Here is a 72,089-nt window from a genome sequence, read left to right on the forward strand (position 1 = left end):
AATAATGTAATATTACAAAAAAAGTAATAAATAAATTAAAGTGATTAAAACAAAAGTAATTTGAAAGTTGAGTAGTTAAATTAAAATTTTTAACTTTAGTGACCAAAATAGGAGTGAGAAGATAATTGAATAGTGAATGATGTAATTTATCCATAGAAAATGCATTAAATTTTTAATGGCATTATATTCAAATGAAACAAAAAGTAAATATTAAGTATAATTTTGAAACAAATGAAAGTTTAGTTAATAAAACAGAATAAAAATGATATTCAGGTACTAAACTTAAAGTTTGCCCAATAATAAAAAGGCGAGAGGACTGAGGTGAACCGTTGATTATACCAATCTCTCGAACAAACTACAAATCCTAACAATGAATGAAACCCTAGAAATGCAACCCTTCTAAGGCCTTACCTCTATATAAAGATGCCGCAACTCAGTCCGTTGAGAGACAGGACGGCCAATCCAAAACCCTATTTTCCCACTAAGCCATCTAGCTCTCTGCTCTTTATCTCAGTTTCTAAGAAGCTTTTGAAGAAGAGGGTCAAGGAGTTCAAGGAAATCCATATACATCGAGCAATCTATGTAGAAATGTGCTAAAATTTTCCAGTTTCAATCAAGTTCTGTTTGCATTTCCCCCCTTTTATAACCCATTTTTTTAACATTTAGCTCTGCTTTATCCTGAAGAATGGAAAGTGATGTTAGTTATTGTCGCCCCAGTCTTACTTTGCATACATTAAATGTCTTCATATGCAAAGCTGGTGATTGACATTCTTATCTGATTCCATGTACTTGTTCCTTTTTATAATCCTCCAGTGTTTGAATTGAAATCGATTTTATGCGGATATGAAGATTGATCTTGACACCCAGTCTTAGTTTCTATATGCTGAGTTACTAACGATCGACTATCTGATCCAAATATTTGTTACGATTTCACTGATTCTTTAATTTGTTGTGTAAGATTAGGAGATGGAAATGATGATTGTTGTTTGACACCCAGTCCTACTTTCATCTCTAGATGAAAGCTGGTGATAAAACCAACTCTTTTATCTGATCCATCTTTACAAAATAATAACTTTTTTAATTTACTTGAATTTGTTGTTTACTGGAGTCTGCGAAGAGGCGTGATGATATTTATCCATCATATCTGCATTTGAATGATGAACACCAACATGCACTACCATCTGATCTCTTTGTGCGTAATGTTTTCAAAACTGGGGTCATTTGTTTTATTGAATTTAATTGTGCTTTTCAACCGTAGTTTGGTGCAATCGATGATGTAAGTCATTATCAATCCTCATCTATCTGTGAAGATCATTCGAATAATCACCATCTTTTGACTGAAATTGCATGTTTATTGTTTGAATAAATTGCTTCTTTGTTGTAGCCCGTGGTATCTAATGTCCAGATTATTGTATATTGGTATCTGGGCGTTTCGTTTGAAGGGCAGATAGAGAATCATGAACAGGTCTTGCGACACGTTTAGCTTTTATTTTCTCATAAGCTTTCTGTTACTAAATCCCTGCTCATAATTATGAAGAACAACACTCGAGAACCTTTATTTTTTCAGCTTCCCAGACAATATTTATTATTTTTTGTTACAGATTGGTTTCCAACATATTCCCAATCTTTTCGATTAGGACATTACCTTCGAACATGAGTCATAGAATTTGCTCCCAACATATTCCTAACCTTGTCGATTAGGCCACTACATTCGAAGCAGAATTTTCTTCTCTATTCATGTAGAATAAACTTAGATAATTCCCTACGATTTTTGTTCATAGTTTCTTAAATGATATGTATTTTCCTGTTTGTTAATCACATGTAAACTGTATAAATTTGTAGTTAATCCACGGATATATTGGAAGAAGTCAAATTGATACAATTATTTTGTTAATTTCGTACGAATGTTCTTGCCTCTTATAAGAGTAGTCTTCCTTCAAATCTGTGATGTTTTTCTGAGCCAAGTCATATAGAATCAGGCACCATTATACGTACCGTCCCAAAAAAAGGGTACTGCGCACCAATCAATTCGACTATTATTTTTATAGATCATGGCATGATTATAGGTCGATAGATCTAATTTGAATGAAGCATCCTTTAGAGTGATGAAACACTTTTCACAAGAAGATGAAAGGTTTGTACCTCTATATTGACTAAATGATTGTACATATAATTGTGGATGATTTGTGAAATTGCCCAAATAATATTGTGAAGAAAATCCGACTCGTTTGGGGTGCAGATGTTATTTCTCGAGTGAACTAAATATTGAATGGGGAAGACACATGTAAGATTTGTGTAATTCCTTTCCTCCCATGATCGGTGTACATTCATGCCTTCCTAGGCCATATTGAACTGTTGTTTGTCTTCGTCACTCATGCAGAAGAAGGTGAACTTTTCATGTGTCTTTTTTGTGTTACCATTTGAAGTACCCTATTTAAGAAAATAATTTTAAGGGTATAACATTGGAGAATTTTTTTCACTATATTTGATTGATTTTGTTGTGGATAATAACGTGCGATGATTGTGTCGGCCATCTCTGTATAGCGGCAATAAACCCTCGATATTCGAGTCTCAAACCATGGATAATTATTCTCTTTATCTTGATTTCCCTAATAGGATTTGTCAGATCTAACTTTGAAATTTCACGGCATATTGCCTTTACCTTGTGAAAGTATTGAGCAATCGTCATGTCGCGTTGTGCCATCGATAGTAACTCTTGCAATCTTGTATCGTTCTTCTTTGAAAAGAGTGTAACAAAAGTGTCACATGTTTTCTTTGGTGTTTTAGCATCCCGGATGTGCTCTAACATTTCTTTAATTGTGGTCTTTAAAGCAAATATCGTTTTTCCTGTTTTAATTTTCCACTTTCGCATGATGACATTGGCATTTTCTGTCGCCAGTTGTGTAATTTTACCACCACGTGTTGTAGTTTTTTTAAGAGTAGTCTTGACCTTGTAAGTATGACTCCATACATGTTGCCCATATGTTGTAGTTTTTGTTGTTGAGTTTCTTGATTCCTCCAACTACTTGAAGGTCACCCATCTTAACGGCAAGACTTTGACTACACCGAACAAACTTGAGTAACAAACGTGCAGAGTACTGAATTACTCTAAACACAAAGAAGGTCCACAAGGTTTGTAATAACCCCGATAATAATCTCAATAAATTTTTTCTGATGTGAAAGATTAGTTAAAACTGCAGCCACAGAGCATACTCGAAATTTCAAAAGATCTTAAAACGTGACTCTGATGTCAATTGTTGAGTAAAACTTAGAGTATACAACTCTAAACTTACTAATATTGGACCCAAACTAGTAAACAAATTACTTGTATTATACCCACAATAAAAGACACTATAACACTTTCTAAAAACCACTAACAGTTTGAAGAGAAATAAACACTCAATATAAAGCTCATAACTTATACTCAAGATACTACACTCAAATTTTTGGATGATGCATAACTCAAATGCAAGGAAGGTATTTATAGTCATACATTATTACCACCTACTCCACCTACTCCATTAAATTGAGATAAGCAATGACATCTTCACCTAACTAAATTGATGTAAGCAATGACATCAAATTAAGTTGTGTGGGCTAATATTAATTTCTCAAGAGCCTACGTAGGAGTGTCATGTGTGGATCAACTTTATGTGCTCTTTTTTTAAGGAATGTTTTTTTAATGACACATATAGTGATCTTATTTGATTCAATTTCCTTCCATAATAGACAATCATTGCTGAGCAAAACAATATAAAAAATTTGAGTCTATTTGATGAATCAAGATGTTCGATTATTGATTTTGTTTTTATTTTATTTTATTCAGAACCTTTCTTTGAGTCTTTAGGTCCTATTAACACTAGGACTACTATTCTTCTAAACAAATGAGTTGTTTCAGATAATTTTTTTTGAAACAATTTGACAACTGTCGTTTCGATGTCAAAATAATTTCCTTCTTATCGGATAATAAATAAAGGAAAATTTGTAGCGTAGAGAAGTAGGGTCGAATCTACAGGGACTTGGAAAATTCTTAATTTATGTTTGATTGGTCTATGTCAGGCGTGAAAGATAGTAAAATGGGGGGGGGGTTTGGTAGAATGAGATTTAAGTAGTAATAAAAATAATTAAATAAAAGCGATTAAAGTAAAAAAAGTTGTGAATAAATACGGTAAAAATAGCCTCAAGCCTTGCTTTGACTCAATTTCCTTTAGATCATCGAATAAGATTTTCTCTTCGGGATTCACGTCGGTTACTTTGTCTACGAGGGCTATCCCCGTGACTCTATCTTGTATACCAAATACCCAAGGCAATCTTTGATTCCGGCTTCGGGAATTGATTCTATCAACATCTATTGTCGTAGACCAATTATCGTTTAAGTTCGTGGCGACCGACTCGGATTGTTGCTTCTATAACCGTCAATTCCGATCTCAAATCTCTCTTGGCGAAGCTATCTCGCCAAGTGTGTTCCCAGGAAGTCGAATTGCTTTCTATAAGCCGAATCTTCCTCCCACACATTTAATCGCAACAACCTCTTAACCAAAGTAATCTTTGATTTTGAAAACTGTTTTGATTTTGAAAAAGAATAAGCACAGAGATTGAGAGAGATTTCCGAAGATATTAGGGACCTGTTTCAATTCTCCCGTTAGAATTGAGTCATCGCGACAGCTCTCGGCTTATGAAAAGTTTAGCTAAGCATGACAAAAGTCATACTTAGCATATTAAAAACAAGTTTGAAAATAAAGAAAAAAATAAAAGAACTTGAAAAGGAAAAAGAGAAAACTTTTATAAAAACTAGAGAGAAAAGAAGAATGTATTTTGAATGATGAGTTTAGGCTTACCCCAAGTGGGTATTTATAGCCTCTCAAAGCCTAAAGGATAAGCAAAGAAAATAATAAAATAATACAAAAAGATAATTGTTTTTAAATTTAAATTCAAACTTAAACTAGTATATTAATTCAACTCTACTCGTCAATCTTCCAGAAGGTGTGCGGATGAAGTCTTCTAGAAACCGCCACTGACTGGACCTTCTAAAAACTGCCACATCAGACCGCGTCGTGCCCAGAGTCGTGCCCATGTCTCCAACCGTGACCAAATAATAAAAAAATGCAGAATTCGCCCGTTTTGTCACAAATTCTGGAAATCAAGGACCTATACAAAAATAAGTATAACACGACCAATTCAGCAGCAATAATTCCACAAAATCGAAGAAATAACGAGCAGAATTCCCCCTTACTTATCTCATGCTTCTTCTCAAGTATGATTAACCAAATCAGTCAAAAACTTCATTAAACGTTCTTTTGTCAAGTTTTGCATTCAAGGAAGCAAGGTAGAGACCACAATAACTATTCAAGTCAAGAAATCAATCAATTGAACATCACCAATTGGAGCAAGTCAAGTCCAATTGTAATATCCATTCATTCATTAATCTCAATGCTCATAACTCAACACTTTACCAGGATTCACTCAAATCACTCGATGTGTTTGGGGTAAAGAAACTCTCAATGTCAGAATTGACACGGTATTACCATAAGCCTGCAAGTAAATCAAATCTCCACTACTAATAAGAACAAAATGCATAAATCAAAGGGTCTTTTATTGGTTGTAACGGGGCTTAGGTAAAGGTGGGGAAAAGGCTAAAAATATGGCTAAAAATTCAAGGCAAGGAACAGACAAATAAAAATCTCAACTCCATCAAAACATTAAGGACAACAAGATAAAAAGCTGACATATCAAACAACAAATTTCTTATTGAAATGCATTTTTTCTTTTTCACACTTTTGTTGTTTTGTTTTCCATTTTTTCTTTCGATCAACTTTTTTTTCGAACTGGTTTTTTTTCATTCAACATTTTTTTCCAATGGAGAATACAACGGTAAAATTATTCACTTGCCCTGAAAAAGGTAGAAAAGATGGATAAAAAAAAGGCTCGGGTTTATGAACATGGTGAAAACAAAGAAGCGGGAATAGACTCAAAAGTGGTTAACTAAGGGGAAAATGTATGGGCAGGCAATTTAGTGGGGAAACGGTATGGTTAATCCTAAGGTGCCCAAATCATCTTTAAGCATCATGTTCATGTGTAATCTCGACAGTATTAAACATGCAGGTTCTAGAATATCGATGTTAAATTCGACACACTCAATCCAACAAAATGAGATCGAAAATGATATGCTCGTAAAGGCTCAAATCTCACCAAATTATTTCATACATTGAGCTAATCACATTTCAACCAATAAAATCATGGAATATCACAAAAACACCAACTTATCACAATTCATGCTATTCGATATCAAGAACATCCTAACCTAAACAATTATGTGTTCCCAAACAAGCATATCATTCTAAAAAAATTTCAACAAGACAAATAAATTCAGTGAAGTTTCCGCAAATTCAACCAACACATACTTGAATCGAAAAGATAAGCAAAGGGAAATTCAATCCTACACTACTCTACTCTCTTTACTTAAAGCGTTTTGCATCAAAACAAAAAAATTAAAGTGTAAGAGAAGGAACATAGTACTCCCCGGATTTAATGTCGACCACGGCCACGTCCTCGACCGCGATGAGAGGCGCTAGGACTTAGGTAGGAGAGGATATCTGTGATGTTCGTCTCGATGGAGTGGAGGTGGTCGTGGACTTCATTCATTTGGGTTTGCATATCCGGGTGTGGTGCTGCAGGAGGCAGCACAGGTGCATTTCGACGAGTGAAGACTTGCTCGCTACGAGGAGTAAGGACACCTGGTGGAACGAAGTAAGGTGCGCTCGGGGTTCCGACAAGTAGGCCCATTGAATCCAAACATCGCTCATCTAAAGCATCTGCAGAAAAAGCATAAGTAAATCGTGTTACATCAAAGTGAGCGATGCGAGAAGCTAAATGTGTAATGTAAGGGCCAAGGATAAGTGGGCGATTGGATCGGATAACGATCTCAAAGGCCCGAGCAAACCAAAATCCTAGGTTCACATGCTCGCCGGTGGTCATGCACCATAAAAAGAATAGCTCGACTCGGCTTAAGGAGGATGATGAGTCGTTCCGGCCGGAATAGTTGTAAGCGAGGAAGCGATGGATATAGCGCAAGGCTGGGTCGTGGATAAGATGGGCTCGCATTGAGCGGGCATTGAATGTGTGTCCGGCTAAACCCGTAAGTCCCTCATAAGCCATGTCGGCATCGAAATTCTACGAAATCTCAAGCAAAGCGATTAAATACGAATGACTCGTGACATTCGTCATTAATCCCATAGCAAGATTAAATTCTGATATAGACATTGAGAAGTAAGTTCCACATAGTCGGAATGATACAACATCAGGCAAACTAACATTAAGCAGGCATTGGGGCAAAAAATTAAAAGTGGCATAAAATTCAAACACAAGTTCATAAAACGTTCCACAGTTAATTATCGGATAAAATTTCCAGCCAATGACAGTAAAGTATACGTGAACAGACTCACGTAAATGCAATGTTTCAAGAGTACGAGTCGGAATATATTTAGCTACACGGAAAGGGCGGTGTCTCACCGACTCGAAACGTACTAGTTCGTCATTGGAGAATTACAAATGCCCATGCATCGTTTCTTCGGGAGGGACTGCGTATGATCGACCCCGACGATTGTGCTCCGGGTTGTCGTGGGCTGGCGGTGGGCTGTCAGGTGCATCCTCAGGGCGAGGTGGAAAACCGACAGTAAAATCCTCTGTAAAACCGTAAATAAGATGGTACATTAGTAACGGTTGTACTGAAATAGGACTAGAGTTTACCTCGAGAGCGTTATCCGATTTTGCCGAATGCATCGAGTAAGACGGGAATACCATCCGTTGTGAGCGTGACGGTGTTGCTTCGGTCGAAATTGAATGAAACGATGGAGATAGAGATCGTGGAGGGGACAGATGGCGAGATGTGCTAGGCCCAGGACGGAAGGAGGCAGTTAGCGCAAAAGCCGAGTGATACGGTGATATCGGTACTTGGCTACGACCTTGCATCGATTGAATCGGCGGAGGTGGCGGAATGGAGTCAGAGTCGCTTGGTAACTCGACGAACGCTGACGCGTTTGAACGGCGTCGTCCTCCTAGGATGATAGGCGGAGGAGTGTTGGTGTTCTCGGGTCGGTTTCACGTGCGCATCATAGCGGGTTAGGGAGGAGTTTTTGTCGTGAAAACGTTGAAGCGAGTTGACTTGTTTATTGGTGCCACCGGTTGTGAGCAAAAGGAGGAGAAGCGATGGAGTGGTGTGCGATTGGGGGGTTATCGATTTGATGAAGGTGAAAGGGGTAGGTTTAAAATTGGCTTCTGGTTTTAAAGTTGGAAGTAAATGAAGACTTTGGGTTGAATATTTCTAATTCAGAAAAAGATAGATTTTAAAAATTGAAAAAGTGATTGAAAAGGATAAGGTGGCGTCCATGGTCAAAATAAAAGATGAAGAGAAGGGATTGGGCGGCAGAAAGATATCATAAGGGGGAAAGAGAAAAATTAGGGTTTACTAACGTGCGTCGACCCCCTCCATGGGTTCTGATATCGTACGCCATTTAGTAAACGGTGCGCATGGCTGGGTATATTTTTTTTGCTTTGTGCGATTTTCACTACTTTGTAGGTTCCGAAAGTTGCACTGTTCGATTGAAATTTTTGTGTAATTTTAAGTTCGAATAAAAATATTCGGTTCCTGCAAAAATTAAAAAAAAATTAAATTGAACATGCTTGATCGAAGAGAAAAAAATAATAATAAAAATAAATAAAAATATAACGAAATTGAAAACAATAGGTTACCTCCCATGAAGCGCTTTTGTTTAACGTCGTTAGCTCGACGACCTGATTCAGACTACAGGTTCTTCTAAGTTGAGATCTTCAATTAAGGAAACTTCACTATTCGCATAATACTGTTTAATCCTGTGTCTATTTACTTTAAACCGAGTGCCCGAATTGTCTTCAATTTCGACTGCGCCATGAGGAAATATTCTAGTTACTGTATAAGGTCCGTTCCATTTTGATCGAAGTTTACCTGCAAAAAGTTTTAATTTTGAGTTAAAAAGAAGAACTTTTTGTCCAATAGAAAAAGATTTAGAAACAATTTTTCGATCATGGAATTCTTTTGTTTTGTCCTTATATATTTTGGCGTTGTCGTAAGCATCTCTCCCGGATTTCCTCAAACTCTTATATATGTAACTTTCGTGTTTTGCCAACCGCTTCTAGCTCCATATTGCATTGTTTTACGTCTCAATATGCCTTGTGTTCTAGCTCGACTGGTAAATGGCACGGCTTACCGAACACAAGGCGGTATGGTGACATGCCAATAGGTCCTTTGTATGCAGTCCGATAAGACCACAAAGCGTCAATTAATTTCAAGCTTCAATCCTTGCGATTTGGCTTAACTATTTTCTCAAGAATCATCTTTATTTCTCGGTTTGAAATTTCTACTTGTCCGTTTATTTGTGGATGATAAGCCGTGGCAATTCTGTGATTCACTCCATGTTTTTTCATAAGAACATCAATTACTCGATTGATGAAGTGTGTGCCGCGGTCGCTTATTATCGCTCTCGGTGTACCAAACCTAGAAAAAATACAATTCTTTAGAAATTGAACAGTAGTTTTAGCATCGTTGTTTCGAGTGGCTTTAGCCTCTACCCACTTCGATACATAATCAACCGTAAGAATTATATAACAATTGACAAAAGAAGAAACAAATGGACCCATATAGTCAAGTCCCCAAACATCAAATATTTCGCATATATGTATGAGATTAAGGGGCATTTCGTTTCTTCGACTCAAATTACCTGCACATTGACAATTATCACACGACTTGCAAAACAAGTAAGCATCACGGAAAATATGAGGCCAAAAAAATCCATATTCCAAAATTTTATGAGCAGTTCGCTTCGGTCCAAAGTGTCCGCCACACGAATAAGAATGACAAAATTTTAAAGTTGAGCTTACCCCGCTTTCAGGAACACACCTTCGAATTACCTGGTCTGAACAATGCTTCCAGAGATATGGATCATCCCAAATTAAGAAACGAGATTCTCTCTTGATGTGGTTTACTTCAGTTCTCGTTAAATCAAATGACAATTTACCTGTAGCTAAGTAATTAATTATATCTGCGAACCAAGGTGTTGACTTTTGCTCCATCATCAAGCTTTCCTCCGAGAATTCTTCACGAATAGGAGGATCAACTGTAGTGATTGGAAGCCAGCTTAAGTGATCGACCACTAAGTTCTCACATCCTTTCTTGTCCTTGATTTTCAAATCAAACTCTTGGAGGAGTAAGATCCAACGGATTAGTCGTGGTTTCGCCTCTTTTTTGCTGAGCAAGTACTTCAAGGCTGCATGATCAGAGAAAAAAATAACTTTAGTTCCAAGAAGATATGATCTAAATTTATCTAATGCAAAAATAATGGCGAATAATTCTTTTTCGGTTGTTGATTAATTCCGTTGTGCGGAATCCAAGGTACGAGATGCATAAGCGATAACGTGAGGTTCTTTCCCGATCTTTTGTCCGAGCACAGCCCCAACACTTCCATCCGAAGTATCACACATAACTTCGAAGGGAAAGTCTCAATTTGGCGGTTGGACTATGGGTGCCAAAACTAACTTTTCCTTCAATACGTCGAATGATTGTTGGCATTTTTGGTTGAAATGGAAGATTTTATCCTTCTGTAATAGCTCGCACAATGGTTGCGCCACTTTAGAGAAGTCCTTAATGAATCTACGGTAAAATCTTGAATGACCAAGGAAAGAACGAATTTCCCTCACCGAAGTAGGGTAAGGAAGTGAACGTATTATATTAGTTTTCGCCTTATCTACCGCAATTCCTTTAGATGAAACAATATGTCCTAGAATAAAACCTTTATCAACTATAAAGTGATACTTTTCATAATTCAAAACAAGGTTAAATTCTAGGCACCGACACAACACATTTTTCAAATTTAATAGACATTCCTTGAATGAATTACCGTAAACAGTGAAGTCGTCCATGAAGACTTCAATACCTTTCTCAATAAAATCAGAAAAAAATACTAATCATACACCTTTGGAATGTGGCAGGTGCATTGCAAAGCCCGAAAGGTATACGTCGGTAAGCGAATGTGCCAAAGGGGCATGTGAATGTTGTCTTTTCTTTATCTTCAGGTGCTACTGGAATCTGGAAGAAACCTGAAAATCCATCAAGACAACAATAGTGAGATTTACCAGCTAATCGTTCTATCATCTGATCTATGAATGGAAGAGGAAAATGGTCTTTTCGAGTTAAAGAATTTAACTTCCTGTAATCAATGCAGACTCTCCATCCATTCTGAACTCGTGTTGGTTCAAGTTCTCTTTCAGAATTTTCGATCACAGTAACTCCTATTTTTTAGGAACTACATGTATCGGACTTACCCATTTGCTACCCGAAATTGGATATATAATATCTGCATCTAGGAGTTTTTGTATCTCTTTTTTTACCACTTCCATCATTGGTGGATTTAGCTGGCATTGACCCTCACGTGTTGGTTTTATGCCTTCTTCAGTTTTAATTTTATGTATACAAGTAGATGGACTCAATCCTTTTATGTCACCGATGATCCATCATATAGCCTCCTTGTATTGGCGCAAAACCGAGATCAAGTCTTTTTCCTCCTCCTCGGATAACCCTTCTGATATGATTACTGGCAGAGTGTTGTTTGATCCAAGGAAGGCGTATTTCAAGTGATCAGGCAGCTATTTAAGTTCAACTTCGGGTGCCTGCAGAACAGAAGGTAAGACTTTAGTCTTAGAAGAGATCAAATTCAATTTTGTATGATCATAATTCACGTTTTCATCATGACACTCCAACTCCCTGCATATATCAAAAGAAAAATTAGTTTTTAAAAATTCATCAGCCAAAGGATCAATTAAATCGACAGAATTTAAATTTTCCACTTTATCAAGATATCTCATTGCCTTATATACGTCAACTTTAACGATCTGACCGTCGAATTCCATAGTTAAAATTCTGCTCCTCGCGTCAATTTTTGTGTGTGCAGTGCTTAGAAAAGGGAGCCCCAAAAGAATATCAGACGATCTGCTTGTGCGATCATTCTCCATGTCGATTATATAAAAATCGACGGGAAATATCAAGTCGTTTACCTACACCAATACATTCTCTAAGAGTCCTTCAGGATAGATCACAGACTTGTCGGCAAGCTGTATCGAAATCTTTGTGTCCTTCAAAGGATCGTTAGTGACCATTTTATAGACAGATAGAGGCATTACATTAATTGATGCACCAAGATCACACATAGCTCGTTTAATCTCAACCTTACCAATTTTACAAGGGATTGTAAACATACCTTGGTCCTTCAGTTTAGATGGTAACTTTCGTTGGAAAACGGCTGAGACGTTTGCTCCTAGGCTTACTTTCTCGACTCCGGTAAGCTTTTTTTTGTTGTACAGAGATCCTTTAAAAATCGGGCATACCTTGGAACCTTCCGGATAACCTCGAGGAGAGGTATGTTAACTTCCACCTTCCGAAGCACGTCTAATATTTCCTTTTCCTCAGTTTTTTTTATCTTTTTTAACTAACCTTGATGGAAAAGATGGTGGCACGTCGTAGGGAGATGGCGTCAGATCGTTCATTTGTTCTTCATCATTCTTTTTCTGGGGTCATACGTCATTGATCTCCTTCTCTTTTTGGACTGCATGGTCTGATAGGACAGGCGAAGCTACTACTGTACCACTCCGAAGAGTGATGGCACTGACGTTTTCCCTCGGGTTTACTTTAGTTTGAGACGGAAGCTTACCTTGTGATTCCAAACGGCCTAAGGTTTGCGCCAGTTGGCTTATCTGTTTGTCCATCTCTTGGAAGTGGGCTTCAGTTCGAGTCTGGAATTTTTCCTGGGATAGTGCTAACCTCTCGACAATCGATTATAATGATGACTTCTGCGGTTGTTGCGGTGGTGGAGATCTCGCTTGATAGCCTTGATTCGGTCTCGAGTTCTGGGCATAACTGAAGTTCGGATGATCCCTCCATCTTGGGTTGTATGTATTTCCGTAAGGATTATAAGCTCTTTGGGTCCCGGGAAATTCCCAAATGCGTTGAGTTGAGCTGTTGCGTCATCTTGAATCAGTGGACAACCGTCTGTTGGATGATCGGGTAATGCACATATTCCACATAATCGATTTTTTCATGCCCTTTCATGCAACAAGAGAGTTTACGACTTTAGTTAACTTGTCAATTTTATTTTATAAGGAAGATGAACTTATCTCATGAACCCTTCGAGAAGGTTCATTGTTTGTGCGAAATTGTTGGGAATTTGTGGTCATCGTGGATATTAAGTCTCTAGCTTCTGTAAGAGTCATATTCACCAAGGCTCCACCGCTGACTACATCGATCGTCTTCATTTCCAGGAGAGATAGTCCTTCATAAAAGTATTGAAGGAGTATTTGTTTCGTTAACCCATTTTACGGGTAACTAGAACATAACTTCTTAAACCGCTCCCAATAGTCGTAAAGTGACTCTCCATCAAGCTGTTTGATTCCGAGTATTGTTCTTCGTAGTTCACTTACTTTTGCTGCAGGGAAAAACCTTTCAAGAAAAAGACGAGTCATTTGAGCCCATGTAGTAATAGAATTAGGAGGAATATAAAATAACCATTCCTTAGCCGAATCGACTAAGGAAAAAGGAAAAGCTCTAAGTTTGATTTGGTCCTCGGTTACTCCCTGTGGTCTCATGCTGGAGCAGACCATGTGGAATTTCTTGAGATGTTTGTGTGGATCCTCGTTTGGCAATCCACAGAATGTAGGGAGGAGATGAATAAGGCCGGTCTTCAACTGGTATGGAGTTTCGCCTTGGGGAAAATCAATGCACATAGGTCCTTGTTCAGTGGGTGCCGCGGCTAACTCCCGAATAGTAGGTTCGGCCATCGGAATTGTATTACCTGAATTTGATTCTTCTTCTGGATTCGTTTGTTGTCTCTTTCTTTCCCGAAGTGTCTGTGCCTGGAGTCTCCTAGCTTTAGCTTCAATCTTCGGGTTGTACTCCACTAATGTGCCCGGATTAGTCCTGGTCATAAATCAGAAACAAACAAAAATTAGTAACTTTGGCGAAGTCCCTGGCAACGGCGCCAATTTGACAACTGTCGTCAATTTGACAACTGTCGTTTCGATGTCAAAATAATCTCCTTCTTCTCGGATAATAAATAAAGGAAAATTCGTAGCGTAGAGAAGTAGGGTCGAATCCACAGGGACTTGAAAAATTCTTAATTTATGTTTGATTGGTCTATGTCAGGCGTGAAAGATAGTAAAATGGGGGGTTTGGGTAGAATGATATTTAAGTAGTATTAAAAATGATTAAATAAAAGCGATTAAAGTAAAAAAAAGTTGTGAATAAATACGATAAAAATAGCCTCAAGCCTTGCTTTGACTCAATTTCCTTTAGATCATCGAATAAGATTTTCTCTTCGAGATTCACGTCGGTTACTTTGTCTACGAGGGCTATCCCCGTGGCTATATCTTGTATACCGATTACCCAAGACAATCTTTGATTCCGACTTCGGGAATTGATTCTATCAACATCCATTGTCGTAGACCAATTACCGTTTAAGTTCGTGGCGACCGACTCGGATTGTTGCTTCTATAACCGTCAATTCCGATCTCAAATCCCTTTTGGCGAAGCTATCTCGCCAAGTATGTTACTAGGAAGTCGAATTAATTTCTATAAGCCGAATCTTCCTCCCACACATTTAATCGCAACAACCTCTTGACCAAAGTCAATCTTTGATTTTGAAAAAGAATAAGCATAGAGATTGAGAGAGATTTCCGAATATATTAGGGACATGTTTCAATTCTCCCGTTGGAATTGAGTCATCGCGACAGCTCTCAGCTTATGAAAAGTTTAGCTAAGCATGACAAAAGTCATACTTAGCATATTAAAAACAAGTTTGAAAATAACGAAAAATAAAAGAACTTGAAAAGGAAATAGAGAAAACTTTTATAAAAACTAGAGAGAAAAGAAGAATGTATTCCGAATAATGAGTTTAGACTTACCCCAAGTGGGTATTTATAGCCTCTCAAAGCCTAAAGGATAAGCAAATAAAATAATAAAATAATGCAAAAGATAATTGTTTTTAAATTTAAATTCAAACTTAAACTAGTCTCCTAATACAACTCTACTCGTCAATCTTCCAGAAGGTGTGCGGATGAAGTCTTCTAGAAATCGCCGCTGACTGGACCTTCTAGAAACTGCCACGTCAGATCGCATCGTGTCAGAGTCGTGCCCATGTTTCCAGCCGTGACCAAATAATAAAAAAATGCAGAATTCACCCGTTTTGTCATAAATTCTGGAAAGCAAGGGCCTGTACAAAAATAAGTATAACACAACCAATTCAGCAGCAATAATTCCACAAAATCGAAGAAATAACGAGCAAAGATTAACTATTCTGAACACTCATCACAATTCATCATTTTTCTCGGCTTGTTCTTTATATTATTTTATATATTCCAGAATTTCAGTTCAATTTGTTATCAATATGTTGTTTTGTTGAGAAAACAAAGTAAACAAGAAAGATGAACATTAAGAATCTTGTATATTATTCATTGAATTGTTTACAAAGCCATGCACTATCATTTATACAATGTGTAGTAACAGAATAACTGAGGTTATTAAGCCTAATAACCAACCAAACTTCCAGAATATGCTCAACATTCTCCTTGTTGCTTCAACTCTTCAAACGACAACACTCCTAGTTTCTGTCGAAATGCAACAAAGTGATCTTTTGTTAATGCTTTAGTCAAGCCATCAACCACCTGATGTTTAGTGGGCACATAATTAACCTTCAACTTCCCTGGTACTACTTTTTCCCTAACAAAATGAACATCAAGTTCAATGTGCTTAGTCTTTGAATGGTACACAGTATTTTCACTCATTGCAATTGCACTTGAGTTATCACACCAAATGACTGGTGAAGCTTGCATTCGATCTCCCATATCTGCTATCAATGCATCCAACCAAGTTACATCTGATGTTATATCTGCCAAGCTTCGATACTCGGCTACAGTAGTAGACCTGGACACAGTCTTCTATTTCCTTGAACTCCACATAACCAAATTACCTCGTAGATACACACAACACCCATATAATAAGCGTCTGTCATCTACACTATCCTCCAATCAGTATTTGCAAATGCTGTCAGTTGAAACGACTCATCGCTCGGAGAAAAAACTAGTCCATAGTCAAGGGTCCCTCGAAGATAACACATAACCCGTTTTACTGCAACAAAATGTTGTTCTCAGGGTGCATGCATAAATTGAGCCAACATGTTTACACTGAACTCAATATCTGGCCTCGTAGGACAAGCATACAAGAGAGATCCCACCAAGCTTCGATACTCTTTTGCATCATTCAACTCATCACCTGATTCTTTGAAGAGCTTAAGGAAATATATCATGGGTGTAGCCGTTGATGCATCTAAATCCATACCTGCCTTAGATAACAACTCAATTATATACTTCTTTTGGCTAAGAAAAATAGCATCACCTGCATGCTTAACCTCAATACCAAGGAAAAAGTTCAACTGACCAAGATCTTTTATGAAAAACTTCTTGCTTTGTAACTTAACCATCTTCTCGATCTCATCATTCGAGTAGCCATTAATGATTATATCATCGACATAAACCAGGATATTCAATACTCGTCATTCTTCTTGCTTAATGAAGAGTGAGTTGTCATCCTGTGTACTCTTAAAACCAATGCTAATCACATAACTTCTCAACTTAGCAAACCAGTTTCGTGGGGCTTGTCTAAGCCCATACAATACCTTTTGTAACTTGCAAACCAATTGAGATCCACCCGGTGCTTCCTTCTCAAAACCCTAAGGTTGTTGCATGAACACATCCTCGTGAAGATCACCATTTAAAAACGCGTTGTTCACGTCCACTTGCCTTAGTTCCTATTTTTTCTGAACTGCAAGTGCTAGCATGACATTAATGGTGGAAGATTTGATTACCGGGCTGAAAGTCTCTTGAAAATACTGCCCAGGAACTTGAGTAAACCCCTTGGCCACAAGCCTGACCTTATACCTCTGCACAGATCCATCAACATTCCTCTTTATTCGAAAGATCCACTTGCAACCCACTATTGATCATCCCTTAGGTAAGGTGACCAATGACCATGTGTTATTTCGCTCTAATGCTTAATACTCTGCATAAACTGATGCCTTCCACTGAGGAGACTACAGTGCTTCATATATCGAGCATGGTTCATTTTCAGCTTCTACATGAACCATGGAATAGAGTTTTGGTTTGAATATTCCACATTTGCTCCTGGTCATCATAGGATGTCCAACAATAGAAGCAACCACTAACTGCACTTCATCACAACCATTCTGCATCACACTTTGTGACTTACTTCGAGTCAAACCAGTATCATCAGGTAACTGGCTTAAAGTGTTCTCCACAACCGCATTTGAGTGCTCCATACTTCCCCTAGCTAAACTCATAAAAGGACTAGTACTGGACATTTGTTGTTCCCTATTTTGAGACATCATGGCAGATTCCATATGCAAGGTGGCTGATCCTTCTTTTTTTTGTTTAATATACCCAATTTCATGCAAACTTTTCATGCACCATCGACCACAGGCAGTTACATGGATGATTTTGTAGTGTTTTGTCCACTATTTTTAATAATAACATCTTGTTTACCTGTAAAATGAAAAAATTATTCATAAAAAATAACATGCATTTATATGTAAATTCTCACATCATAAGTCATGTACTGATATCCCTTGTGTTGTGAGCTATACCCAAGAAAGGTGCACGATTGTGAACGATAACTGAGTTTATGACTTTGATAAAGACGAAGATGAGGAAAACATCTACAGCCGAATACTTTTAAAAACTCATAGTCTGGTAGTTTATTATATAACACCTCAAAAGGTGATTTTCCTTGCAAAACACGTGTGGGAAGACGATTTATTAGATGCACTACAGTGCTTACTGCATAATACCAAAACCTAAATGGCAAAGATGCTTGAGCCATTAAAACAAGGGTTGATTCAATAATATGGTGATGTTTCCTATCAACTACTCCATTCTGTTATGAAGTATATGGGCAGAACAACCGATGATGGACACCTAGCTTTGTCAATAAGGGAGATATAGAACGATACTCACCCCCAATCTGTTTTACTTCTTTAATCACAACACTAAACTTAGTCTTGACATATCATGAAATGACTGATAAGCCTGTAAAGTCTGATCCTTTGTTTTCAACAAATACACCCAATAATATATCGTGCAAGCATCAACAAACGAGACATAATAATAAAAACTATTTGAAGCAATAGGAGAATGTCCCCATAAGTCTGAAAAAACAAGCTGGAATGGATTGGTATAAACTGTAGAGGATTCATTAAAATGAATCTTATGACTTTTTCCCATTTTACATGTAATACACACACCATCATCAACTGTATTTGCATCAGTAGGAAAAGCAATGCCAATGTTTTTACAAGCCTTTACAAGTGAAGCATGAGCAGGATGCCCAAGTCTCATCTGCCACAAGGCATAAGCATCTTTCATATCAATTGAAATTTTATTGACTACATATATTTCTAAACAATCATCTGCACCATTATGTTGAACATCCACTGTGGCATAAAACTGATATAATCATCCACTTTTTTGTCCTTGCAGTAGAACAGATCCAACCACTTCATCTTTAACCAGACACCTCTTCGCATGAAACTCAAAGTAGACATCATTGTCTCTAGCAAATTTTGAGACAGAAAGCAGGTTTTTAGTTATAAAGGGAACATGAAGTAAATTATGAAGAAACAAAGATCGACTCTTAGTATTAAGCATGACAGTTACAACTTTGCAAATGTCTAAAATATAACCATTACCCATGACCAGCTTACCTTGTCCAATATAGTCTGAGCCATCAATCACCTTAGAAGCCTCAGGGGTGACATGATGTGTGGCTCCCGAGTCTACAACCCACCTATCAGAAGTTGGCAAGACCACGTGAACTTGAGCATGAGCATTGTTGTTGCATGAGAGACAACCATTGGCCACATCTCATGAATTAACATGCATAACAGTAGACTCATCTTTGTGTGCCAACACTCCTGGAAAATTCTGATCAAAACGATGCCAACATTTATCCACCGAATGACCAATCTTACCACATAACTGACATTGAAGTCTAGAACGTCCATGACCACGAGCTCCTGATCTAGCACCTGACCTGCCACCCGAACTATAAGGTCGATTATGCTTATTAGAACGACCAGGATCTTGACTATTGTTCTGTATATGAACAACGTTTGCACTCATCGACACGTGATTTTGAAGTTGAAAACTCTTAAGCTGCGCCTCGGTATCAACTAGCACAGATTTTACCCCATCAAGAGAGAAGGCTTCTTTACTAGCCGTGATAACCACCATAAACGGTTGATACTCAAACGACAGGCCATTCAATATAGTGGCTATTTGTTCAAGATCTAAAATCGCACTACCACACGCAGCCAATGCATCACAAACTTCTTTGATCTGAGTAAGATATGACCTCATACTCTCATCACTTTTCTTAATCGACTGTAATTTGCAGTGAAGACTCATTACAGTCATTGTAGACCGATTGTTTGAGGACAATTGACCACACATCCGCAGCTGTTTCTGTACCAACAAACTGAGAAAGTATATGATCACTAATTGTAGATAGCAACCATGAAACTAAAGCACTATCATGTTCCACAAGGATCTCATAATCTTCATTGACCTCAAGACTGCCATCTCCAGACTGGATTAGTGCCGGTGGAGGTTTAAGTTCTCCAGTGAGTAATCGTTCCAAGCGTTGACTCCTCACTGTCAAGAGAACTTGTTGTTTCCATAAAACAAATTTCATTTCATCGAGCACAATGTTGATTTTCTTGTTTGTGAACAAGCGACTATTTCTCGAAGAGTCTCCAAGATCAAAGTTGTGCCCAATATCCTCAGTAGCCATAGACGAAAACCAGTAGAGAAAGGAAGAAATAAAACTATTCAGCAGCTATCAGAGAAGCAACGGAGAAAAGAAGTCTCCAAGATCAATGGCAAAAGATACCATGTTGAGAAAGCAAAGTAAAGAAGATAGATGAACATCAAGAATCTTGTATCTTATTCATTGAATTGTTTACAAAGCACTGCACTAACATTTGTACAATGTGTAGTAACATAATAACTGAGGTTGTTAAGCCTAATAATCAACTATGTTGAGCTGGCATCTAAGCTTCCTAAACTTCTAGACTTCCAGAATATGCTCAACATGTTTAATTAATGATTCTAATTTTAATGTTTTGTTTTGCAAATTACAATGTTTAATTCGGGAACTTAGGCAAGTGATTGGAGGTAGGGAGCTTCATCAAGGCCTTTACATAACGCAAATGTCTTTAGATCAAAAGTATATATATTGATATTGTTAAACCTACTACTTCTGTTGCATTCAATAACAATGTTTCGGATATAGTTGAAAGATGTATTATCATCTTATGTTCCTAATAAACTTTTTCTCGGATTTGTCAAATTTTCAAGCAGTATAGACTCTCTTTCCATGTATTAAATACATCTACATGACATCCTTTTACATGATTCATTGTGACATCTAAAAATATTTAATTGTTATGTTTTGTTTCTACATTACTTGCTCATAGGGATAAATTCTCTGAATGTGCTTTGTCTACTAGTTTTATTGGATATCCTCTTGGCACGAAAGGGTACAAGTTTTATGTTCTACATACTCGAACAATCAATGTGTCTCGAGATGTCTGTTAAAAACAAGTGTTTCCTTCTCATACGAAAGAATAGAGGGGGGATTTTTTCACTCAATTCATCTCTAAGATCTATAAGCAACTTTTAGGTCGAACTAAACCAAATGCTTTCCCACGAACATTGATACAAGATGATTGAGCAGGTTTCTTCAAATATGTCAAATTTACATTTTGTAATCTTATTCCAGTGCATGGATTCTTGGGACTGCAATCAAATTTGATAGCTACCGGAGTGGACGATGTTCCTCGAATACATTCGTATGTGATATCATCAACTTTTACTCCAGATATCTGACAGCATTGCAGCATATAAAGAAGGATTAATCCAACAGTTTACGGCAAACATAAACTTGGAATAAATACAAATCGATGGTACAATTTAGAATGACCTCATTGTATACCTGGTTAGGACAATTTAGATTGTGAGGACAATAATTCTGATCAATTATGATGGGATTTTGTACATGTACCATCAAAGAATCTATAAACCGAACCCTCGAACAAATCCGGTACTAGGTCTAGCCCATGACTTGATCCTCAAACCGTTTTGAGTGCCCACAAAAATTGTTTTTGACTGTAACATTTTGGACCCCTTCCTCTTTCAAATTTCTTCCTAAGCTGCCAATGCTGCATAGTGCAAACAAATCAATTATATCAATTAAAAAAGAAGACAAAATATATGCGTATATGTTTTGAGAAGTTAGTAGGAGAACTCGGGGGATAAAATGCTTCATTTTTATTGTTTAAAAATATCAAATGAAACAATAGTATACTTTATACAAGTACCTAATGCCATGACCAGGACCGCAAATGACTCGTTCGATCCATAAATCCTTGGTACCGGGGCCAATGGAGATGCAATCATCACCCGTTTTAATGGAGCATTTTATGATGTTGACATTTTTGGATGACTGCACATGGATGCCATCGGTGTTGGGGCTATTACCAGCGGCTCTGATCTTAACCCCTTGGACGTGCACTTTTTCGCATCCATTGATCACGATGTGGAACATTTGGCTATTTAAGGATTTTAATCTATGGATCCTGATGTTTTTGGAGTTGGTAAAGCTTAATGTCTGCTCTCACACACAAACGAAAATCAGTTTGATAAGAATGAAGGTCTACTACTTTAGAATGAAGTACGAGTTCAGAAATGAATATCGATCGAAAATAGTACCGAGGCTCCAGCAGGACAGTTAGAGTGGGAATATTGCAAGCCCAGAGAAATGATCCTTTAGCATCAAGTGCACCACCAACAATGGAAACGCCATTGACTCCTCCGAAGCTGATCCAATTGGTATTTTTTCCGAGTACACGATAATCAAGAGGGGCGACCAGGGTGCCATCAATTCTGAAAGTGATATGAGGGCTTTTGCATAAACCTCGGAAAGCCACAGAACCGATCAAATAACGTCCTTTGGGTACATAAATCATGGTGCATTCTGAGGAGCCACAGGCTGCTTGCCATGCCAAGAGGAAAGCCTTGGTGGAGTCTGTTTCCCCATTTGGTTTAGCCCCAAAGTTTAACACATTGTAAATTTTTGTTGCAGACGTTGAATCTATGCCCAACATGGCAAAGAGAATCACAATAATTCCACAAGGCCGAGTGAGATTCATGGTTTGCGACTCTACAGTAGCTTGAGTATCAGAAAATTGAGTAAAGCTGAAGGTGTGTTGTTAATTTAAAAAAAATGGATATTTATAGTTTAGCAGATTCAGGATAGAGAGTAAAAGGATGGATTAAAGAAAGCAGCAGCCTTTAGTGTCGGTATCAAATTCCGCTGCTTGCTTTCAACTTCAGTGGTAATTACTTACTTTCCTGCCGAATGCATGACAAATATATCACCCAGCATCTTCCATCTACTCTATTTGACATCATCTATTTTGTTCTTTTTATTACATATGCTTCATCTAACTGCACCGCATGTTAGAAATTAAACTTATTTTTTTTAAGAAAAATTAAATACATGTCAGTTTAATTAATTAAATATATGAGTTTAATTGAGTTTATAAACTCACCTCATTAAATGCATGTAACTGTCAGATAAGGTATTTTGCTAAATTGTTATCATTCATCCGTATTATATATTGAATTTAAAAAATTATGTATTTCGAATAATAAAAAATTGTCCAGTAACCATAATTTTCTATGACCCATCAGATCTGTATACGCTTGCCAGGTTTTTACTCCAAATATTCTTATTGCTGCAGCTTTCTTGAAACCTTTCCATTCATAATCTCACGGTTCCAATTATACATTATTTGTGTCCAATTTAGATACGGACAAAGGATATACTATTATAACTTTATGTCATTTAAATAATGATACATTATTATACGTCACCTATTATTTATATATTAGAATTATATTAATATTACTATTAACGTCTCAAGAACCTATCGGATCACAACTTATGGTTGAACAAAACGATTTATAAGGCACAAGTTAAAAGTATAAATTACACGTTTAGTACTTAAATTATATTTTATCAAGCCCTACATAAATGGTGTGAATCTGCAGTTTCCCCGAGCGGCAAGGTTACCGAGTCCTTGGATTATCTTTTGTTGTTTCTAATTTGTATGTTTATCATGTGATTATAGGATTGTAGACACTGTTATAATGCAGAGCTATAGAGTACTTCAGTTTCTTGATAGTTTTACAAAGTTGAGATTATTCATTTCTTACCAAAAACAGATTAGGTATCCACATCTATTGCATCATATATGAACATCATCAAAAATATATCCCAAAGTAGAAAAAAGTTTATCATCATATTTATACATAACTTAAGAACTTTTAAATATTATAGTTAAAAGTATAAGTATGTAATCAAAAAATAAAGTATTTACTTTTGATTTTTTTTTTGTATAACTATTGAAACTAGTTTGTTATTCACTTCAACCAAAAACATACCTTAGTGTTTATTAGTGATAAAAAACAAGATTATTTGTTTTCAAAAATTGTTATACTTATTTAGAGTGATTATTTAGTTAAATGATTGCAGTATCAATTGGCGTTTGTAGTCCAACGGTTAGGATAATTGCCTTCCAAGCAATAGACCCGGTTCGACTCCCGGCAAACGCATTCATCATTTTTTTGCTTCTTTGATATATGAAATATCGCAATTTGATCTTCTGCAAAGCTATCAAAGAATAACTCTTAGGTGAGCGACACATAGATCTTACACAGAAGATAACAAATTGCATTTACATAATGTTATAGTGAACTTCAACAGAATATTTCTACTTAATCCTGATTGAACCCTATTTAAATTGTGCTCAAGAAATGAGCATTCCCAGCTGCTAATGGTCCATCTCATCTGCACTATCAGCTGCTAAATCTAATGGTCCTTGTCATCGTAGTGCTTAGAAGCACAGATGGTTTTGAGAAGAGATGATCCAACTGGATGCTCCACCTCTTATGGTGGTCCTTAGGGCTGCAATTGGTTGTGCATAAAGCACTTACATGATCTTTCAGCTTTTCATAATCTGCTCGTAGGGGGCTCAAGGGCAGATCATCAACCAACCAAGGCCATGGTCTCGGAGGCGCTTGATCTTCTTCTCACAACCAATATAATTTTATGAATTATGACATGCATTCCCTTGGTTTGCTGCACCCATGTCCTGTTCTCGAAGTATAATCCTCCTGTTGGAATGCTGCTTGATGAAGCAGGTAGAGATCCACCTGCAGAACATATTGTCATCTCCATTTCTTGAAGAATTATATGGAATACTTCCTAGCATTTTCATCATACCGGAACCACGTGCAACCTTCCTGTTCATGTTCATCCCGAACATGAGTTTGAACCTTGAAAAATCTTACTATCTATAAAAAGAAATTCGTTTTCATCGAAGTACCTGACGGTGATATATATACCTTCCCACTTGTGTGCATTGATATCCTTGATGTGTGGCCTGTGGGCTGTAATCAAGGAATGTACACCATTATGACCTGAAATCTAACTTATGCTGCAGAAACGGTCTTTAAGTGAGGAAAACACCAACATCCAAATCAATGTTCATTTGATTCAAACTTCTCCATGTCTTCAGTCTAAACAAAACCCCATTGTTCAGCAAGGCCTAGGAAGTAATCCCAAAGGACACTTGGATTATCTTTGCAAGTTGCAAAATCAGTTAATTGCACAAGAGATCACCAAACTATGGTCTCGTTTTAAATTGATTTCTAACTTTAAAATATTTTTTATTAATCTTTAAACTATTACTATAATTTTAATCATTCCAATCTTTAAAATATTTTATATCAATATCATTCTATTTTAATTCTTAAATTAACGTATCATTAATTCTATTAACTTAAAATTAATATGTTTTTTATGTCTGGACATGTGATCTAAAAGACAATTAATTTATTTTTGAAGGTCTTGAACTTTTTTTTTAAAGATCACGAGTTCAATTCTCAAGACTTTTATAAAGATTATTTTTTTCAATAATACAGTTAACAATATATAACAAAATATTAAAATGAAATAATCAATAGTTTGAAAGTGATATATAAAATCATAGTTTAAAGATTAATATGAAAAAATTAAAAATTAATTTAAAATAAGAATTATAATTTAAGATCTCTTATATAAATATTTTCTGTACATAAAATTTGGGAAATACATTAATGAAATTTTATATGGATAATTAAATACACTTTTTTTATATAAAATTTGAATATATATATTTATATTTTAACAACTCAATCCTTATATATTTATATAATTATAGTTTTTATTTTTTTAAAAAAATATCATGTCAAGCTTCAATATTATATAATAATTTTTTAGAGATCTCAAGTTCAACAGATACATTTGTAGATATGTATATCTTATCAATAACTAAAAAGATTATAAATAAATATTACCTTATAATCAAATTAGACTATTAAAAGTATATATCTTTTATTAATATATATTTATGATAAAAAATTATATTAATTTTTAAATTTATTTGGAAAAATATATAATCTATACAAATGATATCCCAAACTTAATAATTAAATTTAAAAAATATATTACAATGGTACAATGTTAAGGGAGAAAGAATGCAAGAGGAAAGTTAGCTTAAATTCTGGAAATTTTGTTGACAGAAAACAAAAATTTTAAAACTATAAAAAGTTTAAATTTATTTTGAGATTTAGACTATTTGTTATAGTACACGTGAAATTCGTCATGTTATCATAACGGGTTTTATAATATTTAAAAATATTACTTATTATGTAGACTGAATAAAAATTATATAAATGTATCATAAGAACATATTTCAGCCATTCATATATTTTATAAATTTATCATGGGAATGTTAAAACTATAATTTATCATATAGACTAAATAAAATTGTATAAATTCGTTGTAAGAACGTGATGAATTTTAATTATTCTTGTATTTTATAAAACTTACCATGATAATATGAAGAGTTTCAAAAATTAACAAATAACAACAATTATATTATTTTTAACTTTTTATCATACTATCCCATCATAATAATCTTCAGTCACTTATTTTTATTATTTTTCTCATTTTATATAATTTGACATGGGATCAAATTGACTTTCTAAAGCTATATACTTGATCAATGATAGACAAAAATGTACTAATGTAAAGTAAAAAGGGTGGGCACCGCCGGATGAAATTTTAACAAAGGGGCCGAATGGTTTTCAAAGTTTGGCACCACACTTTGAAAATGTTTTTCAAAGTTTGGTTGATGCATGTTGAAAATAAAATGGAGAAATTATATTTTAGTCCCTGTATATTTTAGAGTATTTACAAGATTAGTCCTCAAACTTCAACTATAAATATCCTAGCCCATTAGCTTCAAAATCACCCAAAATCATTCTTTCTCTCATACTAGAGCTTTCTTGTGAGTAGTAAGTGTTTTGTAAACACCTGTAAATTTTCTCTCTTAGTAAAAGATCTGCAGCCGAAGATGTAGGCATAATTGGCTGAACTACGTTATTAATTTTGATATTATTTTTCCGTTTTTATTTCACATTCTCACTAATCTGGTTATAGGGAAATTACTTGTTTACTCTTTTATTTCCCAACAACTGGTATAAGAGCTTTTAGTTGTGAATTTTGTCAATTTTTTACGAGGTTACTATTCATTACTATTTACGTAAATAGTGAATTTCGTGAATAGTAAAAATTTTGTCGGCGATACGAATTTGTCAACGAAGGTATTTTAGTACACGGTGGTTCGCAAGAATTGTCAAAACGATCCAAAAGAAGCCAGATTCGAGTGCGATGGCTGCAGACGAAGGAATGTAAAAATTGAGAAGTTCGATGGTGCGGACTTTGGCTTTTGGAAGATGCAGATTGAAGATTTAGAAAGAAATTTAATTGACTTCAGCCTTGCACACGGAGTCTAGAGGGAGAACTTCAGAAAAATTCAAATCGTGGCAGATCGAAATCCAGAACGGGAAAACAAGACGAGAAAAAAGATTTTACCTATTATAATTGTGGCAAGAATGGTCACTTTAAAAAGAGATTGACGAGCACTGAAGAAAGATACCAGCACACAGGAATCTACCAACATGACAGAGGAAACAGGTGATGTCATGATTCTAAGCTTCACAGTCTGATGAATCATGGATCTGGATTTAGGGGCATCTTTCCACTCCACCCCATGCTAAGAATCATGGAAACTATGTCAGTAGTAATTTTGAGAAGGTTCATCTAGCTATGATGAAACATTGAAGATCGTTGGAAAATGAGACTCTAGTTAAAGTTGTCAAACCAGACCACCTGGAAGCTAAAAGGAGTGAGACATATTTCATGCCTCAAAAGAAATTTAATTTCTGTAGGCAGCTTGATGGAGAAAGATATAGTACAACTTTTTCAGGCTGTGAATGGAAGATTACCAAGGAGCACTCATCATTGCTCGTGATAAGAAATGTACTCTCTATGTAACTTCAAATTTAGAGAATATCATTGCAGTAGCAGATGCTAATGGAAAATCAATCTATGGGACCAAGACTTGGCCATATGAGCGAGAAAAGGATGAAGATACTTTTGTCAAAGGGAAACTGCCGGATCTAAAGAATAGATGTCAGACTATGCGAGGATTGCATCTTGGCAAACAAAAAAAGTCAGCTTTGCAAAGATTGGCAAGACACCCAAGGTAGAAAAGTTAGAGTTGGTTCATACTGATGTATGGGGACCATCTCCAGTTCCATCCCTTGCAGGCTCACTATTTATGTCACCTTCATCGATGATTCTACAAGGAATGTGTGGGTTTATTTTCTGAAGAAAAAATCAGAAGTCTTTGATAACTTCAGAAAATGGTGAAGGTGTCGTATGCCTCAGCAATTGGAAGTCTGATGTATGTCATGGTTTGTACTAGACTAATATGATAGGCTATGTAGATGTTGACTTAGCCGGAAATGTCGACATCAGAAGAAGCACTACAGGGTATGTCTATACTCTAGGAGGAACTGCAATAAGTTGGATTCTCAATACAGAAGATAGTTGCTCTCTCCACAACTGAAGCAGAATATGTCGCTGTTACGGAAGCCATCAAAGAGATGGTATGGCTCCAAAGTTTCTTGGAATAGTTAGGCAAGAAACAAGAAAACAATGTCTTGTATTGCTACAATCAAAGTGTCATCCATCTAGCGAAGAATCCGTCTTTTCATTCCAGGACGAAGCACATTGCGATATCATTTTATCCGGTCTCTTCTGGAAGATGAGATTTTGAAACTTGAAAGATTAGTGAGAAACTGAAGTTGTGTTGGCATGCTAGAGTAACGAGACCAGAAATATGCTGCATTGATCGAAGTGTGAACACAGATTAAATCAGTATTCAAGTGGGAGATTGTAAAGCAAAAAGGGTGGGCATTGCCGGATGAGTTTTTAACAAAGGGGGTCGAATGGTTTTCAAAGTTTGGCACCACACTTTGAAAAATATTTTTCAAAGTTTGGTTGATGTCTGTTGAAAATAAAAATGGAAAAATTACATTTTAATCCCTACACATTTTAGGATATTTACAAGATTAGTCCTCAAACTTCAACTATAAATACTCTAACCCATTTAGCTTCAAAATCATCCAAAATCATTTCTTTCTCTCAATACTAGCTTTCTTGTGAGTAGTGAGTGTTTTGTAAACACTTGTAAATTTTCTCTTTTAGTAAAAGATCTGCAACAGTCTGAAGACGTAGACATAATTGGCTGAACTCCGTTATCAATTTCGGATATTATTTTTTCAATTTTATTTTGCATTCTCACTAATCTGGTTATAGAAAAATTATTTATTTACTCGTTTATTTCCCAACACTAAAAATAGTATTTGTTATTGGACAGGAGGTAGGACATGTGACTAGAAAGACGTGCATGTACCTATTCCAAGCCAAGGTGGGTTGATTTATTAATGTTCAAATGTTCCTTTTTTATTTATTTTTTAAATAATCGCAAATATTTATGCTATAGGCTGGCCATTCACGTATGAGACCCGAATTCAACGAGTTCCGACTGAATTAAAATCTATGCATAAATATCCATATACATAAGGATATTATATATGCTTGAATAAATATCAAAATCTAAGATACCTGAATTCACATCCACATCGACAAATAAGCAAATCAAATATCCATTTATATCTAAATCCGCACTATGCATTAATATCATGATCAGATCTAACATTTGGTTTAGACAGAATTTACACGAACTAGAGCACAATAGCACCGACACAACTGATGCTATTGAACCAAACCTATAGCAACAGTCAAACTATTATCATAGAATCTGCATACCCTTAACTACAAAATCCTATTTAACATGCAACATGCTCACACGACATATCGATATGTGACATAACGACCAGCGGTCTCACTAGGCCGAATTATCTTCACCACTTGTCCACGCTTCAGACCATAGTATCTTGCGATGGGATCGCTCACCTGGATACGAGGCAGCTGCATTCAATCCATTAAAAAAAACACAATTGTAACACACATTAGTTTACTTTCGGCACTCAACTATCCAACAGATACAACTAATTAACATATGAATTACAACCCTATAAAACAATAAATATTACTTTATAATAATCTAACCATATATAGAAATTTAAGGTTACTATAAACTGACCTGTGTTTCCTTTACGGTATATCTTTGCAGCAAAGTCTTTTTCTCCACAGAAGTAAGCACCTGATGCTCCGGAACAAGAGAATGTTCTTTTACATTGATAACGAGTTCTGATTCCTGCATCGAGGAAGGTAAGAACATATAATAGTTGATTTTTTTTATCACAATTCAATGATTACCATCAATGTATACAGATCCAGAAAGTTCAAAAACTACATATAAAATAGATAGAAGAGAAATTAAGAAAAGCAGCCCATTTTATTTATTAATATGCTATTAAAATAAAGTCTTTAAACAAAAGTACTGCATACATTGATGATAGCGCAAAATTTATAGAATGGTAAGAACATAGCAATTCATCCTATCCATTAGACAAACTTATAGTAAATGTTTGGCAATCATATTGACAAGCTTGAGAAATTAAACATAATTAGATGAATCATAGACCTCAAACTTTCCATCATAGAAGACTCCACACCAAAAATCCCATTGATAGAGAATGCCACCAATAAGCGTGCCATAATGATTATTTAAGAAGGACCCAAAAATTGTAAAAGCAAGAAATTTACCTGGAAAACTTCCAAGTGAAACTTGGAAGAAATTTCATTGATACAAGTTCGAGCAAAGGGAGTCAAATTCTGTTGCACAACAAGTATGGCGCTGAATACGTTCTCTGATTTCATGCGGTTGGTGTATGTCTTGATTGTCTTCACACCAACCTTGGGTTCTTCAGGAAAGAAAACATAGATCTAGGACACAAAAATTAAAACCCTCAAAACTAATAAGGTCACAGATAAAGACAAATATATGTCAAACTTCATAAACAAGAACAATTGAACAGTTATTGTGCCATATTACCATAAGTTCTAAAAGCATATGTTAAATGACTTGAAACAATTCGTTAAAAACCGAGCCGAAGATTTGGGGATACCTGATCAGAGCTATCATTCGCTTAGCTTTATTAATAATAAGATCCTCCCTTTCATGTATTCGCCGAATTTGGAAATAAATTCTTCTCTGGACATTTTAATCTCGAAATCCCCGACGAAATAGCCTCTGTCTTTCAACATATGCATTACTGTCCTTCGGATTCGAAACAGCCTCTTGATTTCATCATCTGAGAGAGCCATTTTTGTCCTCCACTAGTTGATTTCTGTACTCCAAAAGTAACTAAATATTAGTCATGCACCAAGAGCAAAACAAACGCAATAACAAGAATCATAACCATTATATAACTATACATAACCCATGAGTTTAAATCAAAGTTAAACAGACAATATAAAAAGAAACCCTAATAAAACTAAAATCAGTAAAGAAAAATATTGAAATAAGGAAACAACTACAATCATAATCATAACATAGCTAAATACTAACAAATGAGTACAATCAAAGTTCAAACTGAGAATTTAACAAAACCCTAACACGTGAAAACGAAAACGATAAAGATATAAAAGGAGTTAGAACCAAATTGACTCCAAAAAGAAGGAATTATGGGCGATAAAACAAGAGAAATAGAAACCCTAATACTTGTTCTTTGGCTACCTTCGAGTATCGAAGTAAGAGAGTGAGTTTCGCTGAAGAAATAAAGATGGCGGCTTTAAATCCTTAATGGGAAAATATATATAAAAAAATAAAATTTGAAAAACTATGAGGCTTAGTCTGCCCTTCTCTCTTGGGCTTAGTTTCGCTTCCTTCAATCCAATCCTTGTCTTTATAATCAAATACATGCATGTGTACATATAAAAACTAAGCACTATGATTTAAAATTCATTAGTTTTTCACCAAAATATAATTGTTGAATTAATACAATTATATAAATAATATGAAAATAAAAAAAAATCATCTTTTCTAAAAATTAAAAAAAAATAATGCTAGGACATAAAATTTTAATTTTAGTGATCTATTCAGATTTATCCAATGGTTATATTTTCTATTAATTATCTAATTTTATACCCCTTAAAATTTTATAACTCTACACCCTTAAATTTTTAATATAAATTTCTACGTTCGTCCATGTCACAATATGTTTAATTGATTTAGTGTAACTATTCAAAATTTTTAGTTAACATTTAAGTGTTAACTAAGAAAATAGATGAATTAATTAGTAAGACTGATTATATTAATTAGATAAAGTATGGGGTTAATGGATAAGAATTGGGCTCTATTGATTATACAAAATATGTTTTTAAGTTGAGACTGAAAGGTGAAAGGAGAAGGACCAATAAAATAATTAAGCCATTTTGTATTTTGTTTGTCTCTACGTGGAGTTTTAGGGGATAAAAGTTGAGCTAAGTGACCTTACCCCCAATCCCTTCATTTTTCCATCTTTCTCTTCTTCCCAACTATTTTTTTAAAAAAGAATAGTATACTTATTACTATTATTTCCTTTAGTTTTGCGGTTGATTTGCATTTCATTTTAATGCTTGTTGATTACTTATTAGTTAAAGAGGTGGGTAAGCCCCTAGATCTAAAGTAAATGAGAAGACTTAAGGATGATGAGTACGAAAATTCGTTTGATGTGTTTGCGTTTGGAGATAGTTTTTTCACGACACTCGACTCTAATTTGTGAATGTTGATTGTTTTTCATATTTGATCTTTGTTATAGTTTGTTTCTTGATGCAATCAAATTTGTTCGTATCTATATTTTGTTCGATTTTTTAAATGAACTTTTAATCTTTTTCTTGTATGGTTCTTGCATAATCTCAGGTGATTAATTTATTGTGTTTATAATTAAAGAAAATATTTTAATTATGTGTTGAGCTTACAATTATAGTTGTAAACCTTCGTTATTAAAATTTTTATTTTTTTAATTTTTAATAAAACCAACCACTTATATTTTCTTTTATTTTTTCTAAAGATATCGTATGGTTTATTCATAAATATAGTAGTGAGTTCTTATATTGTCGGATGATTTTAAAAATTCCTGAAATTCCGTTATATATATATGTATAAAAATTGTAAGTTCTTTGTCAGTTAAGATCATATGTTTATCAAAGTTTCTTAAAAGTTTATATTTTTTTAAACATTGATTTTTGAGTCTACTATAGTACGAGACATTTATAGGTCTACATGACCTACTAGAGTGAAATCCAAAATTTATAGATCATGTCTATTTAGTGGGTGATCTAAGTCATGGGAGAGAATGTTAGAGGATTTTTAATGCCATGGTCTTTTTTGGTCTCTCTTGAGTGGCTATTTGTAGGGTATTGTGTTTGGCCTTGATTAAGAGCCGCTCATAATTAACTCTTATTGGTAGTTTTAAGAGGTGACGTGATAGGTGATGATTAATTGTCTACAGTTGTCGTATTATTGATACTGATTGATTACTTTAAGAGAATATAAATTAAATTGAGATGTTATACGTATCAACATGGTTATCATTAACTGCGAATAAAATATATTTACATGAGTGGTTATTATGATAATGAGAATTTATTTTTTTTATCTGTGTGGGTGATATTAAAGTTCGTCTACTGATTCGTAGATAATAACAAAACCATTAACGATCGAGGAAACCAATTTATTTTCGTCAAGTTCTTTCGTTACATTTTTAATCACTGCCATCGTTTTTCATAGAGCTCTTACTTATCAATGAGATTGATTAAAATAACTTTAAAGAAAAAAGAATCCAAACACTTTCTTATTAAAAGAACCGTTAATAGAAAAGAATTCTTTGAGAAAAAAAGAAACCTATGTATGAAGATACAAGGGAAAGTAGGAGATGCTAATGGCCACCGCCAGGGCTTGGAACAGACTGAAGAATCCGATCAATTCCGGCAAGGTGTCGAGCAAAAAGCGTCTCGTTATCGAGCTTCGGCGAGTGACCCTTCTTGCTCGGAACCGTACCCTTGGGAAGGGCATTGAGCACCAAGCTTGCCAACAATAGAGGAACATTTTCACCGCTTTCTCTTGCGTTTATTAACAGCTTCCTACTTTCCATTTGAGCCACAAATGAAGAAGCAAATATCACCAAGAAAATAGGAACCAAAGAAATGAAACGAGCCATGAATTCGTGTTAAAACAATTGGAATCTGGGTTTTGATGGTGAAGTTTGAAAAGAAAAGAAAAAAAAACTCAGAGGAAAGTTGTAATGGTTCTGTGGTGCCTTGAAAAAGGGCTTGGCGTACAAATATATAGAGAAGATGACGGCTGGAAAGCTGGGAGACGAGGAAGGAGCCAAAGTCTAAGTTTAATATCTATCTTGGCTTTGTACAATTCTTTAAAAATGTCTAATTAGTGTTCATAATAAATACCTGAACCTAGTGATTAAGAGTGGGAAAGAAAAAGTAGAGTTAGGCATAGGGATGAACAAAGGTTATTGGCATTCGGTTGTATCCTTGATATTTCAAATTATTATATAGTTTATGTATTTTTTTATATTTTCTATTGATTATTTAGTTTTATATTTTTAATTTTATATCTTTAAAATTTTAATATAACTTTTGAAGTTTATAGTTTCTAACATGGATTAGAGACATGGAAGTGAGTAATCCGCCGGCCAATATTTTTGGGCAATTACATTCACCATCGCCGATCCTTAATTTTGGTCCAAAAAGTTAAATATAGTACGCACACAAATCTGATATTACTTTGACTTGGTTAGGCTTTGGGTTTCGTGGAAGCATCGCAATAAAACTAGTGTTGCACTGAAGTGTTTGATTTCGACATGAATCTTCAATCTTTGAAATTCCCCCCTCAACTTTTAACTATGAGACCGTGACAGCCATCGGCCCACCGCCACATGGAAGCTAGTTTCTACTGGTTTAACCGAGGTGTAAAACCGAATAGAATTTGAATCTCTGATCGGCATACCAAACTCTCATTGTCAAAATCGTGAAGGAAAAGAACAAGTTTAAGACCAGACACCTGTTGGTTGTTAAAGACAACGTAAAAATCCTTAAACAACGTGGTAAATTTGTCTTGGTTTTCAAGGTCTCTTAACACCCTGCATCTTAATTGCCTTGTAATGGAAATGTTGTTTATGCAGACGCAAAGGCAAAAGAATATCCCTAGAAATGGCAAGCAGAAAGAGCCAAATAAGATAAGACTAAAGAACAATGATGAGGGTTTTTAAAGCTCTTGAAATCCTCTTCCAACGTTGTTGGTTGTTTTGCACGTAACCACAACAAGCTGCAGTTTGGGGCCTCTTGTTTGTTCCATTATTTGAGTCGCAGATCAACGGAATTTAAATGAATTTAATAAATAAATATGAATAAACAATATACAAATAAACCCCAACAAACCACCTATACAAGCAAATTCATATCATTGATATACATCTTGCATCTATCCTTGATCTTACATCCTCTTGTTTATCGACCGAGCTAAACACAGCCGACGAACTCTTTTTTTCTTCCATTGAATCACGTCTCAAAACATTATTTTGCATTGTGTTATAGCACCATTTTGTTTGATTTTCTCTCTTTTTTTCCTTTTTTTTTTTGTTGAAAATTTTCAACATTGGAATCTATTCAAGTTTTTAGTCAATTAAAACAGTAATTTTTGAAGAGAAAATTGCATCAAAATTCAACAGAAGGATCAGAGAAACAACGCATGTCATGCATTTTCCCTCACCATATATGACATGTACCCCTTAAGATGAATGAGAACAAACGGTCGACATTATTGACTTAAACAAATGCATAAAAAGGAATAAAGAAGAAGAAGAGAAATATGGTCCTAAATTGACACGAAATTAAGGAAAAACAAAAGAGAAAACCCACAAAAATTCGAGTTAAATTAGCTAAAAATGTCGGTATTTATAAAATGTTGTGATAATAAGGGTTTTGCTTGGTGTAGTGTGTACAAAAGGTTCTTTAATTGCATTCACAGATAATCACTAAGCACCGTTACATTTGTTGGAGTGGTAGAATTTAATTGGATGATTTTTTTCTAAAATATTATTAGAATTTTTAAAATAATATTTACAAATAATAATAATGAAATCTAATTTAAATATAAATAATTTTAACGACTATAAAAATATTAAAATTTCTTAAAACTATAACAAATTCTAAATTCAAATTTAATTTATTTAACTATTCAAGTACATATAATCAAAGGTAATCTACATGAATAATCATTAATGTTTAAATATATTTTCTCATTAAAATTTTAAAATTAACAAATAAATTACGAATGTTATTGATTTATAATAAAAGAAAAGTCGCAATTGGACTCCTACCGCAGTGAATTTCTTTTTATCCAAAAGTAATGTCTAAAACCCCTCAAATGGGTCCCGTCTCTGAAACATTCAACCAATTAAAACCAAAACCCTCCTTGTTCTTTTCTCGCCCTACACATGTTTTTCTTTGTTAATTTCAACCCTCGACCCCTAACATGTTTATGTAATAAAAACAACGTTTAGTTGAAGATTGCTTCCGTGTCTATCAGTTCTTCAAAGTCTATGAATTCAACGAAAGCATGCTAAAGAATCAATTCTATCACAAGGTTTTGGTTTATCCAAATTCTCTGACTCCCCTTAAATATTCCGATTTCACTAACCCTTCATCGGTAAAAAAAAAACAAACAAACAAATTCATTCTTTGCATCGACACAAACCAAATTGTCAAAGACGGTTATCTTGGTGCCAATATATTTTGGATTAACGAAAACAATTTGGTGTTAAAGATTCAAAAACCTGACAAACGAAGAGTCCTCCGGCCTTTCCTTCAACATATCCTCTCAGTTTATGACGATTTGGAAGACCATAAACGAGAATTGAAGCTTTACATGAATGTCACTAACAATCAAAAGGGGTTACGCAACAAAAAGTTAGCAGCAGAAAAGTTATGCATCTTCAACATCTTCCAGCAAAAAGGGATTTTCTGAAGGAAAGTCTAAGCATACCCAAACAACTTCAACGGATACTAGAGGTTCGGGATTCCGTCATAAAACAGAATATGAGTATTGTGGAAAGAACCATTTCGTTCAGTGTTGGTTGACATGAGGAAATTGCTACCACTATAGGGAAGCTAGTCATTATAAGAAAAATTGTCTGGAGCTTCACTCAGATCAGTCAGTGGTAGGACCTCAGAAGGGTCGAGGTGGCAAAGGAGGCAAGCCAAGAATGTCTGAGGTTGCATCCAATCATGAAGGCAAGACAATTGCTCGAATTTATTACATTAAAACTAATGATGATCGAGATGCTCCTGAGATTATAGAAGGCATCTTTTATCTCTTTGATGAACATGTTTTTGTGTTTGTAGATCCTTGTTATACTTACTCTTATATTAGTGCAAGGTTGGTTAAAGATAGGATAATCTCTTTAGAGTTTATTTCTAGTCATATTGTAGCAATAATTTATTTGGATCATAGTGCAAGGATTAATCGGATATGTAAGAATTGTCCGATAAAGATACAAGGAGTAGAATTTCCTGCGAATTTGCTGGAATTGACCATTGAGAAATTTGGAATAATTTTGGGCATGGATTGGTTGTCTACCTACTATGGTTGGGTAGATTTTTGCATGAAAAGATTGTTTCTAAAGGACGCGAAAGGTTCATAAGTAGTCTTCGTAGGAGAAAAGGGTAAATCCTTTATTTAATGTGATCTCAGCTTTCTATGCTAAGAAATTTATGTCGCAAGATGTCAAGCAATTTTAGAGAATGTATTAGATACGTGACCCCCTGAGGTTAAGTTGAAAGATATTCCAATGGTTTGAGAGTATCCAAAGGTGTTTCTAGATGAGTTACTTGGACTACCTCCAGATCAAGAGGTGGAGTTTAGTATTGATGTATTCCAGAGCATAACACCTATCTCGATGGCTCATTATTAGATGGATCTAACATAATTAAGAGAACTAAATGCTCAATTATAAGAGTTGATCGATCGAGGATTCATTAGACCGAGTGTTTTACCTTGGGGTGCACCAATGTTGTAGTGAAAAAGAAAGACATATCAATGCGTTTATGCATAGATTATCGACAGTTGAATAAGGTGACTATCAAGAACAAGTATCCTCTTCCAAGGATAGATGATTTGTTTGAACAAATAAAAGGAGCAACGGTTTTATCTAAGATTGATTTTCGATTGGGATATCACCAATTAAAGATTAAAGAGGAAGACACACCAAAAACAATATTTAGAACTCGGTATAGACATTATGAGTTCGTGGTGATGCCATTTGGTTTGACCAATGCTCTCGCAGTATTTATGGATTTGATTAATCGAGTATTTCAGCCTTACTTGGATCAATTCGTGGTGGTATTTATTGATGACATCTTAGTATACTCAAAGACCGAAGAAGACCACGCCGCTCATTTTTGTACTATTATAAAGATTCTTAAAGATAAAAAGTTGTATGCCAAGTTATCGAAGTCTGAGTTTCACTACAACAAATTTACTTATTTGTGATATCTAAAATATTGTCACTAAAACTTATATTTATGTTACTATTTATAATTTGTGACGTAAAAATTGACGTCACGACTAATGTCACCCTAGGTGTGTCACTAAATGTCAAATGTGACGATTTATATATTTGCATCACGTATTGCTAAATATATAGTAACAATAATGAATAACGTCATATTATAATTTATATTCAATGACAATTAATTATGTCATGAAATTATATAAAATATTATCATTATTTATTTATATCGTCACCAATAATATAATAATTTTATTCTATAAATAACAAAAATTAAATCGTCACAATTTTTTATTAAAATTTTTAAAATTTATATAAATTAAAATTAAATATTTTTTTAAATTACATTTAAGGAAAAAGATTTTTATAAATTACAATAATGGACAATTCTTTTTATAAATTATAATAGAAGATAAATCTTCTTATAAATTACAATAAAGGACAAATCTTTTTATAATTTAAAATAAAAACAAATCTTTTTATAAATTACAATACTGACATATACTTTTTACAAATTACAATAACAACTCATATTTTTACATATAACAATAACAACCTATATTTTTACAATCACTACATTTTGATCCCTTTTGTGTAGAATACCAAAAACCAGCCCACATATCTCAACCTCGGTCGTCACCACTTCATCTCCATCTCGGTCGCCATTCTAAAATCTTGTACATACAAAAAATTAACTAGAAGCAAAACATATTAATAAATTATCTTTATTAAATTTAAGGGTAAAGTATAGTAATGGTCACTGCACATTTCTGAAGCTTGCATTTAGGTCCCTCAACTTTTAAAACTTGCAATACAGTCCCCCAACATTTATTCCGTTTGCAATATGGACCCCAACTTAAATCACTGTTAAAAAATTAGGGTAAATTATATAAACGGTCATTAAACTTTTCAGGCACTTGAATTTAGGTCCCCAACTTTTAAAACTTGCAAAACAGTCCCCCAATAATTTTATTTTCTTATTAAATATAGATGTATAGAAAATATAAATGATTTAATTTATATTTAAATGTATGAATCATTTATATTTTTGATATATTTTATTTTTCTTGTATAAATTAGTATTTAAAATATGTTTATATTTTAATCAAAATATTTCAATATACGAATAAAATATATTTATATAAATGTATATTATATTTAGATGTATAATAAAAAAATATATTCATATATTAATGTATGAATCATTATATTTTTGAATATTTTTTTTTAATAAGAAATTAAAATTATTAATTATATTAGAAATACTCAACTTAAGATTATATATATAATCATGAATTATAAATATGAAAAATATAATTATTAAATTTAGTTTAAAAATATATAAATCTTAAATTTATTCTTTTAAAATATTGTATCAACTAATATTTAAAAAATATATTAAATCTATCAAACAATTTATCAAATATAATATTTTTTATTGTAAAAAAATATAATATTTTCTATTGTAAAAAAATATAATATTTTCCCATCATTTATTGCTTTCAAATTTTTTGCCGAAGTTCAAATCTCATTATTTCCATTTTCCATTATATTCTTTTTTTTCCTGGCATTGGTCATACTATTAGTATATGTATTATTGTATATCTCTTAACACAACGATGGTGTTAGCTTAGTGGCTCCACCTTGTATCTTTAATTTGCGTGACTCAGGTTTGAGTTTGCCCAAGACCCAAATTTTACTTCTTTGTAACTTAATTTTATTCTAATTAGGTGGTGACATGTGTCACCAATAACATATATCATGATCATGTGTTAACACATGTCAGATCCTGGTTAAATGATTAATTTATTAAATTTTATTTAATTTAGGACCAAATTGATAGCATATATAAATAATTAGGTGGTGACATGTGTCACCAATGACACGTGTCATGATCATGTGCTAACACATGTCAGATCCTAATTAAATGATTAATTTATTAAATTCTATTTAATTTAGGACCAAATTGATTATATAAATAATAAAGACGGAATGTATAATAATGTCAATTCCTTTTAACTGCCACTTCATCATTTGTATCAATTGGTAACGACTAGTGGCTTAGTTGAAACAATTAAATAATTATGTTGTATGATTGATAAATTTAAAAGATCGATGACAAAAGTAAAAAGGGCTAGATAGTTAAGTTCTCAACCTAGTAGTTTACACTTTTATTTATACGTCAAAATAACATTTTATAAATTTAAAATTCGAATTATTTTCAACCTCTTCTATATCCTAACTACTTTTTTTAATTAAAAAATTTCTTCAACAGATAAGAATTATACTATTATATTTATATAAAAAATACGTATCACATGAAATAAGATGAAATTAAATAATAATAAATCTGACATAATTGAATTTAATTGAATTATTTTGGAATTTAGGGTTTAGAATGAAATTGAATTACTTTGGAAATTGGGGTTTAGAATGAAATTGAGGTCTGTTTTGCAAGTTTTAAAAGTTGGGAGACCTAAATTCAAGTGTCCGAAAAGTTTAATAACCTTTTATATAATTTACCCTAATTTCTAACGGTGGTTTAAGTTGGGGGACCATATTGCAAACGGAATAAATGTTGGGGACTGTATTACAAGTTTTAAAAGTTGGGGGACCTAAATGCAAGCTTCAGAAATGTTCAGTGACCATTACTATACTTTACCCTAAATTTAATTAAAGTAATGCATTAAAAAGAAAGAATATTATATCTTTTAGCAGTGCATATATGACCATAAAATAATAAAAAATTGTTTATTCAAATAATATAACATACGTCCAACTCCAATTCCAAGCTCCATCAATCATTGAGTGTCTTACCGCTTTTATTTACAATGTGTCTGACAAAATTATCAAAATATTATGGTTATAGCTCCAACCAATAGATTTTTCTTAACTCAACCAAAATATTGAAAAACAAATGAAATCAAATTTATAAAAAGTGAAAAGAAATACATTTATATGCAACAACATCCGATAAACAAAACGACACAAAGACAACAACAATCCTTCAAATTTCACTATAATGACCACTTTTCCCCCGATTAAAATTAGTGTCATGAGCATTGATCTGCGTAGCCAAGGTCTGCCTAAGCATATTCTCGATTTTACTTAAGAAAGCCATTGTCCAATCCTAAGAGAAACTAAAAGTTAAACCTCACTTTCAAGAAATGAAACAAACAAAGTAGAACAATAATATTATACAGTGAAAATGATATAGATGGAATGGAAATCCAAGAACGAAAGATAGAATAGATAGTACAAAAGCAGATTTGAGAAGATCAAGATGAAGAACAATATAACAGTTAAGATAAAGAGGAAGAGCGACAACAAAATATTTCATTCCCATTTTCACAATGCAAACCCTAAGTACGATTGAGGTTTTAACCCAGCCTCATATCCCCCACTAATAAAACAATAAGCATAGAAGTATAAGCCTCCAAATATATGGGAAAACACAGAAAAAGTTGAACACACAGAGACATTAAAGGTAAATCTAAACAGAAGCAAACAGAGTAACCTATTTTACAAGATTTGAACTTTCCCTTGTGTTGATCTCTTATCTTTATAACTCATAAAACCCTAAACCAAAATACCAAGAAATTTTCTTTTCTAAAAAAAAAGCTCTTACTTTTCCAAGCTCAAATGCCACAAAACCAAACAAAAAAGAACGAACCAACAATCGAATATCCATTTTCAATCATCTCCTAAGAAACCCAATCCTTCATGATCTTAATAAACCAAAGCAGATAATTGCATAAATATTATGAAACATCAAAACAGAAACCCGATACTGCAAGAAAATTAGGGAAATGAAAAAAAGGGGCATCTGAAAATGACACAGAAATGAAGAGAAACCCTCTCAACTAAAACATAAGAACACCCTAAACTGAAAAAAAAACCAAGTTTTTTATTGATGAATTCTGTCAAAATATTGTCAAAAATGGAAAATAGAAAAAATTATGCGTGAAAATTTTAAAAACACATGAAAAACCCATAAAATAAATTACCATGGTCTCAAAAAGGGGAAGATAATGAAAAAAAAAGGAAATGAAAGAAGAAAATAGGAGTAGAGATGAAGAACAAAAGGGAAAAGAAAAGAAAATAACATACCTGGAACGGCAGAAGCAAATGAAGAAGTTAAGAAAAAAACCCTAAATAGCATATAAATAAGGAGTAACATTTTCTAAAATAAATTTATATTTAACTTAAAGTAAATGTGCTATGATTTAAATTTGATATTATTTTTATTTTATTTAAATGAATTTTATATTATCTTTGTATCTCTTTCAATTATATGTTTATTGTATAGTTTAAATTAAAAAATTTATATTATTCATATATCACTATTTTTAAATAAAGTATTTTACCTGATTTTAAATAAATAAAATCATTTTTAGTAAGATTTAATTTTAGAGATTATTGTCTATTAAAAAGTAGAGATTATTGTCTAACTTTTGATAAGATTGTTAATAATAACTTATTGTATAAACAAATTTATAATTTTTTAACAAGTGTATTACTCAAGAATCACCGTAAGATTTTTGTTAAATTGTTTGAGTTGAAAATGTTCACTTTAATATGAATTTGTTTTATTTTAATAAAAAGAGAAAATTTTCAATTTGTTTATCAATATTAGCATATATGTGAGTAAATAAAAAAATTTAATAATTGGACTCGAGTAAAACAAGAGACATTTTTTATGAATGAGATTAAAATGAATGATTTAGTTTTTTTATATAAAAAATTACACAAAGGTGACAGGTCAAGCTCAACACGTACATGATCAATGTCAGGACCTATAGATGACCAGACCAAAGTCGCTAATTTTTATTTTTAAAAATAAATAAAAATAAATAATATTATAATATTTTTAATTATTCAGAATAAGATATAAAAAATCTTGGCACAAAACATTAAGTGACATAATTTCATGATGTCATTTAAAATTGTCATATAAAAAATAGGGATAACAATAAGTGACAAATAATTAATTTCATCATGCTAAAATTATTTTTTGTCACAATAATAAAACGTCACTTTTAATGTCTTCTAAATTATGACGAATCAAATTGTCACGAATAAAACTAATTAGTGACAAATGTGCAACATCACTAATTCAAATCGAATTGTCATTATAATAAATCATCACTAATATCTTTTTTTCATTGGAGACAATTTTACAACGTCATCATTTTATCTAAATGTCATTAAAATGTTTCTCACCAAAGTTTTTGGAGGGAAGATTTTGGCGCCAAACATATAGTAATGAAAATCAATGACTATTTTTAAAATTATCATAAAAGATATATCATTAATCACTAAATATGACGAAAAGGAAAAAGTGTCACATTATAGTATATATTGTGACGTTATACGCAACGTCATATAAAAATTTTGTCACCAATTAATAAATTTGTTGTAGTGCTATTAGAAGTTGTTTTTCTTGGCCATGTGGTTTCGGTAGAAGGTATATGAGTGGATCCTAAGAAAGTTCAAGCTATAGTGGAGTGAAACTCCCCCAAAGAATTTTGTAGAGGTTCAAAGCTTCTTAGGACTTGTTGGTTATTATCAAATGTTTGCGAAGAACTTTTCGATGATTGCTTCTATGTTGACCAAACTCTTAAGGAAAGATGTTCCATTTGTTTGGATTGAGAAACATTAAGAAAGCTTCAAAAAACTAAAGAAGATCTTAATGGAACCACCAGTGTTGGTACAGCCGGAATCTGGTAAGGATTATGTGGTGTATAGTGATGCATCTCATAATGGCTTGGGTTGTGTACTTATGTAAGAAGAAAAGATTGTGGCCTATTCTTCTCGACAACTAATGACTCACGAGAGGAATTATCAGACACATGATCTTGAGTTAGCAATAGTTGTATTTACTTTAAAGATTTGATGTCATTATTTGTGTGGTGAGCGGTGCTACATCTACACGGATCATAAAAGTCTAAAGTACTTGTTGACTCAAATAGAGCTGAACTTGTGACAGAGAAGATGGATAGAAATCTTGAAGGACTTTGATATGGTCATTGACTACCATTCAGGGAAGGCCAGTGTCATAGAAGATGCATTTAGTCGAAAGATTTTCGCAGCTTTGCACATTATAGTCTACTGACGATGCATCCAGGTGGAAATAAGATGTATCAGGATCTAATTATATACTTTAATTTATGATTATGAATGTAAATCTTTATTGTAATTGGGATACTTCTTATTTTGAATAAAACTAGAGACTTCTATAAAAAAAATATTGAATCGATTATGTAAGTAATATAATAATGATTTGGCTTGCCTTCTCACTTAAAGGTTGTTGTTTTGGCTTGGGCGGAGGGGGTAAAGGAGTTTCCCAAATTGCATAGGACTGCTGCTGAAGGTGTAGCTGAGTTGGTTAAGGAGTTAAAGTTGGAGAAGTTGAATAATTTGAAAGGAGGAAGGGTGATAAAGGGGCTCAAGCTGCATGTGTTAATAAATGCTAATGAAGTTTCTTGTTTGAAATGTTTGGGGGCTCAATTTCCCTCTTAAGCAAAGAAGTATAGTTCATAGAGTGCTTAGTTTGAAGGTGGATGTAGTTTTTTTTTTAAACTAAAAATAAACATCAAAATAAATTTTCTATTCTTCGAAGGTAGTTTGAAGGGTGGGAGTGTTGTGATAATTACAATGAACTTGTAAATGGAATGATATGGATTTTATGGTGTTCTAAAGGCCTATTGGAGGTTATTGTTGCTATTGATCAATGTGTCACTTGTAGGTTTAAGGATCGAGATAAAATGATATTTTTCACTGTTGTTTATGGGTTGAATAATGGGGTTGGCAGGAGAAGGCTTTGGCTTCACCTTCAAGAGCTTAGGGGAATGGTTTGGAATGTACCATGGGTTCTGGAAGGAGACTTTAATATTGTTTTTAAACCTCAGGAGAACTCATATTTCAGTGGTGAAGTGTCTTTGACTAGAGATATAAAATTTTTTTAGGAATGCGATGAAGAAATTAGAATTCTAGATCATGCTTGTGTAGGATCGAAGTTCACATGGTCAAATCATCAGTTTGAGCGATCATTGAGTAGGAAATTGGATCTAGTAATTATCAGTTCTACTTGGCATTTGGAGTTTCCTTATTTTTTTGTTGAGATTTTGGCGCTAGAGGTATCCAATAATTTCCCGTTATTGATTGAGTTGTGTAAACAGGTGCAGTCAGTTCCTAAACCTTATAGGTTTTTTAATTACTGGTTGAATCATGTTGAATTTTCTCAATTGTTTGTTGCTTTCACTACAGCAAAATTGTTTTACAACGGCGTTTTAGGAGTAAACGCCACTAATTTTAAACATATAGCGGCGTTTACATAGCAAACGCCACAAAATGGTAACTTTAGCAGCGTTTTTATAAAAACGCCGCAATAGGTTCATCGATAGTGGCGTTTTTTCAACAAACGCCGCAAAAGAGTAGTACTTTAGTGGCGTTTTTATACAAACGCCGCTAAAGACTCATAATTTAGCGGCATTGTTATACAAACGCCGCTATAGAATTGTACTTTAGTGGCGTTTTTATACAAACGCCGTTATACACATGTACTATAGTGGCGTTTGTGTTTACAAACGCCGCTAAAGACTCATAATTTAGTGGCGTTTTTATACAAACGCCGCTAAAGACTCATTCTTTAGTGGCGTTTTTATACAAACTCCGCTAAAGACGCGTACTTTAGTGACATTTTTATTCAAACGTCGTTATACACTTGTACTATAGTGGCGTTTGTGTTTACAAACGTCACTAAAGACTCATAATTTAGTGGCATTTTTATACAAACGCCACTAAAGACTCGTACTTTATTGATATTTTTATACAAACGCCGCTAAAGACTCGTACTTTAGTGGCGTTTTTATTCAAATGCCGCTATACACTTGTACTATAGTGGCGTTTGTGTTTACAAACGCCGCAAGTTTACAAATTTTAAGTGTCGCGCCCTTTAACCTTTTTTTCATTTTTTCCCTTTCAAGTATTTTTCAATCTCGCCGTTTACCCAAACCCATCTTCTTCACTACCAAACCCCAACCCCATAAGAAAGCACCTGAACCGAAGCATGAATTGTCTTGTGATAATGAGGCACCCAGAAACAAAATTGTTCTTGCAATTGGTTTATCCAAAAGGAAAAATAGAAAAAGAAAGTAGAAAGTCTGTAGTGAGGCAAGTCAAAAGAAACATAAGAGAGATAAGGGTAACAGTGCTGTTAGTACTTCCAAAAAGAAGGGTTCCAAAGAAAATAATATTGATCCTTGAACTAGTAAAAGTCATAAGAAGCAGAAACTTGTTAGCCATGGGGTTTCTGCATCTTTGTCAAAGGATGATGACGGGAGCAAGAATTTTGATTCTCAGAAAAAAGATTAGGTATATTCTAATCTTCTAGGTTCCCCCTGCCCCACATGGTGGTTGTATGTCTTTTATTTTCTTTCATTTTCTCAGGTGAGTTTTGGAGTGAAATAGTGAATGATGTAGAAGATGATAGTGTTTGTGTTTTTTTAACGAGTCATTTAGAATTTTTTTGTTGTCTAGAAGTATTTGTACTTAAATGGATTCTTCTTTCTGAAATGTACTCTTGCATATGTGATTGGGGGAAAATGTTTGTCCAGAGTAGAGTTTGCAGTAGTATTCTTTGGGGAGAGATAATAGCTGGACAGTTTCGTCTTCTAAACTTCACATGTTCTGCATATTTTAACTAGAATGTATAGTTGAAGTTGTCTGTTGATTTTAAGTTGGTATTCAAGCTTTTGGTTTACGTCAGTTTGATAAATGTTCTTAAATCCTGCTGTCTGATATATTTATTTCCCCATTGTAGCATAAATATAAAGCTACAGCTTAGGATGGCCTTTTATCTTATTGGTGCTTGCATAAATTTAGTACACTCTGTTTATTTTGGACATTTTAGTCAACTTCCTAAAGTTAATGCCTTGAATATATGATACACACATTAATGCACTAGTATATGATTTCTTACAAAATACAGTTGTTGTCTTCATAAGTGAGTGTTTCTCATTGCTGATGTGATCACATCATTGTGACTACTCTTGGAATTCTTTCTGCTGATTAATCGAATCTTGCTAATTTCTTGAGCAGAGGCTTCCTGAGGCTGCTGTACACCTGTTTGTTGAGTTGGATAAAGGTACTCTCAATGCTCCGCAGATATCTGAAGACAGTGTTCCTACTGAACTTCTGCTGGTTAGTTCACTTATCTGTATTGGTTATAGACTTTTTACTTTTGTGGTTGATCACTGGCCTTTTTCCCCAAATTTCACACTTTTCTGCTTCACAGGTTGATCGGGTTCTAGGATGTCGGGTTCAAGGTGATAATGCTAGTGTTTTGCATCATGCATCTGCAGCACTTTCAGAAGATCTGCTTTCTGATGATTTTGTAATTGCAGTAAATCCAATCAGACTTTCAGAGGAGAATTATGTTTGTGATATTGGTTTAGATATAGTAACTGCTGAAAATCTTACCGATGGTTGTCCTAGGACGCTGAAAAGTTCTGATAAAGAAGAAAGCACAAAGAATGATATTAGGGTGGATAAAATGAATGTATATAGAAGGTTTGTCACTAAGAAATACAAGGGAGGGGATTCTGTGGACTTAGTGAGCAATGATACTAAGGATTCAGTCAGTGCAATCATAAATGGTAAGGAGCAAGATGAATCTGCAATAAGTGTAGAAGATTCAAGAAAAAGAAATGAAAACATTGTCGTAGAAGAGTTGAATGCTGCTGATGTTAGTGTGAAAAGTCATGGTACCACTGAAGCTCCGAAAGTCTGTGAAGCTCCTGCAAAAGCAAAAAGAGATAGGTGTAGGAAAGAAAATAAGTAGCAGTGTTGAAAATAAAGTTGACTTCTTTCTAGGTCGAAAATATTGTCACTCTCTATGACGTTCCAAATATTTGGCACATTCCTTTACTACTAAGAGTAAGTAGTTCACTTTTTGAGTTCTTTTTATCGTCTAAAATTCTTATAGTACAAAGTTATAACTGGAAATATATGTTCCTTGATTCATTTGTTTATTTTACTGATCGTGAATAGGATCAAAAGGCACATGAAGCAATCTTGAAATGATTGAACCTACTAGGGTTTTCCCTATGAACTTTGAGGGACTTAGACATGCATGCTTTCTTGATCCAAAATTATAAGATTTCATTGCTTATCCCTCTTTTGTATTTCCTTAACTTTTCTAAGAATACAAACTAGCTCAGATTCTTAGGGTAAGAATTCTAACTTCTAAAAGTAAGATGGCAACCAATACATTATTAAATTTTTTCTTTATGATGACATTTTTTACATTCTTATGTAGAATATATTTTAGTTTTCATGGTTCCTGACTTCCTGTTTTTGTTGTTTGTTGCAACATCTTTTTTCAGTTCTCAATCACTCACATGTATGTTATGAATGCAAGTTCTGCTGGTTGTTTCCTTCTCTTCTTAGTCTCATCTAAATTATTGTAATTGCAGTAATCTTGAAGAACAAACTTCAACAAAAAGCGGCTTCTTCAATAGACTGGCACAACGTTTCCCATTTGTTTTTAATCTATTGAGGAGAGATCATTCACTGTCAAATGATACTTTCAAATAAGATGTCAAGACGATGAATATGACAAATTCCAATGAAGTGTGAAACAAAGTAGCTTTAGAAGGCATATCTGGAGGTTATGATGATGACGCTAGTGAAATTGAGGATGTATCGAACAACAAATCCATGTATATCTACACTTTGAGGTTCAGTTGTAACTCATTTGTACTTTAATGTCTTTTAAGGTTCTCTCTCCATAAAAAAACTTTAATTTATTTTGTTGTTAAGTATTTTTCTTTATGTTTTTTGTCTTAATTAAAATGTATGGTTGTTGTTAATTAGATAAAGCTAGATATAAATTTAGGTGATGTATAGCAGAAATGAAATATGCAAAATCAATTAAAATTAGCTAAAGAAAGGTAATTAGCGGTGTTTGTATCCAAAAACGCCGCTATAGGTCTGACTTTTTGCGGTGTTTGTGTTCAAAAACGCCGTTATATGTCTAACCTTTTGCGGCGTTTGTGTCCAAAAAACGCCGCTATAGGTTTAACCTTTTGCGGCGTTTGTTCTAAAAACGCCAGTATAGGTCTTCTCTTTTGCGGCGTTTGTATCCAAAAATGCCGCTATAGATCTGACCTTTTGCGGCGTTTTTTCTAGAAACGCCGCTATATATCATAACTTTTTGCGGCATTTATTCCAAAAGTGCCGCTATAGATATCGACCTTTTGCAGCGTTTGTTCAAAAAACGCCGTAATAGATATTGACCTATTGCGGCGTTTTTTGTTCTCAAACGCCGCTAACTTTAGCGGTGCTGGTATTACCGGCGCTTCTTGCGGCGTTTTTCCTATCGCCGCAAATACTTTTAGCGGCGCTTAAAAACGCGCTATAAGACTAAAAAATGCCGCTAAAACTCTATTTTGTTGTAGTGTTTGTTGAATGAGGATATTCCATATGGCACTCCTTTGGTTAGACTTTTTCAAAAGCTTAAGTGTTTGAAGGTTGTTTTAAGGCAAATGAATTTTGTTTGTTATGGTGATTTACAGTCTCGTGTTTTTAAAAAGAGGAGGGAGTATGAATCTTTACAGCTGTTGAATTTGTGACATTTTACCTCGTTGGAAGATGGGGAGAATGTGTTTACCCTTTATAAGGAGTTTAAGGTTTTGTTATCTATGGAGGAGGGTTTCTTTAGACAGAAGTCTCAAATTCAGTGGATAAAGGAGGATGATCAAAATACGAGTTTCGTTTATCGTATATTTAAGATTCGGAATACTATGGATACTATCAGGTCTTGTTTAATGATGATGGTGAGCGACTTGAGGGCAGGCAAAAAAATCTAAGGAAATTGTCTCTTATTTTCAACGAATGATGGGGAGCATTGACACTAATGTTGAAGCTTCTTCGATTCATCTCTTAAAGGAGTTGTTTGGAAGGGGATTGATGGACGAGGCTAGGGAGGATTTAGGGCGTGAGGTTATAAAGGAAGGGGTGAAAGATTCTATGTTTTCCTTGAATGGTGAGAAAGAACCTGACCCTGATGGTTATACAACTTTATTTTTTTTAAATGTTGGGACATTGTGGGAGAGGATGTAGTGGAGGTTGTTCTCTATTTTTTTTAATAGTTTTGAGCCGTTGAGGAGCTTGAATGCTACAACCATCACATTGATTCCAAAGAATAAGAGTCCTAGCACTGTTAAAGAATTCATATATATTTCTTGTTGTTAGGTTTTGTATAAATGTATAATGAAAATCATGGTGGCTCACATAACTAAATGAATACCTGTGATAGTTTTTATGAATCAGTCGACTTTTGTGCAAGGTAGAAGTATCACAGATAATATCCTTCTTGCTCAAGAATTTGTTTGAGGATATGGCATGAGGTCGTTGTTTGCCCAGTGTGAAATCAAGGTTGATTTGCAAAAAGCATTTGATTCCATTAATTGGGAAACGATATTGAGGGTGTTGTAGGCTTATAGTTTTCCAACTAGGTTTATAAGCTGGATTTGGAACTACATTAACACTTCTAGATTTTCAGTAAATGTAAATGGAGACTTGGAAGGTTTCTTTTGGGGAGCTCGAGGGGTGAGGCAAGGGGATCTATTATCCCCTTACCTCTTTGTGTTGGTTATGAACATCCTATATAAGCTTCTGGATGTGGCTGTTAAGGGTGTTTTTTCAATACCATCCAAAGTTTAAGAGGGTTGGTATTATGCATTTGGGTTTTGTTGACGACTTATTGATTTTCTCAAAAGGAAATGTAGATTATGTGGTTAGAATCTTATGTGTTTTGCAGAAATTTTATTTGTACACTGGGCTTCAGCTGAATTCTCTCAAAATTGAAATTTTCTCTACTGGTATGGGAGAGAATGAGCTTTAGCAGGTTCGAGAAATTTCTGGTTTCAAGTTTGGCATTCTTCTTGTTTAATATTTAGGGGTTCCCCTTGTTTCTTAGAGACTGTGTGAGAATGATTATATCCTGTTATTGAAGAAGGTCATGTCTCGGGTGAATAGCTGGGTGGCTAGAGTACTTTCGTATGCTGGTCGACTACAACTTCTTCAAAGTATTTTGTATAACATTTAAGCCTATTGATGTAAGCACTTTGTTTACCCTAAGGCAGAGCTCAGAAGGATGGCACAGCTTTGTTCGCGCTTCTTTTGGAAGGGTTGTGATAAGCAAGCCCGTACAGCTAAGGTTAGTTGGGAACGAGTGTGTAAGCCAAAGAGTGAGGGGTTTGGGTCTGAGAGAGCTAAATACTTAGAATAATGCTTGCATGTTGCTGTTTGTAATGCTTTAGACACTATCTCACATTGAGTGGGAAATACCATTTGCAAGGGTATTTATAGTGTTCATTCTTTCCCCTTGTTGAGTTATAGAGAACAAGGGACTATCTCGCGCTTTGTTACCATCGTCGCTCATTTGGCTCAGCTCATGGATGTGGTAATTGTGTCATTGACACTTCTGTACACGTATTATTTTTTTGGAAAAAATTCAAAAGAATTTTCTTGGCAAACAAAGAATGTGAAAGAATTTTACTATGATATTTATAGGTTGCTCAGTGACCTGTTTCGATTCAAATTTTTAGAGGTAACAGCTAAATATTTAGTTGTTGTTTGATTTATGTAAAATTAAAATCATAACAGTCAGCTGTAATTGAGAAGCATTTTCTTTTCCAACAATGGTCACAATAATCAATCAGAATACCAATTAGAATATATTGAATCGTTGGCTAAAGAAAATAATATAATATCGTAACATATTTGTGAAAATAATATAATATACTAAATTGTATTAGACCTCGAATTTAATCTTCCATTAAAAAGTACATATGATATATAACATCTCTATTAAGAAAAAATTTAATAGAGAAAACAGAAAAAGTTTAAAAGTAAAGAACAAAAGTACAACTATAAAGTACAAAGCGAGCTGCTGCAAAACAGTAAATAAAATTAAAAAAAATGAAAATATTACAACTTATAGTTATATTTGCAGTTTTGGTCTCCAACAGTTGAATTTGACAAAAAGACAATGACATCGCATGAAGCTGTAGAAACAACATGGATCTTAAACAGATTCAATACATTAACCTTGCCTGAAACCGCTGCAAAAGTGTTCAAAGGCAGTTCACCACCCGCAACATCACCAAAAAATTTTGAATCCGATATGAACCGATCCGCCATGATCGTCACCGTCAGATTCATTGCAGCCGTATCATCTGCAGAAATCTTACCGGCTGGAATTGCGGCTTCGCCTACTTTCCGGTCCCTGTAATTCAAATAAGCGGTCGAGTCGGCGTACTTGAAACCCACTTTGTTCGAGTTCTTGATCGAGAGATCCACGTCCAGGGTGGCGTTGAACAGCGCCTGGAGCTTCGTCAAATCCAGGGAAAACTTCAGGTTGGCTAAGGTGACCGAGTTGATCGTTGTAGTGGGTGTTTTGGGCTTGAAGACCGTGAAAATTAAAATTATTATAAGGATTATTAAGAATAATAAAACACCCATGGTTGCAAAACAGATGTTTCTGCATCTATGGCGAGACTTGCGGTCACTATTCATGGCTGCTGAACTGCTTGCAGATTGTTCCATTGATTTTGAACTCTTTCTTCCTGGAAGAAAATTTTGCAGGCTTTTGAATCTGGGGAAAATATTAAAGCAAAGTTAAAAGCTTGAAATTCAAAACGTGGCCCATGCTAGTAAATGCATGTAGCTCATTAAAATTTCTTTACTATTCCTTAAATAAGCTAAGCTAACATCTAGGGAGCCATTAATATGTAGTTGAACATTTTTTTCATAAATCTCTTTATTATTATTATTATTATTATTTTTTTTTTTTTGAAAAAAAACTTATGTCCATAAAGAATCAGTTTTCCTTTTTTTCCCTTCCAAAAATAAAATCACTTAAAAAACCCTTTTTTCACTTAAAATTTAAAACCACCATTCATATAAAAAGTATATATTATGCATAATTCTTTTAATTAATGGGATATAATCTAATTAATAAAGTTTTAGATATTTCACAAAAGAAACTAGATCCTAGAAAATAAGATCAAGCATTAGTGTATGTTAGGCAGTTCCTGCAAGTGTCTCACACGCATGTTGGGGGCTACAGTTATAATTGAAGTTTATTTAATTAAAATTTGGTAAATTATAAGAACAATCACTTATATTTCAGTTTTGTTTATCTTTTGTCATTGATATTAAAAAATTATGTTTTGATCATTTATGTTATCAATTTATAGTAGTTCGATCATTGGACCGTTAAATATCATTATCTCAATAAATGTGGCACGTTAAAAATAATTAATTTATAATTTAAACCTGAACTTTAAACAAAATTCCAATTTTAATTCTAAACAATGCCTTTCTCTTATTTATTTTTTTAGTTCATTTCAATAACAAAATCCAAAAAAAACATTTATTTCTGAATCAAAGAAACCCCAGTTGTCATCACTTATAATCTGAGTTGTTGGACGTTGGATTGATGCCAAAATAAGTATGTTCTTCTTATCAAACGTGGGCTACCCATCGTGGGGTTCATTGTTTGATTATAACTGAATTAATCGATTAAATTAAAAATTTGTTTGTTTAATTGATAGAGTAACTATATATTAGATCAGCTAACGATTAAGAAAAAATTTTAAAATTCAGTTACGAGTTAATTCAGTTCAAAATAGATTAATTGATTAAATTAAACAGGAATATTAAATATATTATGCATATATTTTAAACTTAAACTCATTAAGAATTAAGATCCAACTATTTTTAATTACATTACACCAGGAATGTTCATGGATGGTTATGAGATTTTTCTAACTGTAACCCAACCATTAAGGAACAATTAATCGCTAATGGACGGTTAACCGTTTCTTAAACGGTTAGATTACATGTTAACTGTAGGTTAACCTATTACAATTATTTATCAAATTTTTTTCATAATTCAAACTACAAATAGTATATATAACTTAACACATACTTACACCGATGTAAGTAAATAAAATAAAAAAAGTGTAGCACTTAACGCATACTTACATCAGTATAATTATGTACATCTCCAAATATCTTAGTACCTAACAATAAACACATAATTATATTGGTGTAAGAATATTTCTATATTTTCAAAAAACAAATTAAAAAAATGATAATATATATATATTAAATTATTTGTATACAAATTTTATAAAAAATATATATAAATTATAAATAATAGAAAACTATATTAAGTTATTTGTGTAAAAATATAATAATTTAGAAATATATTTATAAATTTAATTTCTTAACGGTTAACCGTTGGTTAATCGTTTATCAAAACTTGTAACCTTAACCGTTAACCATCATTTTTAGCAGTTCGATTAACCAAAATTGTTAATATTAAAGGTTCGGATAATTAACCTGTTAAATGTAACAATTATATTGGTTAACAGTTACAGTTAATAGTTCCGGGTTTTTTGAACACCCCTACATTACAACCATTAAACAATCAAAACTTAATCAAATTTTAACAAAAATAAAAATACCTCTATTAAATTCAAATTAATCTAACCAAGAGAATTACAAAAAATTTTTTGGTTAATTCGAAAATTGATCGAATTAATAAACTTTTATTTGGTTGGTTTAATATTTTAAAAAATTGATTTAAATCATGGTTTAAAAAATTAATTAATTCAATTTTAGCTAATTGGATTCAATTAGTAACCAGATTAACTGATTAAAATCCCTATTATCCACTACTGAAATTAATCGACGTGCACAAATCGAGTGACCTCAGTGGTAAAATGATGATTATTATTTTTTGAGGTCACAAGTTTCTAGTACTAGGAATATTATGGGTGTGAGAATTCAATCTCAAATAGTTGAGAGTTATCTTTGAATAAACACAACATTCTACTTACCCTAGATTAATTAAAGAAAAAAATACCAAAATAGGCATTTATTGGGTAAACTACAACATAATTTTTTATTTTTTATTTTGGTTCCTAGATTTTATTTTTTCAAAATCATACCTAACATTTATATTTTGTTTCGTTTTAATACCTCATCGTTAAAAACTTAACGATATTATTGTAGGTTGCACTTTTTTGTTAAATTACATCGTTTGTAACCCCCTAGACCCGGTCTATGCGTTTCGACTAAGTCTAGTGAATCACATTCATGATTCTTAAAGATATTGTTCCGAAACCATTATTCAATCATAGTAAAATCACATTATAAATGACGTTTATGAAATTATAATAATCTATACTATAAAAATACATCTCATAAATATAATGAAGAAAAAAACAAATTAATTTAAACATGTCTTAAAAATCCCAATTTACGATAACCCAAATATAAATAGCAAAGGAGAAATCATTATAAAATCCAATACTTTAAAATAAGGCCTATGTTACCAAAATAGTGTCAACTTAAAAATAAAACATTACAATACGATATACTTCAAGAGATATGTTGATCCTCCAAGTGCTCAATCAAGTGAATCTAACCAACAATATCTGAAAGGGGAAAACATTTTCGGAAAGTGAACTAGGCTCAGTGTGTCCCAACATTACTATAAAATCATGATAGGTACACTAAACAAATCATAGTCCAGTAAATCTCATAAAATTATATTGCAGTAAATCCCATAAAAGAGTTACCCTAAGGGAACATCTTAGGGCCTGAGAGCCTACCCAAGATAGATTTCGGGGCCGTGGAGCCTACCTAAGAACATATCTTAGGGCCGCAGGGCCTACCCGAGAATGATCTCAGGGCCGCAGAGCCTACCTAAGAGTCACATTAGGTCCGTAAAATTTTCCAGCTTGATCAGAGATGTACTTTATAAATTCGTATTGCAAAAATTCAATTGCACCGTGACAAAAATTCCATAAATCCATAAACATGGTAATCATATACCATTTCAAAACAAAATCAGATAGCAGTCATAATCCATAAACCATCACATTAAATCGGTGCATCAATAAAACAGTAACCAAAGAATTCAGTGTACCACATATTAAAACAAATAAAACAGTTCAGTAATAAAATAGGGAACACACCTCGATAATAGATTCAAGTAGTAGATCTATGGATTACTGGTCTCACCACGCTCTGCTACAGTTTTCGAACCTAATTTATAATAACACTATATTACTAATGGGTAACATAATTAATCTCTAAAATCATAAAATTTACGGGTCATACGGGTGAATACTGGCACACGTGGTTTAACTGATCTAGAAGAGCTGGGTCGAGCTGTCGAACGATCCGGAGAGTCTCTTGTACCTTCAAACAATAATAATTTATCAACCCCAAGTCTTACTTAATTGATCAAAGCTAAAAAAGTATATAAGCATTTTTTGGGTTTGACTATCAATTTGGAGGATTTCGAGTCTGATTTTGACCAAATGGATTGCAGAATCGGAATCAGGGCGTCGAACAACATAAAGTATGACTTTTCGAAAATTCAAATTCTTGGTCAAAATCAAAGTCAACGGGTTTGACTGATGATTTGGAGGCCTCTGGGTTCGAATTTGGAAAAACGGACTTCGGAAACGGATTCGGCACGTCGAAAAATTTCAGAATAGGTATACTCGAACAAAATCAAAGGTCGTTTAATGGCGGTTTAAAGCCGGTCAAAGTTATGGTCAAAGGGGTTAAATATTCCACATTCAAAAATTCCCAAAATGTCACATTTTTTTCAAAATAATTCCCAGAATGTCACCTTTTTCAAAATAATTCCAAGAATGTCAGCTTTTTCAAAATAATTCCCAAAATGTCACCTTTTTCAAAATAATTCTCAAAATGTCACCTTTTTCAAAATAATTCCCAAAATGTCACCGGGTCGGGTCACCGGTCGGGTCGGGTCAGACCGGTTCGGACCGATCAAGCCGGTTAACTATAATAAACCCCATTTAAAATCTTCCCCACGTGCAGGGGCGGTGCATGAGCTGTCCTCCGGTATCCAAAAATTCCTGCAAAAATTTCCAAAAATTATTTTAAGCGATTTTTGAGTCACTTACCAACCTCGGTTCAAATTTTTGAACAGTGGAGAGCTCGATTTCAATTTGATCGAAACTTTGACCGCTCTACCTCCCTCACGCGCCGCCGCCCACGGAGACAAGGACGACACCGTCGGACTCGGAACGACACCAGGAACATGATGGTGCGGGAGGTGTCGAAAACCGATCAACGATTGGAGATGAATTTAAGATTTTCCCCGCGGTGGTGCTAAAAAAAAGTCAATACTTTGACTCGAAATTCACGGCGTTTGGCAGCGTTTCGCTAAAATTGTTTTACTGGGTTTTGTTCACGGGTGGTTTCAATTTTACGATTGGAGCTCAAACGGCGTCGGAATTAGACTTTAAAGAAGGTTTCTGGAAAGGAAATTTTAGGAATTGGTTTTCTGTGTTTTCATGCAGAAACCAATTCATTTCCTTTAAAAGAAAAGCCTGCCGACACTCAAAGGTATAATGCAGGGCTTGGTCATTGAATTTTTTTTAACTTCTAAAATGGCCTATAAGTTTTGAAAACTTTTAATTTAGTCACCAAATTTCACCAAATTACACCGATTTAAATATATTTTTTTTCGGGTTGTTACAATTCTCCCCTTCTACAAGAAATTTCGTCCTCGAAATTTACATTATGAGAATAGTTGAGGAAACTAAGCCTCCATTGACTCCAATGTCTCCCAAGTAGCTTCAGAGGGGCCTCGGTTACTCCATTGAACTTTTACCATTGGAATACGCCTATTCCGAAGAACTCTCTCATCTCTTTCTAAGATTTGAACGGGTTCCTCCTCATATGACAAATCAGGTCTCAACTCTACCTCTTCAACCTGAATGATGTGACTTGGATCTGGACGATATCGCCTCAACATTGATATATGAAAGACATCATGAATACGATTGCTCAGGAGGCAATTCAAGTTGATATGCAACAGGTCCTAACCTCTTCAAAATACGAAAAGGTCCAATAAATCTTGGACTCAATTTACCCTTACTCCCGAATCTCAATACTTTCTTCGAGGGCGATACTTTTAAAAAGACCTGATCTCCAACTTCAAACTGAATATCTTTCCTCCTTTGATCTGCATAAGACTTCTGTCTATCAAATGCCTCTTTCAGACGGTCACGAATCAATCTGATTGTGTCTTCCGTCTCGCGTATTAACTCAGGTCCCAACGTCTTCCTTTCACGCAACTCAGTCCAACAAATCGGAGTGCGACATTTACGCCCATAGAGTGCTTCGTAGGGTGCCATACGAATGCTGGTTTGATAACTGTTATTGTAAGCAAATTCAGCCAATGGCAAAAAGTTCTCCCAGCTACCATGAAAATCAATTACGCAACCCCACAACATATCCTCCAGAATCTAAATCACTCTCTCAGATTGACCATCAATTTGTGGGTGAAATGATGTACTATAATCCAATCTTGTTCCCAAAGCCGTATGTAGCGCCTTCCAAAATCTCAAAGTAAATCTCAGATCTCGATTAGAAATAATAGACAATGGAACACCATGCAATCTAACAATCTCCGAAATATACAATCTCGCCAGCTTGTCCAAAGTATAATTTACCCGCACAAGAATGAAGTGAGCCGACTTTGTAAGTCTGTCCACAATCACCCACACTGAATCCTTTTTCGAAGGAGTCATAGGTAATCCGGTAACAAAATCCATAGTAATACGCTCCCATTTCCATTCAGGAATCTTGATAGGCTGTAACAAACCTGATGGATGTTGATTCTCTGCTTTAACTTGCCGACAAGTCAAACACCTAGCCATAAAATCTGAGATGTCCTTCTTCATGCCGACCCAATGATACCTCTCTCTCAAATTCCGGTACATCTTATCTCCACCGAGGTGCATAGCATATGGACTACTGTGAGCCTCATTAAGAATAATCTGCCTCAACTCAGCATCATCAGGCACACAATATTGACCCTGAAAGCATAAAACTTCATCCTGATCAAGGGCATAATCTGAGCTTGTCCCCTACTCTACTTGCTCAAAGATGGAAAACAATGAGCTATCTAGAGATTGTTTAGCCTTAATCTCATCAACCAAAGTCGGTTTAACTTGCAATTCTGCTAACAGAGTGCCATCGTCATATAAATTCATATTGGCCATTAAAGACCTCAACTCCGATACCGTCTTTCGACTCAAAGCATCTGCCACAATGTTAGCTTTATCAGGGTGATAATCAATCACACAATCATAATCCTTTAGAAGCTCTAGCCAGCGCCGTTGTCTTAAATTAAGCTCATTCTGGGTGAGAAGATACTTTAAGCTCTTATGATCAGTGAAAATGTAACACTTCTCTCTATAAAGATAGTGTCTCCAAATCTTCAAGGCAAAAATCACTGCTGCTAATTCCAAATCATGAGTAGGATAATTACACTCACGCGGTCGTAGTTGACGTGACGTATAAGCCACTACCTTAGCCTCCTGCATTAGAACACAACCAAGTCCTGAATGTGAAGCATCACTATACACTGTAAAATCTTTCCCGGACTCTGGTTGAATCAACACTGGTGCTTGAGTCAAAACCGCCTTTAATTTCTCAAAGCTCTCCTGTTGTGCCTCTCCCCAGTCAAACGGCACGTTCTTCCTTAACAGCTTTGTCAAAGGAGCAGCAATCATCGAGAAACCCTCGATAAAACGTCAATAATATTCAGCCAAGCCCAAGAAACTGCAGATCTCAGAGACGTTCTTGGGTCGTTTCCAATTCACAATAGCCTCGATCTTGCTTGGATCGACCTGAATACCTCGAGCAGAAATAATGTGCCCTAAAAATGACTCCTCTTGAAGCCAAAACTCACACTTGCTTAGTTTAGCATATAGTCGATGCTCTCTCAAGGTCCGCAGAACAATCTTCAAATGATCATCATGCTCTGTTTCCGTCCGAGAATAAACTAAAATATCATCAATAAAGACAACCACAAATTGATCCAAATATGGCCGAAACACACGATTCATCAAATCCATGAAAGCTGCAGGAGCGTTCGTCAAACCAAAAGGCATTACTAAGAATTCATAATGACAATATCTAGTGCGAATGGTCGTTTTTGCAACATCGGACCCCTTAACTTTCAATTGGTAATACCCCGAACGAAGATCAATCTTAGAGATTACAGTAGCTCCTCGCAACTGATCAAATAAGTCGTCAATCCTGGGTAATGGGTACTTATTCTTGACCGTCATCTTGTTCAACTTCCGATAGTCAATACATAGCCTTAGCGACCCATCCTTCTTTTTCACAAACAAAACTGGAGCTCCCCAGGGTGAAATACTACGCCGAATAAGTCCTCGATCAAATAATTCTTGCAATTGGACCTTCAACTCTTTAAGTTCCTTTGGAGCTATGCGATAAGGTGCCATTGAAATATGTGAAGATCCCGGATAAGTCTCAATCTCGAAATCTACCTCTCTATCAGGAGGTAACCCAGGCAGCTCCTCCGGAAAAACATCAGAAAACTCGCTAACTGTACGAATCTCCTCGATCATGGACAAGGAACCTTTAGTGTTCAGAATACAGGCAATGAAAGTCTCATACCCCTTCCTGATCATACGATCAATTTCCATAGCTGAAACAATATTAGAGAGATAGACACGCCGTTCACCAATTAACACAACAGTCCGACCATCTGAAGTCTTCAGAGTAGCTCGCTTGTATTCGCAATCCAGATTTACCTTATATTTATTCAACCAATCTATCCCAAGAATTAGATCGAACTCCTCTAAAGGAAGCTCCATAAGATCAGCGAGAAAAATTTCTCCATGGACCTCTAGAGGACAACGCCAAAATACTTTATTCACTAATACTGCCTGTCCTACTGGACTCGTAACCGTAACAGTATTATCAGTGTTCTCGATCGGAATCTGAAGGTTTCGAGATACTGAGCTCGATACATAGGAGTAGGCGGAGCCATTGTCCAATAATGCAAAGTATGGAATAGAATAAATAGTAAATGTACATGCAATAACCTCAGGCTCATCTCTGTCATCTCCACGTCTAGTGGCGTAAACCAAAGTTGGTTGTCTAGCCTCAGAAATTATTGGCCCTCTATTCTGCTGAGGTCGGGCTCTACTGTCTGTCCTGGACGCTGAACCACGAGCCTTTACTTGGCTACGATCTCTAATTGGAGTATGTACTGTAGTCTGTGAACGCACAGGAGTCTAGGTAGCGGTCCGCTCAGACGAAGCTAGCTGAGGACACTCCCTCCGAAAATGACCACTAGATCCACAATGAAAACATGCTTCGGTCTTCCTATAACACTCTCCCTGTGCCGTTTACCATAAAAGTCACAATGAGGCACTTGAAACGGAACCGAAGAACCACCTCTACTAACAGTTGAAGGTGATGATGCTGCAGGCCTGAAGCGTGTATTGCTCCTCTGAGGGGCTAAAGTATGAGTCCTCTTACCAGACTGTGCGGATGATTTAGTAGGGCCAAAAGATTTCCTAGATCGCTCCTGATCAACACGCTCTCTACCAGAAGCTAAATCCTCCATCTCCTCAGCATCCTTGGCTCTGCTCACCAGTACATCAAAAATCTCATCTTGAAGGGCTACTACCTACCTATGTAGTTCGTATCTGAGTCCGAGGGCAAATTTACGACATCGATCTCTCTCGGTAGGCACCAGACTGATTCCATAATTTAACAATTTCAAGAACTCTATCTCATACTCTGAAACAGTCATATCACCCTGAACCAAGTCCTGAAACTGTTGTCATCTCTGGACTAAGTAACGTTCTCCCAAGAATCGACTCCTAAAGCGCTCCTTAAAGAAATCCCATGTCAAACGATCGGTAGGAACACTACTGGTCACTGACTCCCACCAGGTGTGGGCATTGCCATCTAACATCGCTACTGCCCCCAAATATCTCTTAGTTGGGTCCAAACCCAACTGATCCATGCATCTTTCTGTATCTTGGAGCCAATATTATACTTCAGTATGAATTCCACCAAGCTGTCCTCCAAAAGTCCTGACGCCATTGGCGATCAAAGTTTGAGAAATAGGCACCTCGGATCCAGCACCAGCAGCTCAGACCGCTCCTTGAATCAACTGTAAAAATTGTCTACCAAAATTCTCATCAAATACAACTCTGGTAGAATCAGGCTCACTATCGGTTGCTCCTATGATCGGTGTAGTCATGCCAATCCCAGCAGCAGGAGGTAAATTTGTCGGGGTCGTAGGAGCAGAATCACTTGTCGGAGGTGGGGGATCTACTCGAATCTCATCGACATCCACGTCTAGCACTCATTTTGGTAGATCTCTAGTTTACTACAGAAGATAAAACTTAGGGTTAGATAAGCACTTGGAGTATCTAACACAATTAAAATAGTAAAAACTTTGAGACATGGCCTTAGAAACTTATTTTGTAAAATATTTCAAAACCATATTTTCAATTTGGACTCATACACAGTCCTAGGTTTAAAAACACAATAACTCTTATACCAATTAAATGTAACCCCCTAGACCCGGTCTATGCGTTTCGACTAAGTCTAGTGAATCACATTCATGATTCTTAAAGATATTGTTTCGAAACCATTATTCAATCATAGTAAAATCACATTATAAATGCCGTTTATGAAATTATAATAATTTATACTATAAAAATACATCTCATAAATATAATGAAGAAAAAAACAAATTAATTTAAACATGTCTTAAAAATCCAAATTTACGATAACCCAAATATAAATAGCAAAGGAGAAATCATTATAAAATCCAATAATTTAAAATAAGGCCTATGTTACCAAAATAGTGTCAACTTAAAAATAAAACATTACAATACGATATACTTCAAGAGATATGTTGATCCTCCAAGTGCCCAATCAGGTGAATCTAACAAACAGTGTCTGAAAGGGGAAAAAATTTTCGGAAAGTGAACTAGGCTTTGTGTGTCCCAACATTACTATAAAATCATGATAGGTACACTAAACAAATCATAGTCCAGTAAATCTCATAAAATTATACTACAATAAATCCCATAAAAGAGTTACCCTAAGAGAACATCTTAGGGCTTGAGAGCCTACCCAAGATAGATTTCGGGGCCGTGGAGCCTACCTAAGAACACATCTTAGGGCCGCAGGGCCTACCCGAGAATGATCTCAGGGCCGCAGAGCCTATCTAAGAGTCACATTAGGTCCGTAAAATTTTTCAGCTTGATCAGAGTTGTACTTTATAAATTCGTATTGCAAAAATTCAATTGCACCGTGACAAAAATTCCATAAATCCATAAATATGGTAATCATATACCATTTCAAAACAAAATCATATAGCAGTCATAATCCATAAACCATCACATTAAATCGGTGCATCAATAAAACAGTAACCAAAGAATTCAGTGTACCACATATTAAAACAAATAAAACAGTTCAGTAATAAATAGGGAACACACCTCGATAATAGGTTCAAGTAGTAGATCTACGGATTGCTAGTCTCACCACGCTCTGCTACAGCTTTCGAACCTAATTTATAATAACACTATATTACTAATGTGTAACATAATTAATCACTAAAATCATAAAATTTACGGGTTTTACGGGTGAATACTGGCACACGTGGTTTAACTGATCTAGAAGAGCTGGGTCGAGCTGTCGAATGAACCGGAGAGTCTCTTGTACCTTCAAACAATAATAATTTATCAACCACAAGTCTAACTTAATTGATCAAAGTTAAAAAAGTATATAAGCATTTTCTGGGTTTGACTATCAATTTGGAGGATTTCGAGTCTGAATTTGACCAAACGGATTGCGAAATCGGAATCAAGGCGTCGAACAACATAAAGTATGACTTTTCGAAAATTCAAATTCTTGGTCAAAATCAAAGTCAACGGGTTTGACTGATAATTTGGAGGCCTTCGGGTTCGAATTTGGAAAAACGGACTTCGGAAACGGATTCGGCACGTCGAAAAATGTCAGAATCGGTATACTTGAACAAAATCAAAGGTCGTTTAATGGTCTTTTAAAGCCGGTCAAAGGGGTTCAATAGTCCACATTCAAAAATTCCCAAAATGTCATATTTTTTTCAAAATAATTCCCAGAATGTCACCTTTTTCAAAATAATTCCCAAAATGTCAACTTTTCAAAATAATTCTCAAAATGTCACATTTTTCAAAATAATTCCCAGAATATCACCTTTTTCAAAATAATTCCCAAAATATCACTTTTTCAAAATAATTCCCAAAATGTCATCGGGTCGGGTCGGATCGGTCAACGGTCGGGTCAGACCGGTTCGGACCGGTCAAATCGGTTCGGACCGATCAAACCGGTCAACTATAATAAACCCCATTTCGAATCTTCCCCACGCGCAGGGGCGGCGCGTGGTGACGCGTGAGCCGTCCTCCGGTATCCAAAAATTACTGCAAAAATTTACAAAAATTATTTTAAGCGATTTTGAGTCACTTACCAACCTCGGTTCAAATTTTTGAACGGTGGAGAGCTCGATTTTAATTCGATCGAAACTTTGACCGCTCCACCTCCCTCACGCGCCGTCGCCCACGGAGACAAGGACGACACTGTCGGACTTGGAACGACACCAGGAACACGATGGTGCTGGAGGTGTCGAAAACTGATCAACGATCGGAGATGAATTTAAGATTTTCCCGACGGTGGTGCTAAAAAAAAGTCGATACTTTGACTCGAAATTCACGGCGTTTGGCAGCGTTTCGCTAAAATTGTTTTACTGGGTTTTTTTCATGGGTCGACGATGAACACGATGGTGGTTTCAATTTTACGATTGGAGCTCGGACGGCGTCGGAATCAAACTTTAAAGAAGGTTGCTGGAAAGGAAATTTTAGGAATTGATTTTCTGTGTTTTCACGGAGAAACAATTCATTTCCTTTAAATGAAAAGCCTGCCGACACTCAAAGATATAATGCAAGGCTTGGTCATTGAATTTTTTTTCCAACTTCTAAAATGGCCTATAAATTTTGAAAATTTTTAATTTAGTCACCAAATTACACCGATTTAAATATATTAGTTTTTTTTTCGGGTTGTTACATCGTTCATCACTCAACTATATTCTTACTTCTTTTTTTGTCGTTAAAGTTTAAATTTTTTAATTTAGTTACTTAACTATTAAATTACTCCTAATTTAATCACTCTAACTTTCAAATTTATTTTTTATTTTACTTATATATTAATAAAATAATAATAATAAATGTCGCATCACAAAAATTATTAATAAAATAAATTAGAGTGATTAAAACAAGAGTAATTTAAAAGTTGAGTAGTTAAATTGAATTTTTTAAAACTTTAGTGACTAAAATAAGAGTGAGAAGATAGTTGAGAGATGAATTATTTAATTTACCCATAGAAAATGCTACGTATATCGATTTATTTAAATTTTTAGCGGCATGTATCAAAATAAAACGTAAACTAAACATTGGTTATGATTTTGAATAAATAAAGTTTAAATACAAAAACTGAATAAAAATAATAGTTTAGATATTAAACGATCAGTTACCCTTGTTTATTAATTCTTTGGGTTTGAGTAGTTGTTTGATTAAGTTGAATGTTGGGCAATGATGGGATTGTGGGTTATGGATGAGAAAATATGATAATGGATGGATGGATTGCTGATGATATATGGTTGATGGTAGACGTAGTTAGATTTGGAGGTTCGGTTATACATCCGAGAACAAGTTTTCTTTCTTAAAATAATGCTACATTTGGCCACCGATAACCAACCTCATAACCTGTTTCCCAAATACAGCGAGATGGAAACTGTCTTCTTGCTAAAACTGTCTATACTGCATTATCTGACAATGAAGAGAAAGATACCCAGAGAAGAAATTGCTCTCATATGCATCGCTTTTAAAGTATAATTAGGTTTAGTTGTAATTAGTTAATTTGTTATTAAGTTCTTAATTGAGTTGGACTATATTAAATGATTGTACAAATTGAGTCTTCCGAGTATAAAAGCTCACTAGTATCATGAGCTAAAAACTAAGCTTTGTAATTTGGTTTCATATTAAATCTTAATTTCATTCTATTTGTTATTTATAATATTTTTCTATTTAGAAACTAAATCAACATTCTGTTGTTCTTTCTTTCTCAATTACTGTTGTGGTCCAGTAGTCTCCGACCACCGTGCAGAGCTTCAACATTTCAATAATCGCTGCCTTGGGAAGGCCTATGCATATGACATGATGTTACTAGTACACAGAGGAACTAGGGGCACATATCTCATATTCTGAAGAACAATGTCTGTGGGAAGGTATTTAAAGAGTAACTCTTTCCATTTCTTAGTTAATGTAGTGAAATAACTCCCAACTATTTGACTTGTTAGTTAATGGTTGTTGAAACAGCTAGGTTTAAGGCTAGATTCAGCCAATAATAACAGATTAATTATAATTTTTATTTTCTGATATTAAAATATGAATTTATTATAAATTTTATGGATAAATTTAACCTTTTCATTTTATAAATCATCCAAAAACGAAATAAAATTTACTTACAAATAAACTCTGGACCTCTCATTTCAACTTTTCAAAACTTTCAAGCTTTTTCGGTGTTAAAGAAGAGTAATATCACCGATAGTCTACTCTAATTTTCGGGTGGAAGAGATCGTGTTAACTTCGGGAGATGATCGCCTATAGGAATGATTACATACATCGATATGAATTCATTTCTAAGGCAGTGATTAATTGCACGATACGATTATTCATCTTTCTTGTTTATCCGTTTTATATCTTTCACTCGATGTTAATGATTTAATTTTGTAGTTTCTTTTCTAACAGAAGACATTCAAGGATAGTGATTTGCTATCATGCTAAATCCATATAGTTTTTCCTTTCCGTACAGTTGTTTGTGCCTTTAAAAGTGTGGTTCCATTCATTGAGCCATTCACACTAGATCCTGAAAACCCACCCCCACAGAAGGACTGTAACATTTATTTCCAAACGTTGAAAGATGGCATTACAGGCAAAGAAAAGTTTGGAACAAATTGCCTTTGCAGTCTGATATCGATGCCAATATTACAGGGAATGTCACTTTCCAAATGCCTCTAAACGATTACACATGAATGCTAATGGATGTCTACTATAAAACATCACTTGATGAATGATGCCTCAGATCTTATTGTTGTCTATTTACTTCAAAACACTGCTTACACCTAAGCTCTTTGCTAAAACTTATCCTTGAACTTTTATCTTAGGGTAGAGTATATAAATAGTTCCCGAAATTTTAGGGTGTTTACATTTTGGTCACTAAATTCTTAAACCTTATAATATGGTCATTGAACTTTTAGTTTGTTTTTAATAAAATCACCGATAGTAACTCCTCTCAGTAACATTAACCCCGCTCAGTTTTATTTAACATGACACTTAACTCATGTTAAATCCTCTTCTTCTTCTTCTTCTTCTTCTTCTTCTCCTCCTCCTCCTTCTCCTTCTCCTTCTCTTGTTTCTCCTGTTTCTCCTTCTTCTCCTCCTTCTCCTCCTCCTTCTCCTTCTCCTTCTCCTTCTCCTTCTCCTTCTCCTTCTTCTCATTCTCCTTCTTCTTCTCCTTCTCCTTCTTTTTCTCCTTCTTCTTCTCCTCCTTCTCCTCCTCCTTCTTCTTCTTCTTCTTATCCTCCTTCTCCTCTTTCTTCTCATTCTTCTTCTTCTTCTTCTTTTCCTTCTCCTTCTCATTCTCCTCCTTGTTCTTCTCCATCTCCTTCTTCTTCTTCTTCTACTTCTCCTTCTCATTCTCCTTCTCCTTCTCCTTCTCCTTCTCCTTCTCCTTCTCCTTCTCCTTCTCCTTCTCCTTCTCATTCTTCTTCCCCTTCCCCTTCCCCTTCCCCTTCCCTTTCTCCTTCCCCTTCTCCTTCTCCTTCTCATTCTCATTCTCCTTCTCCTTCTCATTCTCATTCTCATTCTCATTCTCCTTCTCCTTCTTCTTCTTCTTCTTCTTCTTCTCATTCCCTTTCTTCTTCTTCTTCTTTTCTTCTTCTTCTTCTTCTCCTTCTCCTTCTCCTCCTCCTCCTCCTCCTCCTCCTCCTTCTCCTTCTTTTCTCCTTCTTCTTATTCTCCTTCTCCTTCTCCTTCTCCTTCTCATTCTCCTTCTCATTCTCATTCTTCTTCTACTTCTACTTCTCCTTCTACTTCTCCTTCTCCTTCTCCTTCTCCTTCTCCTTCTTCTTCTCCTACTTATTATTCTCTTTCTTCTTCTCCTACTTATTCTTCTCTTTCTCCTTCTCTTTCTCCTTTTCTTTCTTCTTCTCCTTATTTTTCTTCTTCTTCTTCTCCTTCTCATTCTTCTCATTCTTCTCATTCTTCTTCTTCTTCTTCTTCTTCTTCTTTCTTCTCTCCTCCTCCTCCTCCTCCTCCTTCTTCTTCTTCTCCTTCTTCTTCTCCTTCTCCTTCTCCTTCTTCTCCTTCTCCTTCTCCTTCTCTCCTTCTCCTTCTCCTTCTTCTTCTTCTCCTTCTTCTTCTCATTCTCCTTCTTCTTCTTCTTAATCTTCTTCTCCTTCTTCTTCTTCTTCTCTTCTCCTTCTCCTTCTCCTCCTTCTCCTCCTTCTCCTTCTCCTTCTCCTCCTTCTCCTTCTCCTTCTCTTTCTCCTCCTCCTTCTCCTTCTCCTTCTCATTCTCCTCATTCTCCTTCTCCTCCTTCTCATCCTTCTCCTCCTCCTCCTCCTCATTCTCCTTCTTCTGCTTCTGCTTCTCATTCTTCTTCTTCTTCTCATTCTTCTCCTTCTTCTTATTCTTCTCATTCTTCTTCTTCTTATTATATAAATTTCTCCTTCTTCTTCTTCTTCTTTTTCTTCTTCTCAAACACATATAAATAACTACCTTTCATTCTACTCCAAGTCGGCAGTGACTCACAGCATCATCACTATTATCATCGACGTCGCCTCCCGACCACACCTGACCCTCAATTCATATTCATTGTCCACTGTTGATCCCAAATGAGAGAACTTAAAACACCTAGGTAAATCCTTCTCGTTGCCGGAGCTGAAAGTTGCTCAAAGTCACGACTGTCCTTCATCTCCCTAGATACTACCTCTTGCTCATTTTTGTTGCGAAGAAGCAAAGTTAATTTCCATCTCCATTTGTCAATATTATCAAGTGTTGAAGCAACCTGACCATAGATAGAAGAAAAAAACTTTGAGTACAGGTTTCTCGCTCGCAGCTAGGTTCAAGACAAACCCAGTAGTCGCTTTGAGAAGCAAGGAAAACAGTCCCAAGTCAATAAACCAATTATTCACAAAACTGATGACTGACTCGATACGCGATTGAAAAAACATTCGTTTTTAATTGCAAAATCCAACTCCTCGTATTATAGTTAAAAAGGTATAAGAAACTCCTCTCCCTCCTTTAGTTTAACAGCAGCACGAATAATATTCATGGTCCGAGTCATCACCGGAATCATCCTGGTAAGCATAGTGACCATAATTGGAGCTTTGATGCTGCGAATAAGGCATGAAAATATTCCATAATTGGCCCAAATGTAGGATTGAAGAGGGAAGATCTTGTTTCTGCAAAAGAAATGAAAATGTTTGTTTTCTTGCGATTGCAGAAACAGGAGGGGACCAGCTTGGCATTTTGGAAGCAAAAAACAAGATTTTTTCCTCGGCTGTCCTATCAAATTTTAGATTCTCTTTGTAAATTAGATGCAGATTTTTACAATTAATAGGACCCCACCTAAGCTTTTATTGTCTGAAATGGAATTGAGTTGTGATTTTGGGGATTGCTTACCTATCTAAAGCTGGTGAAGCACATGAGTAGCGTGTGATTCCATATCAGCATCTTTTTTTATCTTGTTTCTATTAATCTTTAAGTTCATGCAAATAAGAATAATGTAAAAGAAACTGCAGAATGATACTGAACAACGTGAATTAGGTGTTTTTGGACATTGGTTGTAACAATCAGAAGCTGGTGTTTAGATTGCAATGGTGGGTTTTTTGCTATTTTCCTCGAAAACAATCACTCCCAAAAAAATTACCAGATGAATTGCTTCCTTTTCTCAAAGAAAATTAGTATAGCATTTACATAAAGGAATCACTTCCTTTTCTCTGTTTGTTTTCCTTTTGTTGTTAAAACGAAATTACACGGTAACCCATGAAAAGTTCCAATGGTGGCTTCAAGAACAGCAAAATGCCTGCAAAAACAACAAGAACAAGCTCAACAGATCCATCAACAGAACTCAAATCGAACCAGAGTTCAGTCGAATCCCATTTGTTGTTGAAAACGAATGAAAGAGTCATTAAACGTTGAAACAAACATTGAATCTTCTACTACTCCTCCCACGGCGTCTGTCCATTACAACTTTGAGCTTTTGGAGCATCTCTTGTTCATTGAATATCCTTCCAGGGGAACTTAGAAAGGCACTTCTTTTAACAGGGGGAGACCAAATTCCACTCTTGGAGTAATCAAAGTTGAATTCAGACACATCAAAGAACTTGTCGAGAAGGCCGTCAGATACCGATTTCGAAACAACTTGAACCTTAACAGGACACGTCTTGGCAGCCGAATTAGAAGATGGAGATGAGGAAACTTCAGACTCACATTTTGACATTGAGAACAGTAAGATAAGGGTGGTGATGAATGTTGTTAGAGGGATACAATGGTGTCATAGGGGAACCTTACTGAAAAATACACGTATGGCAGTATGCAATCATGGAGAGGAGGCATAACTAAAAGGCTTGAAACTTAGAGGAAACCTGCATTTGGGTAACCAATAATTTGAGCAATGGAAAGCTTATTTTGTGTGACTGCAAATTTTGATTTGGTATGGGCTCAAGGGGATATATTCGTTCTTTTTGTGGACCCTCTTATCTTATTTCATTGCCAATTCTCATGGTTGGTAACCAAGAAGATCGATCCTTTAAAAAAAGAGAAAATAATCTCAGTGACTAAAAATGCCTTATAATATACGATTTTAACCAACTTTTTTTGGATTTGCCAAAATGACCAACAAAATCGCAATGCGAAATAAAAATCGCAACGCGATCTCCAGAATCGCAAATCAGTTCCCAGAATCGCAACGTGATTATGAAGAATCGCAATGCGATAGTACAAATTAGCATTGCGATTTTCCAGAATCGCAACGCGAACATATAAATCGCAACGCGATTCTGACTATCGCAACGAGTATCCGTAAAATCGCAACGACAATACGTAAAATCGCAACGCGTATACGTAAAATCGCAACGCATATCCGTAAATCGTAACGCGTATCCGTAAATAGCAATACGAATACGTAAATCGCAATGTGATTACGTAAATCGCAATGCGAATACGTAAATCGCAACGACAATACGTAAAATCGCAATGCGATTTTTAAAGCGCCATTAAAATCGCTACGCATATTTTATTTTCAAATTCCAAACACGAATATTAATATCGGAACACTGAACCGTCCACAGTATATCCCGTAATCGCAACTCATAACCTAAAACCTAAAATCACAACTCAGTCCCATCTCCATCTCTCACTCACTACGGCAAAATCCGTCCTCATCTCCGAAGATTTCCGTCCCCATCTCCGGCGAAATCCCTCACAACCATTCACGGTCAGAAATCCCTCACAATCATTCAGAAATGGAAAATCAACCTCCGAGGGTTAGTTTTTGTAATTATTTTTATTTTGAAAATGTTGCATTATTTTAGGTTTTTCATATTGAAATTGATGATAAGTTTACCGATAATTTCAATAATAGATTAACCATTTCACTTAGATTTCTTATTAAATTCATTCGATTGCTGCCAATACTGCTAAACTGTTTAGTCTTTAACCCTATGAAGTTAGTATTTGTCTTTGTTTTGTCTTTTGGTTGAAGTAATGCAATCCATTAAAGTTTCAATTTGCAGAAGAAGAATAGTTTCTAAACTTAAAATCGCAACATGAAAATGAAAATCGCAACACGAAAATGACTATCGCAACGAGAGA

General features: G+C 34.8%; 2 protein-coding genes, 3 non-coding genes and 3 pseudogenes across 5 annotated transcripts; 4 read left to right on the forward strand and 4 right to left on the reverse strand.

Annotated features, from left to right (window-relative positions):
- The first annotated feature begins 688 nt into the window (after positions 1-688).
- Positions 689-782, forward strand: LOC120175960. The gene has a single exon (XR_005521288.1). It is a non-coding gene; the product is annotated as a small nucleolar RNA U31b (small nucleolar RNA).
- A 186-nt stretch (positions 783-968) lies between these two features.
- On the forward strand, positions 969-1,054 carry LOC120175961 (annotated as a pseudogene).
- A 60-nt stretch (positions 1,055-1,114) lies between these two features.
- LOC120175959 lies at positions 1,115-1,191 on the forward strand. Its single transcript, XR_005521287.1, has one exon. It is a non-coding gene; the product is annotated as a small nucleolar RNA Z195/SNORD33/SNORD32 family (small nucleolar RNA).
- Positions 1,192-20,810: 19,619 nt separating this feature from the next.
- On the reverse strand, positions 20,811-22,355 carry LOC120175878 (annotated as a pseudogene).
- Positions 22,356-23,752: 1,397 nt separating this feature from the next.
- On the forward strand, positions 23,753-23,823 carry TRNAG-UCC. Its single transcript has one exon. It is a non-coding gene; the product is annotated as a tRNA-Gly (tRNA).
- A 5,513-nt stretch (positions 23,824-29,336) lies between these two features.
- Positions 29,337-31,460, reverse strand: LOC120175861 (annotated as a pseudogene).
- A 2,092-nt stretch (positions 31,461-33,552) lies between these two features.
- Positions 33,553-33,834, reverse strand: LOC120175879 (precursor of CEP14-like). Its single transcript, XM_039182428.1, has one exon. The coding sequence runs from the start codon at positions 33,832-33,834 to the stop codon at positions 33,553-33,555; it is 282 nt and encodes a 93-aa protein (XP_039038359.1).
- Positions 33,835-52,200: 18,366 nt separating this feature from the next.
- Positions 52,201-52,818, reverse strand: LOC120175880 (late embryogenesis abundant protein At1g64065-like). The gene has a single exon (XM_039182430.1). The coding sequence runs from the start codon at positions 52,816-52,818 to the stop codon at positions 52,201-52,203; it is 618 nt and encodes a 205-aa protein (XP_039038361.1).
- Between the last annotated feature and the right edge of the window lie 19,271 nt (positions 52,819-72,089).

Source organism: Hibiscus syriacus, unplaced genomic scaffold (genome assembly GCF_006381635.1).
Source record: "Hibiscus syriacus cultivar Baekdansim isolate YM2019G1 unplaced genomic scaffold, ASM638163v2 tig00112217_pilon, whole genome shotgun sequence".
Taxonomy (NCBI): Eukaryota; Viridiplantae; Streptophyta; class Magnoliopsida; order Malvales; family Malvaceae; genus Hibiscus; species Hibiscus syriacus.

Coding starts and splice junctions, on each gene's coding strand:
- LOC120175879 (XM_039182428.1), bottom strand. CDS start 33,834: ATGGCTCGTTTCATTTCTTTGGTTCCTATTTTCTTGGTGATATTTGCT.
- LOC120175880 (XM_039182430.1), bottom strand. CDS start 52,818: ATGGAACAATCTGCAAGCAGTTCAGCAGCCATGAATAGTGACCGCAAG.